Here is a 72,089-nt window from a genome sequence, read left to right on the forward strand (position 1 = left end):
ACTATACGAAAACAGACAATCTAACTCTAACAGAAATATATATTATCCTTTAAAGACTTGATTCTCCCCACACTTAGTTAGCTGTGGTGTCGAAATTGTGATTAACTTCGTTGTCGACTTCCATCGGACCATGTATGTAATGTTTAACTCTGTGACCATTAACTTTAAATTCAATCCCATTTGAATTTATTAATTCTATCGTTCCGTATGGGAAAACTCTTTTGACTATGAATGGTCCAGACCATCTTGATTTCAATTTTCCAGGAAATAGCTTGAATCGTGAATTGAAAAGAAGAACTCTGTCTCCTTCTTTGAATTCTTTTGAACTTCTGATTCTTTTATCATGCCATTTCTTCGTTCTTTCTTTATAGATTAACGAATTTTCGTATGCTTCATGTCTTAATTCTTCTAATTCGTTTAGTTGACTTAATCGTAGACGTCCGGCTTCATGTAAATCAAGATTACATGTCTTCAAAGCCCAAAATGCTTTGTGTTCAATTTCTACTGGAAGATGACACGCTTTTCCATACACAAGTCTAAAAGGTGTGGTTCCAATTGGAGTTTTGTAGGCTGTTCTAAAAGCCCAGAGTGCATCCTCCAATTTAATGGACCATTCCTTCGGATTTGATCCTACGGTTTTCTCTAGAATACGTTTTAAAGCTCGGTTTGTATTTTCAACTTGTCCACTTGTTTGTGGATGATATGCGGTGGAGATTTTATGAGTTACTCCATATCTTTTAAGAACTTTCTCAAGTTGATTATTACAGAAATGAGTACCCCGATCACTTATTAAAGCTTTCGGTGTTCCAAACCTTGCAAAAAGACGTTTTAAAAAGTTTACTACAACTCGTGCATCGTTAGTTGGGAGAGCTTGTGCTTCCGCCCATTTAGATACATAATCAATGGCTACGAGTATATATATATTATTATGAGATTTTGGAAATGGACCCATAAAGTCAATACCCCAAATGTCAAATACTTCACATACTTGGATGACATTTTGTGGCATTTCATCACGTTGACTTATTTTTCCGGCCCTTTGACATGCATCACAGGATTTGCAAAGAAGGTGTGCGTCTTTGTAAATTGTAGGCCAATAGAATCCAGCTTCATAAATTTTTCTTGCTGTTAGTTGAGGCCCATAATGCCCTCCTGTTGGTCCTGTGTGACAATGGTTTAAAATTTTACTAGCTTCATCTCCAAATACACATCGGCGTATTATTCCATCGGGACAACTTTTAAACAGATGTGGATCTTCCCAGAAATAGTGTTTTATATCACTGAAGAATTTCTTTCGTCTTTGGTACGATAATCCTTTTTCAAGGAATCCACAAACTAAGTAATTTGCATAGTCTGCAAACCATGGGATTTCTTTATAATCTATCTTCAATAGATATTCATCAGGAAAGTTGTCTTGTATGGCTGATTCATTCAAAACTTCTAATTCGGGATTTTCAAGACGAGAAAGATGATCAGCGGCGAGATTTTCTGCTCCTTTTTTATCTCGGATTTCAATATCAAACTCTTGTAAGAGTAAGATCCAACGGATTAATCTTGGTTTAGCATCTTGTTTTGAAAATAGGTATCTAAGAGCAGAATGGTCGGTATAGACCACCGTTTTTGCTAGAACGAGATATGATCGAAATTTGTCAAAAGCAAAGACAATAGCAAGGAGTTCTTTTTCAGTAGTTGTATAGTTCGTTTGTGCTCCTTGTAATGTCTTACTAGCATAATATATAGGTTGAAATCGTTTTTCAATCCTTTGTCCTAAAACGGCTCCCATTGCAAAATCACTTGCATCGCACATTAGTTCGAATGGTAGATTCCAATTTGGTGTTATCATGATCGGTGCATTAGTGAGTTTTTCTTTAAGAATATTAAAAGATTTGATACACTCATCTGTAAAGATGAATGGCGCATCCTTTTCTAGGAGTTTATTCATAGGAGTGGCAATTTTAGAAAAATCTTTTATGAAACGTCGGTAAAAACCGGCATGCCCTAGAAAACTCCTAACTCCTCTAACATTGGTGGGATGTGGAAGTTTAGCAATTACATCTACTTTAGCTCTATCCACTTCAATTCCTTCTTTTGAAATTTTATGTCCAAGAACGATGCCTTCTTTAACCATGAAATGGCATTTCTCCCAATTGAGTACTAGATTTGATTTTTCGCATCTAATTAGCATTCGTTCCAGATTAACTAGACATGATTTAAATGTATCACCGAAGACTGAAAAGTCATCCATGAATACTTCCATGCATTCTTCTATCATGTCGTGAAAAATCGCCATCATACACCTTTGAAAGGTTGCAGGGGCGTTACAAAGTCCAAATGGCATGCGTTTGTAAGCAAAAGTACCATAAGGGCACGTGAATGTGGTTTTCTCTTGGTCCTCGGGTGCTATTGGAATTTGAAAATATCCGGAAAATCCATCTAGAAAACAATAGTAACTATTTCCGGCTAATCTTTCCAACATTTGATCTATGAAAGGTAAGGGAAAGTGATCTTTTCTGGTGGCGTCATTTAATTTTCTATAATCAATACATACACGCCATCCTGTTACAGTCCTAGTAGGAATAAGCTCATTTTTCTCATTTGTGATGACAGTCATGCCACCCTTCTTAGGCACGCATTGAACTGGGCTTACCCATGGACTATCAGAGATTGGATATATTAAACCTGCATCTAGCAGTTTAATAATCTCTTTCTTAACTACATCTTGCATATTAGGATTTAGTCTTCGTTGGCGTTGCACATACGTTTTATGACCTTCTTCCATAAGGATTTTATGTGTGCAATACGAAGGACTTATTCCTTTAATATCATGAATCTTCCATGCAATGGCTGGTTTATGAGCTTTCAACACAGAAATGAGTTGTGATTTCTCATTTTCAGTAAGAGAAGACGATATTATTACAGGTAATTCAGATTCACCATGTAAATAAGCGTATTCCAAATGGTTTGGAAGTGGCTTTAACTCTAATTTCGGAGGTTCTTCTATCGATGATTTGTATCGATATCTGTCTTCTTCTTTTAGCATTTGAATTTCTTCTGTTGTTGGTTCATATCCATTAGCTATAAGTGTAGCTAACATTTCAGCTTCATCAATTGGTTCATTTCCTTCTCCTAAAGAACATTCTCCTGTTCCTTGTAATTCTGGAAATTCTTCTAATAATTCTGCATGTGCATCTATAGTTTGAATATAATAACATGTATCATCTGCAGATTGTGGTTGTTGCATTGCTCTATCAACTGAAAAGGTAACACTCTCATCCTCTATACTTAGGGTCAGTTTCTTACCGAACACGTCTATCATTGCTTTAGCCATGTTTAAGAATGGTCTTCCTAATATGAGAGGAACTTGAGAATCTTCTTCCATGTCCAAAACAACAAAATCTACTGGAAATACTAAAGTACCAACTTTAACTAGCATGTTCTCCATTATCCCTCTAGGATATTTTATTGATCTATCGGCTAGTTGTATGCTTATTCTGGTTGGTTTCAATTCTCCAAGGTCTAGTTTAGCGTATAGTGAATACGGCATTAGATTTATACTAGCACCTAAGTCTGCCAATGCTTCTATTGAACTAAGACTACCCAGAAAACATGGAATTGTGAAACTTCCTGGATCAGATAGTTTTTCTGGTATCTTATTCAACAGCACTGCTGAACAATTAGCATTCATAGTAACAGCCGAGAGTTCTTCCATTTTCCTTCTATTCGTGATTAGATCTTTCAAGAATTTAGCATACCTTGGCATTCCTGAAATCACATCAATGAAAGGAAGATTTACATTTATCTGTTTAAACATATCCAAGAATTTGGATTGCTCGGCTTCAAGTTTTTCTTTCTTCATTTTACTCGGATAAGGAAGTGGTGGTTGATATGGTTTAACATAAGGTTTATCCTTAACTGTGTTATCTTTATTAACCTTTTCAACTACCGGTTCTTTTTCCTTATCCTGATCAGGTTGTGGTTCTTGTGTAGTAGGAATAGTTTCATCAGAAGTTACAGGTATTTCAGGTGGTTTAAGTGTTGTACCACTTCTTGTGGTAATAGCTTTAGCTGTTTCATTCCGGGGGTTAGCATTTGTATCACTAGGTAAACTTCCCGGTTTTCTTTCACCTATTAACCTTGCTAGGTTACTTACTTCTTGTTCCAGATTTTGAATAGAAGCTTGTTGATTTCTAAATGCTTGAGCATTTTGTTCATTGGTTTGTTTTTGAGATGTGAAAAACTGCGTTTGAGTTTCAACTAGCTTCGTCATCATATCTTCTAAATTCGGCTTTTTATCATCGGTTTGTTGTGGTGGTTTGTTTTGAAAATTCGGTCTTTGCTGATTGTAAGTATTATTGGATAATTGTGGATTGCTAGGACCTTGTTGGTTGTTGTATGGAATATTTCGGTTATAATTCTGGTTTTGATTGTAAATCGGTCTTGGCGGTTGATAATTATTCTGATAATTATTTCCAGGCCTTTGGTTTATGTATGAAATATTCTCTCTTTGTTCCATTGTTAATTCAATACTGAGACAATCTTTTGTCAAATGTGGTCCTCCACACTGCTCACAACTAATTCGTATAGCATGAATATCTTTAGTCATCTTTTCCATTCGTCTCTCGAAAGCATCTATCTTTGCGGAAATGGAATCTAAGTCATGGCTAGAATCGGCTCTAGCTGCTTTAGATGATCTAATGATGTCTTTTTCTTGGTGCCACTCATGTGAGTGGGAAGCAGTGTTATCAATAATTTTGTAAGCATCAGTTTCGGTTTTCTTCATAATAGAACCACCAGCTGCTATATCTATGTCTTTTCTTGTAGTGATGTCGCATCCTCGGTAGAATATTTGTACTATTTGACAGGTGTCTAAACCATGTTGCGGACATCCTCTTAACAACTTTCCATATCTTGTCCACGCCTCATATAGAGTTTCATTTGGCTTCTGTGTGAACGTAACAATTTCTGCTTGAAGTCTTACGGCTTTAGATGCAGGAAAGAATTGTTTAAGAAATTTGTCAATTAAAACGTCCCATGTATCAATCGCCCCTTCGGGTAACGATTCCAACCAATCTTTGGCTTCTCCCTTTAAAGTCCAGGGAAATAACATGAGATATATCTGTTCATCCTCCACTTCTCGTATTTTAAATAGTGTGCAGATCCTATTAAAGGTACGTAGATGTTCATTTGGATCTTCCTTCGGTGCACCACTAAATTGGCATTGATTAGTCACCATGTGTAGAATTTGTCCTTTGATTTCATAATCTGGCGCATTAATGTCTGGATGAGTAATTGCGTGACCTTGGCCAGTACGTTTAGCTCTCATTCGGTCTTCCATACTTAAAGGTTCCAGATTCTCCATAATTGAATTTGTTGAATCGGTATCACTAGATGATTCTGATTTAATAGTTCGTTCCTCAACAATCTCTGTTTGAATGATTGGTGGTTCCGGAGGAAAGTTTAATGGTTCAGGATCTATGAACCGTTCCTGAATATTTTCTGGATTCTCAATTGTGAGGTTAGGTTCAAAAAATGGATTATCGGAAATTTGAACTGAAGTACTTGGTCGACTGGATGACGATTCTAAAGAAAAATCAACGGCGGTTATATTTGTTAAACGATGTCTTGATCGAGTTACAGGTGGTGAACGTACAAAAGGTGATGAACGTCTTGCTCGGTGCATTCACAGAATATCCTATTAGTTTTTAAAAGGAAAGAAAAATTATAATAAGTTATCCAATCAATAGACTTTTCTGATTTTGCCCACGTTTCGAATAGCCAAAAGATGCAGCAGAGGGGCAGGATTCGTTTGGTCTCAATATAATTGAGGACTGTTTGGCTCCAATAACCCGGTCCACGTACAAATCCAACTATTACTACGAACCAGAAAATTTTGATGTCTATCAATTTAACCACTTAAAATAAATTTTCGTAATTTTAAGAAATTTAGATAAGAAGTAGAAAAAATTCTAAGTCCTAAAAACTAGAATAGCGAGAAATAAGAGAGAAAAAGAGTTCGTCGCAAAAGGTCGAAAAAGAAAAATGGTTAAAAAATAAAAGGTGATGGAAAAATAAAAGAAACTTATAAAAACTTAAAAATACTTAACTAATTTAACCTTATTACTACAACTAACTTAAAATTATAATCGCAAATTGATATTACTAATTGGAATGATAATTGATACATAGTAAAAGGTCTAAAAATATTAAAGCTTACAGGAAAAACTAAATCCCAAATGGAAATAACTTAAAAAGAAACTAAAACTTAAAAAGGCGTCGCAAAATTCTAAAGCACCTAAATCTTATTATAAAGAAAAAGCACTTAAGGAATTCTACGGCAAAGCCTAAAAATCTAGGAGTAAAAATGACTATAGCAAAAACTAAGTTTAAAATTAAATATGAGCGAAAAATATAAATATTACGCTACAACGATTAAGAAGGGACAAAATATTAAAAGAAATAAAAAGTGATAAAAAAAAAATACAATTTTTATTAAAATATTATTTTTATATTAATTATATTAAAGTATTAAGTTTTAAATATAATAAAACTAATTAAAAGTAATTAATTAAATAAATTAAACTTAATTATAATAATAATAATAGTATTAGGGTTTAATATAATAATAATATATTATACTTCGTAATTAATGCGTTTTTAGGGTTCAGATGTGGTCCTGTCAGACCCCTCATGCGAGTCGCATGATTTAAGGGGTTGGGTCATGCGAGTCGCATGACTAACTGGACCGGTTCAACTGGACAGGTTCAATTTGACAGGTCACGTATATTTAATATTTATTTTCTTTTTTTCTGTTTTATATTTTAAATATAAATATATATATATAATTAAAATAAAACTTAATTTTTAAAACTAAAAATAAACTTAAAATACTTTATAATTTTGTAAAAATAAAAGAAAAACTTAAAAAAATATATTTAAAATACTTTTTTTTTTTTTTTTTTTCGATTTTAAAAGCTCTCTTTTTTTTTTATATATATATTTTTTTTTTTAAAATATAAATTTTACAAAAACTAATTATAACTTAAAAATTAAAAATATGGCGTTTCGCTTCGGCGAATTGTCCCCGGCAGCGGCGCCAAAAATACTTGATGTCAAAGCAGAGGGGTATAAAATACTATTAATTTTTAGCAGGAAATACTATTAAATACGATACAATTTTACACAAGATATTTATTTATTTATAGAATGGATATACTTAAACCTTGCTACAACACTTATAGGCAGTGTACCTAATCGTACAGTAGTGTAGTTTTTAGTAAGTCCGGTTCGTTCCACAGGGAAATCTTTAAACAAAGCTCAACGCTATATTAGTTAACTTTTATAAAAATACAAATATATATATAGGTAATATTATTATTATAAAGGGGGGTTTTTACCGTTTAATGACCGGTTTGTCGATTTTAAAACTTTAGTCGCAGTTAAAACCTAATGTAAAATATAAAATAAATACAAGACTTTAAATTAAAGCGTAAAGTAAATAACGATAATGAAATTGCGAATAATAAAAATGCGATAAAATTAAATTGCGATAATTAAAAAGTACGATAATTAAAAGTGCGATAAAATAAAATAAATAAAAGTGCGATAATTAGAAGTGCATTTAAATATGAAATAAAAGAATTATGCTTATTTAAACTTCCGTAATCATGATGTTTGACGTGTTGATTTTAGTTTTATGCCCATGGGTTAATTGTCCTTTGTCCTGGATTATTCAATATGTCCGTCTGGTTTTTGTCCATAACAGTCCATCAGTCATAAATATAAATTGCAAGTGTCCTTGTCAAATTATTATTATACCCGAAGATAAATATTCCAACTAATTGGGGATTCGAATTGTAACAAGGTTTTAATACTTTGTTTAATGAATACACCAGGTTATCGACTGCGTGTAAACCAAGGTTTTACTACTTTGTTAACAATTACACCAATTACCCTTGAATGTAATTTCACCCCTGTTTTAATTATTCTAGTGGCTATTAATCCATTCCCGTGTCTGGTTAAATGAACGATTATTCGTACATATAAATACCCCGCCCATCGTGTCCGATCGAGTGTATATGGTAATTTATAGGGACGCCCAATTGTAAATCTTTATATTAACATTAACAAACTTTCATTTAGTTAAACAAATATAAAGCCCATTAATAGCCCATAGCCTAGTTTCCACAAGTGTCGTTCTTTTATCCAAACCCCAATTATGGTACAAAGCCCAATTACCCAATTTTAGTAATTAGCCCAACATCATGATTACTTCGTTTTAAATAAGCATAATAATAACTTAGCTACGAGACATTAATATAAAAAGGTTGAACATAACTTACAATGATTAAAAATAGCGTAGCGTTACACGGACAGAATTTCGACTTACACCCTTACAACATTCGCTAACATACCCTTATTATTAGAATTATAATTAAAATTAAAATATAAATTATAAATATAAATATATTTACGTTGAAGAGGAAGAGAAAAAGATTGTTTAAAACTCGGCACAAAACTGGCTTTTTATAGGACCTGACCAGCAATCTCACACCATGCGACTCGCATGGTTTTGTGCCTCTGGCCATGCGAGTCGCATGGCCACCCTGGATTCAGCCAACTACTTTTGTTTTCTTCTTGCCGACGTAATATAATAATAATAATATATATAATATATAATTATATATAATTATATATATATTATATTATATTCTTGTGCATAGTAGACTAGATATTTTTGGTCCGTTGCGTCGGGCGTTTCTTCTTGGCTCAGGTCCCGGTTCCGGATTTTCGGACGTCCTCGCGTATTATTTTAAATCGCGTACTTTGCGTTCCGCAACTTGTACTCTTGTCATTTTGAGACGTTCCTCATCAATATTTTGAACCTTTTTAGTTGTATCTTGTACTTTATAGCTCTTTGGACCTTTTTGTCTACAATTTGTCGAATCTGCCTTTTGTCTTCACTTTTAATATTTAAACGAATATCTCTTGTAAATAGAACAATTGCAACTAAAAGCTTGTCTTTCTTGAGGAATAATGCTATGAAATATATGTTCGTTTTTAGCATTATCAGTGTCGGCCTGGCGTAATCACGGCTAAGCGGCCGTCGGCAGTGCGTCGGCAAGGTGTGCGCCAGTGATTACGGAAGGGTCCTTCCCCGAACTCCGCGGGGATCTCCATGCCACCAATGCGAGCCAGTTGCCTCAGGGGTCTGGAAGAAGACGCCGGGATAGGCACACTAGAGCTAGCTCCAGAACTAGAGGCGCCGGGGTCGCCAGTGGGTGTCGGGGCCGGAATGTCGGCAGCAGCAGCAGCAGCAGCAACAGGTGCAGCAGTGGGAGGAACAACGGGGCCTGAGCCGCTAAATGTCAGTAGGTGGAACGTCCGACATCTGAACAAGGAAAAATAAATTTTCCATGTCAGTATGTCATAAAGCAAGCAAATAATAGGCCAACAGTTTAAATCATGTATAACAATAAGTAGCATGGCAATATCAGTAATCGTACGAAACTAGCATGCAATCGAAAGCAAGTAATAGCATGCAGTAGTGAAATCACGTAGTAGCATACGGCATATAGCAGTAACAGCGAGCAGCAGCATGCAGTAAGTTCAGCGGAAACAAGTAAACTAACAAGTTGTAGATTAGCCCTATTAGTGAATCCTACTCGGGTCGGTCTTAGACTCACTAATGCATCCTAATTCCCTACAACCAACGCTCTGATACCAAATGTGACGCCCCGTACTAAATCATCATGTACGGACCATCAACAACAGGATCATTACAAGGTTAAGTACTATATGCGTTATCAAAACAGAGTTTACATTTATAAATAAAAGTGACGTCATAACATACGTCAATTGTTTTACAAGTCAAAAGTATGCTTCACTAAGTAGAAGCATTAAATAAGTGTACGTGACCATAATGGTCGTTACATAACATAAGTTCCTAAGTAAAAAGTTTGAATGCAACATAAGTAGTCATGCGATAACAACTCTAGGCAGCGGGTTCTACAGCACGACTAGTAAGATAGCGGAAGCGACTTCAAGCACCTGAGAAAAATACATGCTTAAAAAGGTCAACACAAAGGTTGGTGAGCTATAGTTTAAGTATAACAGTAATGTAAGTAGGCCACGAGATTTCAGTGCTCAACGAGCGTTTCAAACGTATGTAAAAGTATATGCTTAACCGTGGGCACCCGGTAACTAACTTAACGTTTAATGTACCCCCTTAAAGTGCACTTGGCAAGTGCGTATAACCTCGAAGTATTAAACACTCGTTAAATGCTAGCGCTACTAGCCCGAGTGGGGATGTCAAACCCTATGGATCCATATCTAAGATTCGCGTTCACGGTTCAAAAACCAATGATTAAACGTTACCGAGCTAAAGGGAATGTTTCTGCCGTTATATAACCCACACATATATAAAGTTTAAGTACTCGTGCCTAGTATGTAAAACATAAAATCCGCATGTATTCTCAGTTCCCAAAATAAGTTAAAGTAAAAAGGGAATGCTATAACTCACAATGATTAGTAGTAATGGTAAGGTAGTAGTCGGAAAGTGGTGTGCAAGTAACGGTCCAAACGTCCTCAACCTAAGTCAAAATAGCACTAAGTCAATACGTCGTCTCAAAAGGTTTACAAGTACGTAATTAAGGTCATAAGGGTCATCATCAATCATCATTAAACAAAAGGTAACAAGTAAGACTCGTTTATGAAAGTCGTTTAAAACAAAGGCTGACTTCGGTCAGTCACCACGGCCTCTACCCTTACTGAATTAAGGTGAGACCAGTGGTCATGGCTCCGTCTATGAGTCCCTTAAGTGTGGTAAAATTTACAGAAGCAAACTCGTCTTGGTTTGACCGTGGCGACGGTCTAAGTGCGAGTAGGTCAGAAATTTCTGCACAACGTTAAAGGACATGGTAACGATCGGAGGGCCATAAATCCTAAACCGTAACTCGGATTAAGACGAGTCCTATATGAAAAGTTATCTACTCGAAAAGTTCTATCTAAAAATCAAGGTTAGAACAGCCCAGGTCTACTGGTCTGTTCCAGAAGCAGTAGGTCAGAAACATTTGGACAGAAACAGTAAGTTTTGAAGAGTTCCGGTTGTCTCGGTGCTTGATGTTCATCACGGTTCTCATCCTTGATGCGTATAGCTTCAAGTGTACAACTCGTTGATGTGTTAACATCATTTTGACCAAGGTTTGTCCATCATAACTCAAGTGCAAGTGTTGTAGGTGTTTGATGAACCAAGGTTACATGTAAGTTTATGAACAAGTTCATGAACACTAAGAAAGATCACAACCAAGTGTTGGATCCATGATACTTGCACCAAAGTGTAAGCTCTTGTTAGGTTCATGTCCTTGTTCAAATGTTTAGTAAGCAACTTAACAATAAGAAATAAAGAAAATGAAAGATAAGCCTAAACCAACCATGAAGGTGGTATTCTAGTAACATACATCAAACAAGAACACAAGTAACAATTATAAAGATTATAACTTTAAATCTTTGAAACAAAATAAAGTAGAAAACTAACTAAATAATAAAAATGGTTCATAGTTGCTCATACTTTTAAAGATTCAACCCAAGTTGATCTTTAAGTGAAGTAACTTTAAAGTTACTTCAAGAACTTACAAGTAATGAGTTTCTACAACTATGAACTTTAAATCTTTGAAACAAAATATGTAGAACATAACTAGATAGCTTATGTTCTTGATGTTCTTGTAAAATACAAGATATAAATGGAGAATCAAACTAAGAAGTTGATTCTTGAAACATGTAAAGAAAGACAAGTAAGTAAGTAAGTAATAACATGTAAATAACTAAACAACAACAAGACAAGTAATCAAAGACAAGTAGCAAGTAACAAAAGAATGATGATGATGGATATAGAATTCGGTTTTTGCAAGAAAAAGGAGAAGAGAAATGTTTGTTCAAGTTACTTACAAGATGAGAGAAGAAGAGAGAAAAGTTTGAGGGAAAAATGAAAGCAAGTAAGTGTGTGAAATGAATGAAGGATACTAGTAATAAGTTAACAAAATTTGAAAGCCAAAATCACTTCCCAAGGCCATATGGCCGACGGTTTGCTCAAGGGGGGAGGGGGAAGGAGTTTGTCCACAAGATCATGCAAGTAATTGTCTTAAAAAGTTGGTTATTAAGGGTGCTTTCATGGGGATAAGGTGCAAGTATCATGTAACTTGATTCTTTACTTAGTTAACTAATCTAGTTGTTACATAATGTAATACTTACATGAAAGATGGGCCAACTAATCCAATTAAGTGTGTAGGGTGGGCTTCTAAGCCCATGTACAAAAATAAAGCCCAAGTATGTATGTAATTAACAAGTAATCCAATAAAAGTCCAATTAAAGCCCAAGTAACCAACTAATCACCATAGTTAATTAAAATGATTAATAAAATTAATCATGAATGTAAATAATATCTTAAAATATTATTCGTGAAAGTTCCGGGTGTCACAAAGACGTTTCGGGCATTTAAAGTTCAAGTACGGGCAATCAAAGCAAATGTAAATGTAATAACATACATTCGTTTAATCAAGCGTATTAATAATAATAATTATTAATAAATAACGTTGGAAAAACCAGGGTCGTTACACCAACACTAACCCCAGATGTTGAATTCCATGATCAAAATGATTGTCAACGACGACTTTAGCGGAAACCTCAAAATCTTGAGGACCACCATCATCAACCCCACTCTCAATACCCGCCAAGCCTTGTTTACCATTTTTAAATTAGTATTGTTTCTAACTGAATCTTTAGGGTGTCTAACTATAAGGAGTTCAAGAAGAATGGAGTGTTTGGATTATTCTAATGATGGTTCGTCGGTTATAGAGCTAGTAGTTGTGCTAAGCCTAAACCCTATATAACCCCTTGAGAAGGACGTGGTTTGTAGCAGTGAATAGAGAAAAAGAGAGACGAGTAGAGGTGGTTGAGATTAGGGTTTTTTAGAAGAACAAAATCATATGAGATTACAACGAATGTGAATTTACTGTAAAACAATTTCGTTTTAGGTAGAAAACGGACGCAATTTGCCGCCAATTTGTACTCCCTCCGTCCCAATTCATTTTTTTTTTTTTGGAACGGCCGAAGAATTTTATAAATAAGCATTAGCAATAAGTAGGGATGTCAATGATCATCCGATCCGATGGATATCCACCCGATCCGATCCGCTTAAAACGGATATGAATGATCTTAAATGGATATGGATACGGATATGGATGAACCAAAGTGAATATGGATATGGATATGGATGAAATGTTGCATCCATGGATATATCCATTTACACCCGAAATGCATATACAAATATAAAAATATAGATATATGCATATACAATAACTATTACAAATGTACTTACCATTACACATGCATTTTGTTTGCAACCATATAATAGATTCATTATGAGGAATCACAATAAAATATATAAATCTAACTTAATGAACATAAATATTAGACATATAATTTGGCATAATCCACGTTTGATGGTAAATTTAACAAATTGTATTGAATCTTCGACAAAAATTACACATTCTGATGGAAGGATTTTAATTTATGTTATGATAAATTTATTTTTGTTCTATTACGTTTTTGTTTTCATTAGATATTAGAAAACATTATAACATTTCTTAAATATCCAATGGATATCCATTAACCCGCTTAATCCACTGGATATGGATATGGATGGATGAACTGAATCTAAATGGATATGGATATGGATATGGATGAACAAAAACTAAATGGATATGGATGTGGATATGACGTCACCCGATCCATATCCGATCCATTGTCATGCCTAGCAATAAGCTAGACCGTCCCAATTTAATTTAATAGTCCAAGTCCATTAATCTTCTAACATGTCCCAATAAATAGTTTACGGTTTCATGTTTTAATATCTATTATATAATTTAGTAATTAAATATTTTTTCCATTATAAAACTTTTGGCTACATGTTTTATAGTAACTAGGGACTAGGGATGACAACGGATTGGATATGGATCGGGTGACCCTATATCCATATCCATATGCATTTACTTTTTAAAATTCATATCCATATCCATATCTATATCCATACCCTTAAATACACTTCATCCATCCATATCCATATCCGTTGGATGAAGCGAGTAAACAGATATTCGTTGGATTTTAAGTTTTATAAAAGTATTTCTATTATGAAATGAAATTTTCAAAAAATATACGTAATATATGTAAGATACATGAATTTAATACTATGTACGTAGTTGTATCTCACGATCTATATATTCGATAACATTTTAATAGTCTATAGTGTACGTATATAAGGGTTTGTAAATGTAAACACATATATTTAAGTAAATATGTATATATTTATATGTGTATATGTATTTCGGGTGGTAATGGATATATCCATAGATGAAAATTATCATCTATACCCCATCAACTATTTTTTTACATCATCAATATTTATATCCATATCCATTTATCATCTATTTACATCATTTATATCAATTTAAATGGATCAGATCGAAATGGATATCCGATGGATCAGCCATCCATTACCATCCCTAGTACTAACTCGTTTTTATTAGTTATTATATTGTGTTATATCTCTTTTATCTCTTATAACAAAACTAATAATACATCACTCACTTTTAAATATTCCTAGATGTCAAAATATCCACCCTTTGATGGAAAAACATTATTGAATCTGAGCCGTTGAAAAAAATTGAACGTACATACCACAGAAAATACGTCACGTTTCAAATACAATTACAATTACAATGTTATCCCTAACTTATCTAAACTCATGCCTAAATCAATACCGGATCAAAAAATATTTCCCACGATGCTACGAATCACACACAAACCCTAAACCTTTCACAAACCTAATCTGAAGATATTCTTGAATCTGTTAATGTCACGATTGATAAATGATTATGAAAAACAGTTTCTATACTTTTACCAATCGGAATTCAATGTGTAAATCAAAAAAACCTAACTTGATTGGTTTGATAATCCTCATCAATTGAAGAACGGTAAGTCTTCTTATTTTTCATATTCAATCAATTTCTCCAATTGTTTCCATTAGTTTACTCATAAGTTCATAACATGATTATCTTCAATCGATTTATTTTTTTTATCTTCAATCGATTCTCTTCAGATTACGTTTAAATTTGGTTCTTTATACATTTTATAAAAAGTGGTCGACTGTCTTCAATCGATTAGATTTCTAATATTAAAAAACACAGCGGCTATTGACCATACCCTCTTGTAAGAATGCATCGGAAATTAAAAGGTTAGGTTTCCAGTATTTGATTTTTGTAGTATTTAAAAATTTTGTTTGTTTTTATATATTTGAATTGTAGAATAAAATTTTATCTCAATCAATCAATGATGCATTATTGTAGGCAGATAAAACTGGGAGTTTCTGAGTGGAAAGAGAGAAACTATGGAGACAAGTTTTGTACAAAATCTCTTGAAGTGCTTGAAGAAATACGGAGAGACGTAAGTTTTACATGGTATTGGCATGTTTTTTCATGTGAATTTCTACCCAGCTATCAAAACATATGTTGATGACTTTTTTGTATGTTCTTAAATATAGTAAAGCCTCATGTTGGGTGATTTTAGCACAACGTTATACTCACCATATTCGGTGAAAAAATTTATGTTTGGTTTGAAAGATATGATAGACCAAAGTGGTAATGGAGTGACTGCACGTTTTAAAATTGTTATGTTTTTTGTTTTTAAGTTGCTTATATTTGATCTGATTTCGCAATGAATGTGATGCAGAGTTCAAAAGACATTGAATTCTCCCCAATACAGTGAGTTAAGACGATACAAGATTTTGGAGCTAATAGGAAAGTGAAATATATGGAGTGATTTATGCAGATTTATTTGTTTCTAATGTAACTTTTTTGACTGGCTAACTCTACTTTGGGTTACATATTATCTGAATAAATAATAGAATAGTTAACACTTTAACTTTTACTATTGTTGTTGGTAATATTTAGCCCTTAGTTATTATGTTAGACGATAATTCTGTATGTTTGATTTATGTATAAAAGTGCTATAGCTTATGAATTCTGAATATTTGGAATAATTTTGTTGCACTAGGAGATGTGTAAACTAAATACAGTACTATGTTTCTTCTAGGGTGATTAATGCTTCATGATAATTTTGTGCACATAATGACTGTAGATAGTGCTCACATATATATGTTTAAAACTTGGACTCATAGGCTAGAGGGAGTATTTTTGTACCTTCTTTTTGTTACCTTATTTGTTCATTATAACATATAATAAGCTTGAGCTGTACTGTCTCGATTAGCATATCTGACTTAGCTTTTTTGTTAGGTGGAAAATAAGCTTGAGATTTACAGTTTGGATCAGCATATCTAGCTTAGCTTCTTTGTTAAAAAGAGCGTTGATTGTTTGTTTATTGTATACAGCTGATAATAATAATTACTATTTGTTGACTTTTTTGAGTCAAAGTAATGGTGGTCAAAATTTGAACTACAAACTGTTAGTAAGAGATTACATTAAATGGAATGTTGTTTGAAAAATGGAGTTGAGAATCGAATTTACAATTTTGTCATTGATAATGTTGTTTGAAAAATGACTTAAAAAAATGGAGTCTGAACTGATTAACACCTACCTGGCTTTTTCGTTCTTTAACGTAATATGGTAATGTTTGTAGTTGCAGGTGCGGCTTGAGGTACTTCAGTAAGTGCTTAACTATTTCAATAAACCCCAACACTCAAGAAGCAGCTATTTTAATAAGTGTTTAGCTTACAGATGCGGATACAATACCACCTTATACTATATGGATATTTTTGGACAGGTTTTTGTCATCTATATTTTCGTAATTTGAATATTATAGTTCCCTTTTTTATATATCTATCAGTTTGCATATACACCCTAACCAATATCCTACCAGAAACCATCATCACCCCAACCAACCACCCCCAAACCAACAATCTACCGTTCCCAATCACAACGCACCATTCCAAAATTCATCTCCTATGACCCGAAAACAACGGAACCCTCCATCTTACCATGATCCCAAGTCCACATCTCACCATCAACACCATAGACAACCACCCTTCCAACGTTACCAGACAAAAGATATACCTGACCCCTGTAATCGAAACCAACCCAACTGCTTTCCCCATTCAAACCTAGATAACAAGACCCCACTTGAGAAAGAGAGATTGGTCAATATTGAGGAAGATAATGACCTTGTGGACTCGATGAAATGTGCTATTATTGGTGAAGTAACAAGTATGGAGGTACTGGAACACTTTCACTCTATCTGTGAAGAAGAAGGGTTAAACAACTATGTGATAAAATACACTGGAGGGCTTGAAATCATGCTTATCTTCGAGTCAGAATTAACTGTCGAGAACATAATGTCGAACGAAAATCATAATCTCAAGAGATGGATTCCTAATCTTCGAAAATGGGAGAAAAGAATTTTGCATCCGGGTAGGCTGGCCTGGATCAGTATGTATGGCATGCCAATTTCTTGTTGGAAAGAATCTAACTTCAGGAAATTGGCAGGATGGTGGGGACCGATAATCGATACCTGTAATTGCGATATCAACAAAAACAACCAAAATCTAATCGCAGGAAAAGTCCTAGTCAAAATAAGATCTTGTAATCCTATCCAAGAAGCCATCCGAGCAAAAATTGACAAATCAATAGTATATATTAGAGCATCTGAAGAAATTCGGGATATCATCGAAATGGATATGGGAGATGATGAAAGTTGCACTGACTGGGATCCTGATGAAGACTATGATAACAGTGAAAATTCCGACGATGAAACGGTACCGGGATCGGTACCGGAATCGGTGCCGGAACCATTCAGTCCGACAAAAGAGAATGACGACATGTTGGGAGATCATGCGTCTAGGTGCATGGAGACAAGTGCAAATTTTAATAATGACAATTATGAAGGCGGTGGCCCACTTCCAAATGACATTGGTGGTTGCACTACGAATAAAGATAATACAGAGAATGTTAACGGTTCTGTCGGCTGTGATTCATCCACTCCCAAGGTAAATCATAACTTCTCTGACCCCACCCATCATGATCACCCCACCCCTATGCCTAGTCCATTAAACCTTTCCAGCGCATCACCATCCTATCACCATTCTTTTCCCGTCAACTCTTCCTTTAACCCAAATCGGAATAGTAAGCCCAACAAACATACTACACCCACGCCCAACTTTCCAAACACTCACCCACCAAATTACCAATCTCACGAGCCCAACAAATCTAGTAGCCCTAGTAGCACATCTAGAATTAGTATGTCTACCAACCATAATTCACCCAAGCCCAACCTTCCAAACACCTGTCCAGCAAATCACCTTTCTCATGAGCCCAACAAACCTAGTCCTGGTAACCAATCTTCCAATAGCCCTATTAGTCCAATTCGTGTAGCCAATCTGTTTCAACCCTTGGCCCAAACCACTCCTAACCCCCCACCTACATGCTCCTAAATTGATAAGACGACTAATCATACCAAATCGATTCATCACAAACAAAAAACCTGTAAACCAAAAATCAAACCCCATTCACAACCACCTATAGATCCAATTCACCGAGACAAAATCCTTCCCAACAAAACTGTTTTAAGTCACCATAATCCTGGAGATGAGAACAATCGTCTTAAACCTACCACTCTCAATAATACCAACGTTAACCTTCCCCCTCGCAAAGAACGAACATGCATAAATCCTAAGGTAAACTCATGGAACAGCGTGAGGCGATGGAATGCCTCTTCCCGTATTCTTCATTTCAAACATCTTGCAAGAAATACTCCAAAATGTCTGAAGAAAAAATCCAATTCTGTCTCGCAAAAAGACTGTAAGAAACCGACAAACACCTCTCAGCTATCCTCCGAAAGTGTTGGTTTAAAAGATTTTGGGAGCAAATTAGGGGTTCATTGGGGTGAAAAACCCCAATAGACATCTCCTTTGATACACGATTCGTTCCAATTTGTTAATTATGAAGATCATGTCTCTGAATATTCGTGGGTTCGGGAGTGAAGATAGAAAGGAGAGTAAAATAGGATGGTTCAGGTCAATGAGGTTAAAAGAACGTCCAGATATAGTTTTGGTCCAGGAATCCAAATGTAATGTTGTAGATGACAACTGGATCGAGATGATCTGGGGTGCAGCCAATTTCAACTTTATTCAGAAACCTAAAGTAGGGCAATCGGGTGGTATGCTTGTTATTTGGGATTCGAACGTTTTTAATGTCAACCATACAGTCGAGGGTCAACATTTCCTGGCTATCAAAGGTAAGTGGTTAGGAAAAGAAAAAGAAACGATTGTGGTTAATGTCTATGGACCACACAACGACGTGGATAAAATGAAATTTTGGGGTGATTTGGAACATCTGATGTCGTATCCGGATGTGGACTGGATACTCGGGGGTGATTTTAACGAAGTAAGGTGTCGAGAGGAAAGGCAAAACAGTCGCTTCATTGAAAGACGAGCTAAGATTTTCAACAATTTCATAGAAAACAATCACCTAATCGAGATTCCACTGTTGGGGAAAAGGTTTACCCGTATTTGTGATAACGGCAAAAAATTCAGTAAATTGGATCGTTTCTTGGCAAATGAAGAATTCCTATTTTCGTGGGGAGATGTCACTGCTATAGCTCTCGATCGCAATACATCAGATCATTGCCCGATTATCATCAGGGACAATAACAACGACTTCGGACCTAAACCTTTTAAGATTTTCGACACTTGGTTGGAATCGAAAGAGGTTGAAAAGATAATTGTTGATGCTTGGAACTCACAGGTACATGACCATAGGGCAGACTGCATATTCCGAGACAAGCTCAAGAACGTGAAAGCAGCTCTCAAATCATGGAGTAAATCAGAATACGGAAACCTTGATAAAGATATTGAGCGACTGAAAAAAGAAACTGAAGAGTTCGAATCGAAGGCTGATAATGGTCCCATATCGGATGAAGATAGAGAAAGTTGGTTGAAAGCTCGGATCCTTTGGCTCAAAAAGAAAAAAGAAAAATCCGACATGCTTAAACAAAAATCTAGAGTGAAATGGGATACAGATGGAGATGATAATACAGCTTATTTTCATGCTTCAATCAAGAGAAGAAATAATTGCTCAAACATCCGGGGTCTGTATATAAACGGGGTATGGGATGAGCAGCCTTCGGCCATTAAAAAAGAAATCATCGAGTTCTACAGTAAACTATTTAAGGAAAACCAAACTGATAACCCAGACTTTAACTCGCTGAATTCGCTACCTTTCAACCGTATCAGTTCTGAGGATGCTGAAATGTTAGAAGCCCCATTCTCAGAGGCTGATATCTGGAACACCATTAAAGAATGCGAGCCATCAAAAGGCCCGGGCCCGGACGGTGTGAATTTGAACTTTTACAAGAAATTTTATGGGCTCTTAAAAGATGATCTAAAGATGGTTGTGGACTGGTTCTGGTCCAAGGAATCGATCTCGAAAGGCTGCAATGCAAGTTTTCTAACTTTAATTCCAAAGAAGAAAACTCCCATGAATCTAGGTGACTTTCACCCCATCAGTCTCATAGGAAGTTTTTATAAAATCATTGTAAAGATAATTTCAAAAAGGCTTCAAAGAGTTATCCACAAAATCATCGGGGTGGAGCAAAGTGCTTTCATGAAAGGTAGATTCATATTGGATGGAATCCTTGTTGCAAACGAGATGCTCGACGAGGTAAAAAGACTTAAGAAGAAGTGCTTAATTTTTAAAGCTGATTTTGAAAAAGCATTCGATAGCATTAACTAGGATTTCTTAAATAAAATCCTTGAAAGAATGGGTTTCGGACTAAAATGGAGGAGTGGATCAGCTCATGTATTTCATCAGCCTCGGTCTCGGTACTAGTTAACGGTTCACCCACTGAGGAGTTCACACTCCAAAGAGGGATTCGCCAGGGAGATCCACTATCCCCTTATCTGTTTATTATTGTTGCTGAGGGTCTAAATGCTTTAATCAAACATGCAGTCCATGTCGGTCTTTACAAAGGGATTGATGTCGGGAAAGACAAAATCATGGTCTCGCACCTACAATATGCTGATGACACAATTATCTTTGGTGACTGGCGCAAGAGAAATATCTCGAACATATTCAAAGTCCTCAAGTGCTTCGAAATTTTCTCGGGTCTAAAAGTAAACGTCTCAAAAAGCTCGTTTTGTGGTCTCGGGGTCCAAAAGAATAATGTGGATGATATGGCAAGAAAGTTTGGATGTCAAATCGGTACATACCCTTTATCATACCTCGGGTTACCTATCGGGAAAAAAATGAGAAATCTTCGAGATTGGGAACCCTTCCTAGATAAATGCCATGCTAGGCTAGCGGATTGGAAAGCAAGGGCGATGTCATTTGGTGGCCGCCTTACCCTTATAAAATCAGTCCTTAGTAGTCTTCCATTTTATGCCTTCTCCCTATTCCGTGCCCCATCATGTGTCATCAACAAGCTCGAAGGTTTGCGTCGTAATTTCTTTTGGGGCGGGTCGGGTAAAAATACAAAAATCTCTTGGGTAAAATGGGAAAATATTCTTCTTCCATATGAGGGCGGGGGGTTAAACATCGGGTCCTTAAAGGCCAAAAACTTGGCTTTATTGGGGAAATGGTGGTGGCGGTTTCACAATGAAAAGGGTGCTCTTTGGGTAAAAATTATTTCAAGCTTATACGGGCAAGACGGGGGACTGGGGGTTAGTTATCAAGGCTCGGGAATGGGGACGGTATGGAACAATATTTGTAAAGTGGGCAGGGTCATCGATAACCTTGATATATCTTTCTCTAACTCTTTCGTGAAGCTTGTATGTAAAGGTGATAACACTCTCTTTTGAAGAGATAAATGGCTAGGAAATCAGGTACTTGCTGAAAAATTTGGAAGGCTGTTTCGGCTTGAGCTCGAGCAAGATGTGTTGATTAGTAACAGATTTCGAAAAATTGGTGATGAATTGGTATTCTCATGGAATTGGCTGCGAGATCCATCGGGTAGAACACTCACCGAGCTACAAGAACTCTTGGCTTTGCTGGACAGTTTCTCTTTTTCGAACGGTAGCATGGATAAGTGGGAATGGATACTGCAGTCTAATGGCCAGTTTTCGACACACACACTGTCTAAAATGATTGATTCCAAGCAACTGCAACATCTCGCATCACAACATGAAACAGACAGGCTCCAAATCCTTCCACAAAAAATCGGAATTCTTATATGGCGTGTAAAAAAGAGAAGGATCCCGGTCCGGGTCGAACTAGACAATCGTGGTGTCGATTTGGACTCGGTTTGATGCCCAGTTTGCAATAATGACTTAGAAACGGTTGACCACACTTTTCTCCACTGTAATTTTGCGAAGGATCTTTGGGCTCGTGTACTCAAATGGTGGAAAGCGTCTCGTCCATCATATTCAAATTTGGAAGAGCTCTTCCGTGGTGTTCATGACCCATCTCAAATCAACCAACATTCATCCATATGGAAGGCTATCGAATGGGTGTGGATACGTAATTTGGCGCAACCGAAACAATACTCTATTTCGTCAAAAGAAAAACAATGGTCCCATGGCTCTATGTGAAGTCCAAATAAGAGCCTTTGAGTGGATCTCTAGAAGATCGAAAAAAGCTAAGCTCGATTGGGGGCAATGGCTCCTAAACCCAAGCGTTTTCGACGATCATGGCTAATTTTTCTTCTTAACTCTCGACTTGTACAGGATTGTAAACTGTTTTAGTTTCGTTATATTCGATTTCCTGATTCCATTATTTCTTTTTTAAGCATGCCTCACATGCTGCTTGTATTCTTGTACCTATTGTTAATAGTAATGAAAAGTTTGTTGCCTTTCAAAAAAAAAATTGACCCTAACTTTTACCTTTAGTGATGCAATGGAAGGTAAGCAAACAATTGAAGTGGGATTTTAATGAAAGTTGAACTATAAAATGAAGTTTTATTGTGATGTTATTGTTAAGTTGAAAATATGACTGATGTAAATAAAGAAAATTCGTGGATAATTGGTCTACTCTTTTCTGGCTTTTATTTGTTCAAGTACCTACTGAACAAATCCGCCAAGTGTATTCTAAGACAAATCTTTATGCTTCATTTTATAATTATACAGGTGTTTCTTATTTTTAGTGACAATGTTGTTGATCTTAGTCTATGGAATGATCGAGCTATCGTTAGAGAAACTAGTTATCGTAGCAACCAGTTAATCCATTTCCGCTTTTAAGCGCAGCAAAGCGGGCCCGGACCACTTTCTAGTTTAGATTGAACTAGAAAAAATTCGACCGCGCGTTGCTGCGGTTGTATTCGGTGCGCGGTCGAATTTGGATATACCTTGTTTGGTACCTAATATATATAATAGGTTGGGTTGTTTGTTGGACGTGTATGTATATGTATGTAATTTAGCCCGAAATATTTAATTTTTTAACGATATCCGTTTCGCGTATAGTTAGTCGCGTCGTGTTTGTAAAATTAATTCGAGTTGAAAGGTGGTCTCGGAAAAATTTAATTCACACCGAGCTTGAATATAGGGCCCGTTATTTAGTGTTTTTTTAACGATGTCCGTTTCGCATATAGTTAGTCTCGTTGGGTTCGTGAGATTTTTTCGAGTTGAACGGTGGCCTCGGAAAAATTTAACTCGCACCGAGCGAGAAGATGGGGCCCGTTATAAATTCGAGTGGAGTAAGTTTTTTTTATTTTAATAAAATTATATATTTATACTTTTTACCCCTGAAAAAGTGTAAATTTGAGGGGGCGATGTGTAATTTGTGCGAAAGTTGGGGGGCCTTTATAGTGTGAACGCAAACTCAAAACGACATCGCGATATAACTAAAACGACCAAGAATCCCATGTCATTTAGGAGTTGAAAGGTGGTCTCGGAAAAATTTAATTCACACCGAGCGTGAATATAGGGCCCGTTATTTAGTGTTTTTTTAACGATGTCCGTTTCGCATATAGTTAGTCCCGTTGGTTTCGTGAGATTTTTTCGAGTTGAACGGTGGCCTCGGAAAAATTTAACTCGCACCGAGCGAGAAGATGGAGCCCGTTATAAATTCGGGTGGAGTAAGTTTTTTTTATTTTAAAAAAATTATATGTTTACACTTTTTACCACTGAAAAAGTGTAAATTTGAGGGGGCGATGTGTAATTTGTGCGAAAGTTGAGGGGCTTTTGTAGTGCGAACGCAAACTTAAAATGAAACCGCGATATAACTAAAACGACCAAGAATCCAATGCCATTTAGTATGCCATTTAGTATATAGGGTTAATAATATAGGGGTAATGAGATGGTATATTTTCGTACTTCATCATAATGCATTGAAACGGCAAGCAATGGAAAGATGTGGAACTACTTGGTTCACCGGCGCCGGTCCGTCAAGGAAAGAGAAGCTTTACCCCGAGACATAAGTTGGTATTTCCACTTTATACCTTTTAGAAAGAGTGCATGTATTATTTGTTTTGGCAAATTGCATATATAATTGGAAAATGCAGTTTCAGTAAATTAATGTTTAAAAAATTAACATCTAAGGGAAATATATTTAATGTTATAAACTTATAATGTATTCCTTTTCGTTAATTTGTGGCAGGCGTAAAGTGATTGGTTTGTAAAGATGAGCTTGGAAGACTACCGTTGCAAAACACAAATATGACCCTGAAAATCCGTTGAATCGGCTTATAAACGAACTACTACACGAGCTATTCTTTTGGATTATGATGCGCTTTGTGTAGAGATAAAAACAACATGGTCGTGGGCCTTCTAAGAATAGCTCGTGTAGTATGGAAATATTTGGTTAGGCCATATGATTTTTTTTACAGTTGAAGATGTTATAGGCATGTCTATCTCGTGGCCTTCTACGTTCACATCGGTATGTCTACCATAAATTTATGTTAATATTAAATTTTATACCATGCACTTTTATGGTTATAAATATACGGATGGTTTATTTGTAGGTGGTACCTTTGGATTAACAAAGATGCATGCTAATCCACGACGTTCTGGCATTGCTTTTTATTATCTTTACTTTATTTGTCAAATGTTATTTAAACTCTTTATTTGTTGGATTATTTATGAATTTTTTATGTTTAGTGTTTTTTGTGTTAAGAGAATAATTTATTGAAATATAATTATGTTTTATTTCATATATGTTTTTTAGTATCAATTATCAATTGTGGGTCCATAATTATATTAAAGAAAAATTGGATCCGTTAAAACCACCTAAAATCTGAAAACCAAACTGATTCGAATATTGGAGCTGGACCAGCTTAACCGAACTAGAGCCATATATTGAATATGGGTCCGATTATTCGAATCGGACCTAAATATTCAAACTGGATCCGAATATCCGAATCGAATCTATAACTTAATAGGACAACCTATTATTATGGCTTAATAAGCTTGATATAATATCATTATTATATTAGGGCTTTTTTTATGGTACTAAAGTAACATCTTATTTTGATATATTATGACCTATTTCTTGATTTTAAAGTTTAATAATATTTGTTATTTTAGGACTTTTTTTTAGTAGTACTAACTTTGAAAATCATTGTATTAGGATACTTTTATGTGGTATTAAATTAACATCTATTCTATCTATCTATCTATTGCATACTATAAATAATAAAAATTAGTCTGACATGTGTAATTAATGTTATAATAATAATAATAATATAGATATGGATAGTCAATTTTGGTGTATACATATAGTCAATTTTGGTACACAAAGTATGTATTTTTATATTGAGATTTTAGGCTATAAATACTCATGAATGCAAGCATTAAACTTGCACCATTTCTCACACTTACAAAGTGTTTCTTTCTTTCTCTCCATTATCATCTTTGTTCTTACACTTCATTATTAGTATTCTAAATCAAGAATCAAATCACTAAAGGTAGTTATAAGCCTACTGAATTATAACATCAAGAATCAAACCACTAAAGGTAGTTATAAGCCTACTGAATTATAACATCAAGAATCAAACCACTAAAGGTAGTTATAAGCCTACTGAATTATAACACGTTATCAGCACGATAATCTTAATACTAAATATGGTTGGCTCTGCCACCAAAATGATATATGGTCGGTTATACCACCAAAATGATATATGGTCGGTTATACCACCAGAATGATATAGGTCGGTTATACCACCTGAAAAAATATATGGTCGACACTGTCGCCAAATTTTCATTTATGTTTACTAATATTTATATTTTTGTTATATAACATTTATTTATGATTGCTTACACATGGTCGACACTGTCACCTACTTATCATTTATGTTATATTAAATTTATGTTTAATGTTTATATACTTATGAATATAAATTGACTCTAATTTATCATGATGTTTGTTTTAATTTTTGATAATAGAAAATGTCGAATCTGGAAAAGCTTAAATTTACTCCTTTAGAATCAACTGGAAACAACTACATGCCATGGGTTATAAAAGTAAAAATGCATCTTAAATCAATGGGCATTCTTGAAACCATAAATGAAAACAACACTTGTTCTGAAAAAGAACAAGCTACGGCATGTTGCTTTATTCATCAACATATTGATGAATGCTTACAAAATAATTATGTGACTGTAGAAGATCCCCATGTTTTATGGGAAGGTCTCAAAAGCAGATTCAATAATCAAAGAGAAATTTTACTTCCAGCTGCAATGGAACAATGGAGAACATTAAGGTTCCAAGACTTTAAGAAAGTAAATGAATACAGCTCAGCTCTGTATAATACATGTTCACAACTTAAATTCTGTGGACATGAAATTAGTGATGCAGACATGATGGAGAAAACTTTCTCCACAATGAATGCTGCAAACATCACAGTGCAAAGAAATTTGAGAATGCTAAAGTTCAAAACATATCCTGAACTTAATTCATATCTCTTAGTTGCAGAGCAAAATGATGAGCTATTAATGAAAAATCAGCAATCCCGTCCTACTGGTACACTTGCAATCCCTGAAGCAAATACTGCAAATAATTATAAACAGGGACAAGGACGCGGGCAAGGTCGTGGTTATAATAACCATCACCATCATCATGCCAAAAGCCATAACTATGGTAGAAACCATCCTTATGGTAATGGTAATGGGCGTGGACGTGGTCGTGGTCGTGGCCGTGGTGGTCAAAGAAATAGTAATCCACGAAAATATAAATATCAACCACAAAACAAGCCCATTAAACAAGATGTTGAAGAAAATTCTTCTAAAAATTCTGAAGAATCTTGCTACAGATGTGGTAGAATGGGCCACTGGGCTAATACTTGCCGAACATCTAAACATCTTGTTAAGATGTATCAGGATTCGCTGAAAGGTAAAGAAAAGGAAGTAAATTTTGTGGATAATATTGATCCAACAGTCACTGAGAAACCATCTGATTTATATGAAGATTTCTTGAATGTTTAAGTTGTGTGTCTTTTGAAAAATAAACGATTTAATATCGCCTGTCTTTGTCATTATGTTTGCTAAATGTTTCAGTACTATCTATTTGCGTTTAAAATATTGTGTAATATTAATGTACTCACTATTTATTTCTTATATATGAAGTTCAATATGAATTTTGATGGAATACAACATCAATCAAGTGGTGGAGATCTCTGTATAGCAGACAGTGGAACTACACACACTATACTTAAATCCGAGAAATATTTTATTGATCTAAAACCAACGGAAGGAACTATACATACAATATCAGGACCTGCTAACTTGATAAAAGGGATAGGAAAGGCAAATTTCATACTACCAAATGGTACAAAATTTTTAATAAATGATGCCTTATTTTCTCCCAAGTCAAGCAGAAATTTATTGAGTTTCTCCGACATATACCTTAACGGGTATGATTATCAGTCAGTGACAACAGAAAATGAGAAATATTTAAGTATCACTGACAAGAGTCATGTGGTTGAAAAACTGCCAAGACTTAGTTCTGGATTACATTATACACATATAAATGTACCAGAAATACATATGGTAGTTAACGAAAAATATATTGATCCTGGTGTATTCAGTTTATGGCATAACAGATTAGGCCATCCAGGATCAACAATGATGAAAAGGATTATTGAATGTACTCATGGACATCCACTAAAGGATAGAAAAATCCATCATGATACAATGGTTCCATGTACATCTTGCTCTCTTGGAAAATTGATAACTAGACCCTCACCACTTAAGGTTGAGAAAGAATCACCAATGTTTCTTGAAAGAATTCAAGGTGATATATGTGGACCAATTCATCCACCATGTGGACCATTTAGATATTTCATGGTTCTAATAGACGCATCTAGCAGATGGTCTCATGTTTGTCTGTTATCAAGCCGTAATGTGGCATTTGCAAAATTTCTTGCCCAAATTATTAAATTGAGAGCTCATTTTCCTGATTACACCATTAAAAGGGTGAGACTTGATAATGCTGGTGAATTTACATCTCAAGCATTTAATGACTATTGCATGTCTATAGGAATTGTTGTTGAACATTCTGTTGCTCATGTGCATACACAAAATGGTTTAGCCGAGTCATTGATTAAACGTTTACAGTTAATCGCTAGACCATTGATAATGAGAACAAAACTCCCTGTATCTATATGGGGTCATGCAATTTTACATGCTGCTGCATTGATTCGCATCAGACCAAGTGCAAGTCATAAATATTCCCCCCTACAACTTGCTTTTGGTCAAGAGCCAAATATTTCCCATCTTAGAACATTTGGTTGTGCAGTGTATGTTCCAATTGCGACACCACAACGTACAAAAATGGGTCCTCAAAGGAGGTTGGGAATATATGTTGGATATGAAACATCTTCAATATTAAGGTATATTGAACCTATGACAGGTGACGTTTTTACAGCACGTTTTGCTGATTGTCATTTTAATGAAACATTGTTCCCTAGATTAGGGGGAGAAATGAAAAATAAAGAAAATGATGTTTCATGGTGTGAACCTCAATTAAAGTATCTTGATCCTCGCACAAAAGAATGCGAGACAGAAGTTCAAAAGATAATGCATATACAAGAACTTGCAAATCAATTGCCTGATGCATTTACAGATACAAAAACGGTGACAAAATCATATATACCAGCAGTAAATACTCCAGCTCGAATTGAAATTCCAAAAGCTGGCAATAACGTCACTCATGAATCTTTGCCACGTCAGAAACGTGGAAGACCAATCGGTTCAAAGGATAAAAATCCTCGAAAAAGAAAATCAGCTGATAATGAAGTAAAAGAAAGTGTTCAAGAAGAACCACAAATCAGTACTCCTACTGCAGAGGAGATTGATGATGTCAATACAGAAATTGCAATCAATTATGCATATTCAAAAATATTATGGAACCGAAATGAAATGAAAAATCTTGATGAGAAATTTTCATTTAATGTTGCATATGACATCATGAATAATGATGATGATCCAGAACCAACATCTATGGTTGAATGTCAAAATAGACATGATTGGGCTCAATGGAAAGAAGCAATACGAGCTGAATTAGAATCACTCAATAAAAGAAAAGTTTTCGGATCCATCATTCTCACTCCTAAAGATGTGAAACCTGTAGGATACAGATGGATTTTTGTCCGAAAAAGAAATGAGAAAAATGAAGTTACAAGGTATAAAGCTAGACTTGTAGCTCAAGGTTTTTCTCAAAGACCGGGAATTGATTATGAAGAAACTTATTCTCCTGTTATGGATGCAATTACTTTTAGGTACTTAATCAGTCTGGCAGTTTCTAAAAATTTAGAAATGCATCTCATGGATGTTGTGACTGCTTATCTATATGGATCACTTGATAGTGATATATATATGAAGATACCTGAAGGATTTAAGGTACCAGAAGCATCAAATGCAAAACCCAAAGAAATGTATTCGATTAAATTACAAAGATCTTTATATGGGTTAAAACAATCGGGACGTATGTGGTATAACCGATTAAGTGATTACTTGATAAGCAAAGGGTATACAAATAATCTTACTTGCCCTTGTGTTTTCATTAAGAAAACAACATCCGGATATGTGATCATAGCTGTTTATGTTGATGATCTTAACATCATAGGTACAAATAAAGAGATCCATGAAGCCATTCAACTTCTAAAGAAAGAATTTGAAATGAAAGATCTCGGAAAAACCAAGTATTGCCTTGGTTTACAAATTGAGCATATGCCTAATGGTTTACTTGTACATCAAACAACATATACTGAAAAGATTTTGAAACGTTTCAATATGGACAAGGCAAAACCATTAAGTACTCCTATGGTTGTTAGATCACTCAATGTTGAAGCTGATCCATTTCGTCCATGTGAAGATCAAGAAGACATTCTTGGACCAGAAGTACCATATCTTAGTGCAATTGGAGCTCTTATGTATCTTACAAATTGTACAAGACCTGACATTTCTTTTGCAGTTAATTTGTTGGCAAGGTTCAGCTCTGCTCCTACCAAAAGACACTGGAATGGGATCAAACACATATTTCGATACCTTCGAGGAACTACTGATTTAGGATTATTTTATTCTAACGAATCAAAACAAGATTTGGTTGGTTATGCAGATGCAGGTTATTTATCTGATCCACATAAAGCTAAATCTCAAACTGGATATGTATTCCTAAATGGAGGTACTGCAATATCATGGCGTTCTCAAAAACAAACACTTGTTGCTACATCGTCAAATCATGCCGAAGTGATTGCATTACATGAAGCTACTCGAGAATGTTTTTGGTTGAGATCAATGACACAACTCATTACTGATTCTTGTGGACTAGAACGCGATAAAAGTCCAACAACTATCTATGAAGATAATGCAGCTTGCATAGCACAGATGAAAGAAGGGTATATCAAAAGTGACCGAACAAAACACATACCACCTAGATTCTTCTCATACACTCAAAATCTCATTAAGGACAACCAGATTGAAATGAGATATGTGCAATCTAGCAAAAACTCTGCTGATCTTTTCACGAAAGCACTTCCAACTGCTATTTTCAGAACACACGTTCATAACATTGGCATGAGACATGTTCAAAAGATGTAACAGCTGAAGCGATGTCTACTTGAGGGGGAGTCAACTCCATGCTGCACTCTTTTTCCCTTAGCTAAAGTTTTTTCCCACTGGGTTTTCTTTAGCAAGGTTTTTAACGAGGCAGTAATTTATAGTTGATCTTCAACAAAATAAAATTGCTATCCAAGGGGGAGTGTTATAATAATAATAATAATATAGATATGGATAGTCAATTTTGGTGTATACATATAGTCAATTTTGGTACACAAAGTATGTATTTTTATATTGAGATTTTAGGCTATAAATACTCATGAATGCAAGCATTAAACTTGCACCATTTCTCACACTTACAAAGTGTTTCTTTCTTTCTCTCCATTATCATCTTTGTTCTTACACTTCATTATTAGTATTCTAAATCAAGAATCAAATCACTAAAGGTAGTTATAAGCCTACTGAATTATAACATCAAGAATCAAACCACTAAAGGTAGTTATAAGCCTACTGAATTATAACAATTAACTAATTAATCACAATTATCTCTAATTAATCACCTCCAAATCCACGTTGGCCATCTCATTTGCTGAAGAAAAATTCACGCAGATAAAAATTTCACGACTCGCCCCCATCTCCACTCCATCTGCTACATTCAAAATTGTGGATGAACTCTGCATCATTCAAAATTCAAATTCATCAACAGGTATGTTCGTCTTCAATTTTTTATCAGTTTACAATCTTGGTTTTGAATTTTTTTTATCATCGATTAGGTCACCGATTATCTAATAATGGTACGTTAGGGTTTCGTTTTTTGTTCGTTTGAATAAGATGATTTTCAACCTGTTTGAACACAATTAAAGTGAGCGGAAATTCCATGTAAGCATCATAATTGAAATTTTCAATCTTGGACGTTAAACCCTTGATTCATTGTTTGGGTTTCCCTACTGTCAATTTTCTTAGAACAACTTCAACTTATTACCTCTGTATTTGTCGTTGAATTGATTGTTATACGTTTTACATATTATATACTGTTTCAACTCTTTATTTGTATTTTCATTTATGTAATTGTTAGTTTATTGGCTCTAGACAATGGTTAATGAAAAACAATTTGGATTGAGAAATTTTAAAAGAGTCCTATGACCATATTTTGTATTTAATTCATTGTACATTACTTTTCGATATACGATTAGTTCTCTTCTTTTTCAAAGCACAAGACGATATTCGAACTCAGATTTTGTGCTAAAACTGAAACTGAATATCTGTTATGATAATTCAGCTAAACATGATGGATTATAATTAAGTTGCGGGTCTTCTACGTGTCGCCGATATAACAATATAGGCTAGACATTTTTTTATTCAGTTGTATATTTATATTTTAGATTGAGGATATGTTACTACATTATTGATTAGTTAGAATAACCTTTCGTTTTGATATCTGTAAAATTCATTTACAGTCTCAGAAAGAGGACATGACTAGAAGAGGAATTAGAGAAAGCAGTATACAACTCCAAATATTTGATAAAAAGAGGATTTACACAAACTTAATAGATGGGTATGATACAATTACGTTGCTTTGTCTGAACATATTGGGCAGATTTTGATATCTAACTGTATTTAAACCTTATGCAGCAATTTAGCACAAAATTGGGACGATAACTATGGGTACCAAGTGTATCATACCCTTTTATTAAGTTCATGAACAATTATTTTTAAACCTTATGCGTAACAAGTGTATCATACCCTTTTATTAAGTTTGTCTGATCCAATTTAAAACTTAACAAAACTGTATTTAAGATGAAAAGCTTTTTCATCAATTGTACATTAATCTATAAGTTTAAGGTCAAAGGTATGCTATTTTTTTTTAGTTATAATTATTTTGGTAATATGAGTAAGTTAATTCATCCTCTAATTTGTATATTGTGCTACTCGGTTTTTTTACATTTATATAAATATATCAAACAAGTACTATATGGTTACGCGTATGACACCGAAGTGATACGATTAACTCACACTTGGCAGTACCGTATCTACTTTATAGTTTACTTGTATTGTATTTCAAACTATAGTATGAGGGTTTTGGATCTTGTGGTAATTATCTGAAAATCATTTGGTATGCTTCACAGGGAAGATTGAAGAAGTAAGCTTACCTAAATGATCATTATCGCTGAGATAATTTATGGAATTGTTAGAGGCAAACTTAGGGAGATTCAGGTACATTTTATGTTTGTATTATCAGCAACTCACATGTTTTTGCTTACATTTAGAGGTGTCAACTTGAGCGGGTTTAGGTGTGGGCCGAAATTTGCAATTTGTTGGTACTTGTCAGACTAGATATGATTGAGCTAAAATACTTTTTTCAAAGCTTGAATACAATTAATCTTATTTTATTTTGGTAATAATATTAGGTTTGTTTAAATGTATATTATGTGTTGTTTTTTGGTATGTACCTGTGTACATGTATGTACCTATATACATGTATGTTTTATTCTTCTTGTCTTCGTATTATCGTAGTGACGATAACAATCCTTATTTTGTATAGATTGGATTTGGTTTACTTGCAAACATGTCTTTCTACACGTACTCAAATAGGAAGAAAATAATATTCTTTGTTGTATGTATTAGGTATGTTCTATGATGCGAGTGGTCTCCACAATGTTAACTTTGGTCTTATGGACCAGTTGAAGGCAGATTGGATTATGAAAGTGACGACGCTCCACTTTTTGCTATTGAGTTATGACCCTCGAGTGTATTACTATGGTCGAGGTGCTTTTTGAGTCGAAGAGTGCCCGATTGACATGACACTAGGGGATATTGGTTTCAGAGTGTGTACATTCAAATTCTTCCTCTTTTGAAAACACTTCAATATTCAACTTGATTATATTATAAACGGTACTCTATTATTACCTATTAACTAGGCTTCAATATGCATAGTTTGAATATTGATGATCATAAATGTTATCACTATGGGAAGTGTTAAAAATATGTTTTTATACCTTAAACCAGACTGAAAACTTAACCGATTTAGTAAGTTGGAATTACTCAGCTTTGTGGAGTTATTATCACATTGTTGGTTACTAATCCAAGGGGCTAATGAACCATAAATCTTGAGGCTACTGCAGCTATTTGTTGATGCATAGTTAGAACTTGTCTCTTAAATTAAAGTACTTTTAGCATTTGAGTTCTTAATTTTAGATAGTATAGATTTCTTAAATAAAAGTGTAGTGGCCTTTTGATTCCTACACAACTCTTTTATGCATTTCGTGCAATAGGGGGTGTGTTTGTGTTCTACCTTTAGGATTCCCTTGGCACATTCTTCTTCGACACAACCAAATTACAAATGGCATACTGGGTGGGTCATGTGAGGTAGGTAATGGTCAACATGTATTATTTTTGGTAATAGACATGCCCGTTCCGAAGGGTTTTTTGACAAAAGATTTGGTGTACTAACTTTCATTGGTTGATCTGCTCACCCCTTATAGCTAAGACAATTCAAGTTTTGGGTTGCGTTTATTCCTGCACTCATACTAGATACTTATACATTGAGATATTTCTTGGCCAACTCTCTGTTACATGATGTTAAAATCATATTAATTACTGATATCGATTTGTATGTCTGCAGGTCAAAACGGGCAAGTTTTACACCTTATGTTCGTCTTTAGGGTGTTTATTCTTATATAGGTACATTACTGATATTCCTAAGAGCCTCCAAAAATGTGAATCCTTTTGTTTCTTTAGTGTGCTTTTTGTTGTTAACTAAAATGAATCATTTACTGGATAACACATTTATACTTGATATAATCATATATAAATGTCCGGCCAATAAGTAGCAAATGTGTTAAGTTGTAACAAGTGTCCCAAAACCGAAAGTATATAAACTTATTCACCCATGTATCAACTATAAACATTGCATGAAAATGCAATTGGTAAATATAATGTTAGTGGGGTATTTGTACCACTACTTTGATATGGGGGTTTTGTATAAAGAGTTTTATATGATGTAACATACATATCATTATCATACTACATTGACTATTCTATGTACAGCTCACAACAATAATTAATAAACTCAAATAATTTTACACGTTATTCATGAATTCAATTTCTTAGAAGTTGTGTTGTTAAATTGGATCATTCTGACTTCTGGTAAACTTGGTGCGGTAATGTTGAAGATGATATAATTGACTATGAACAATGGAAAGCTACATTGTAATTGTATTCATTTTTAACTTTACAATAATACTAATCGTTTCAATACATTTACTTTCATTACAAATGTTATCAATACCTAAGAGTTTCTTACTTATAGTTGTATACTACAGCTACTCAATCTCATCACTAACATCTTCAAATTCTATTTTTGAGAGCTGTCGTGCAACGCACGGGCTCTTAAATCTAGTATCTTTATATATTAGGACCAATTTTGTGGTTTTAAGGTTTTTGAGATATTTATATTAGCTATTTTTTAGTGGTACTATTTTTAAAACTCCTTATATTAGGACACATTGTGTGGTACTAAAGTATCATATTATTATTATTTATTAAGACCCATTTTTTAGTTTTAAGGTGTGAAATATTTTTATTAGGACATTTTTTAGTGGTACTAACCTTAATAATAATTATATTAGGACTCTTTATGTGGTACTAAAGTATCATATTTTTATATATTATGACCTATTTTGTGGTTTTAACGTTTCAAATATTTATATTAGGACTTCTTTTATTGGTTCTATCCTTAAAAATCATTGTATTAGGACCCTTTATGTAGTACTAAAGTAAAATATGTGCATATTAGGACTTTTTCCTTTAGTACCAAACTTGTAACGACCCGGCTTTTTCGATTTACTTTTTGTGCTCTGTGCTTTCACGAAACTGCGTATTTGTGCGTACTGAGCTAGCTTATGCTCTGGGATCTTTAATCATGATTAATTACCTTCGTTAATGTCTTACTACGTGCTATTAAGTGTGTGATCACTTAACTTGATCCCTGAATGCTTTTACGATTGTTGTTGCCGCTTATCGTTTTAAACGAGATACGTACTTGGTACACGTCAAACTTTTGTCGTAATTGGAATATTATGACTGCGTAAACTTGATTGTTATTTATTATAACAATTACTTGGCATAAGGGCTTATTTAATTAAGCTTAGTGTTTACTAATGCTTACTTGTTACCGTAATGGACTTTACATGTCCCGACTTGTCTTTGTGACACACGTACGCTTCACGAATAATATTTTCGAATATTATTTACATTCATGATTAATTATTATTAATCATTTTTAATTAACTATGGTTAGTAGTTAATTTCTTGGGCTTTTTAATTATTTGTTGGTTACTTGGACTTGGACTCATGTTAATGGACTTGGAAGTCCACCCTACTTTCTTAATGGACTCGTTAGCCCATCATTAAGCTAATGAATTATTAAGATTAAGAACAAGGATTAATTAGTCATGAGGAATCTAGTTACATGCATACTTACACCTCTTTCCCATACCATTTAACTTTAATACCATTCTAAGCTTACACCTTTCTCCCATGCTTGAAAGTAAGTTTTTGACCTTCCTTTTTTGGTCCCCAAAAACCGTCCACCATGGGGGTATGCGGGAGTTCTTTTTTTTTTGTTACATAATTACTAGTGTATTACTTCACTTTTACACACACTTCATTTCACACTTCTCTTTTCTCTCATTTTTCTCTCAACTTTGTAAGTTACAAACTCTATTTCTCTTTTCTTTTTCTCTTCAAAACCGAATTCATTCATCATCATTACTTGTTCTTTGTTTGTTGTTTACTTACTTGTAATTGTTGTTGTTTACTTACTAGTTGTAAGAATCAAATTTTCTAGTTTATTCTTCATATTATCTTGTTTACACAAGAACATACAAGAACCAAAGAGGATCAAGTTTATAGTTTGATTTCTCCATAAAACTTGTTAAAAGAAAAGTTCATGAGTTATAATCATACTTGTGTTCATGTTTGTAAACTTAAGGTTTACTTTCTTAAGGATCAAAGCCTTGGCTTGAATCTTTCCAAGTATGAACAACCATGAACTTATTACTTGAAGATTTAAGTTATTTCTTCCTTTATACATGTTTTAATTTCGTGATTTGTGGTTTGTTGGTCAAGTGTTACTAGTTAACCTTGATCTCATACTTCTTGAAACTAAAGTTAACTTTGTAAGTTCAAGAACATGGAAGTTTAACTTTTTAGTTATAACTTCATATACTTATGTTGGATCTAAGTTTCTATAGCTTATGGTCTTCTAATTTTGTTATAAACAAAAGCTTGTAAGCTTATATACATTTTACAAGATGAAAATCTAAGTTTCATAACTTATGGTTTCATTAAAGTAAAGATCCAAGTCTTATAACTTAAGATCTAACTTAAGAACTTTAGATCTAGACTTTTGGGTCTAGGATCTTCAAGATCTAACTAAGAACTATGTTCTACAACTTAAGATCTTGTTTATTTAGTTTACTTTCCAGTTTATAGCTTTATATTGTTATTAGAACTCTTGTATGTGTCGGATCTAAGATCTTGATGTAACTTTGGTTCATCAAACTACATACAACTCTTAAGTGAGTTGTGCTACATATCTTAGACACACACTAGTGTTATGATGGTCAAAACTTGGTAAAGATGATGCAAACCCATCAACGAGTTGTACACTTGAAGCTACAAGCATCAAGGATGAGAACCGTGATGAGCATCAAGCACCAAGAACCCACCGGAACACATTGTTTACTGTTTTCTGGAACTGATCAGACCACCTGGGCTACTGTAAAGTTGATTTTCAGTTTGCTCAGTTCGTGTAGATGACTTTTCATTTAAGACTCGTCTTAATCCGAGTTACGGTTTAGGATTTATGGCCCTCCGAATGTCACTATGTCCTTTTAACGTTGTGCTAAAAATTCTGACCTACTCGCACTTAAACCCTCGCCACGGTCAAACGAAGGCGAGTTTCGTTCTGGAATTTTTACAAAAACTAAGGGACTCATATACGGAGCCATGGCCACTGGTCTCACCTCAATTCAGTTTGCATAGAGGCCGTGGCGACTGAACGAAACCAGCCTTTGTTTCAAACCTTATGCTTGAATGAAACTTACTTTGTACTTTTTGTTTGATGATGAATGATGATGATACTTAAGACCTAATTTACATAATTTTAAACCTTTGGGGACGATTTACTGACTTAGTAACTTTTGACTTAGGTTGAGGACCTTTTGGACAACATACTTGCTTACTTTCCCGAATTAACTTTACTACTACTTTTCACTGTGAGTTATAGCATCCCTTTTTACTTTAACTATTTTGGGACTGAGAATACTTGCGCATTTTACGTTTTACATACTAGGCACGAGTACTTAAACTTTATATATGTGTGGGTTATACAATGGCATAAACTTTCCCCTTAGCTCGGTAACGTTTAGTCATCGGTCTTTGAACCGGTGAACGCGAATCTTAGATATGGATCCATAGGGTTTGACATCCCCACTCGGGCTAGTCGCGCTAGCATTTAATGGGTGTTTAATACTTCGTAAACATATGCACTCACCAAGTGCACTTTTAGGGGGTATTATTACGTTAAGTTAGTTACCGGGTGCCCACGGATAAACATATACTTTTCATACTGTTTTGAAACGCTGTTGAAGCACTGAAATCTCGTGGCCTACATTACATTACTGTTATACTTAAACTATAGCTCACCAACATTCGTGTTGACGTTTTTAAGCATGTGTTTCTCAGGTGCTTAAGGTTTGCTTGCTCCCGCTGTACTAGTCATGCTTTGTAGACACCCGCTGCGCTTATTAGAGATGTCACCGCATGAAACGTTTATTTTGCATTCAAACTAGGTTATCTTTGAAACGATGTATTCCTAACGACCTATGGGTCACGTACTATTATCATTGCTTGCTATTCGTAGAAGCATACTTTTGGTTGTAAAACATTTGACGTTGGTTATAACGTCACCTCTTTTCATGAATGCAAACTTATTTTGAAACAGCATATAGTGTTTGACCTTGTAATGATCCTGTTGTTGATGGCCCGTACACATTGATTTAGTACGGGGCATCACATTTGGTATCAGAGCATTGGCTGTAGGGAATTAGGATGCATTAGTGAGTCTGGACCGACCCGAGTAGGATTCACTAATAGGACTAATCTACAACTTGCTAGTTAACTTGTTTATGCGGAACTTGCTGCATGCTGCTGCTTACTTTTACTGATATATGTTGTACACTGCTACCTGTTTTCACTACTGCATGCTACTGTATTATATTACTGCATGTTACTGCTTACTTCTACTACTGTATGAACTTACTGCATGCTACCGTTTCCTTTTACTGCTATGTAAACTCGCTGTATGCTTTTGCTTACTCTCGCTACTGCATGCTACTATCTACTTTTAACATGTTACTTCGGTATGATACTGTTACTATTGCCATGCTACGTGCTGCTGTAAACGATCTAGGCTGCTGTAGTTGTTATGCCTGATTACGCTCTTGCTACATGTCTACTATTCGCTGTACCGACGTGGAGGACTTATCCTTCCCAGTTCAGATATTTTTCTGAACTACTTTCCCACTCGTCTCACCCTAAGGATTAGTATTGTAATCCAGTTGTTGCTGCTGTTTCACCGGTCCAAAGATCGAAACATTACTTCACGCAACCAGAGAGGAGTACCCCTCGGATTACACACTCACTAATGTTGATCCTCGGAGGAGGAGATATGCGAGGACTTGTCGGAATAACCACACCCCGAGCTCACCCTAATTAGCCACGTACATCATATGAACATTAGAAGGATGTTCAGTTTCCGCTAGTTGACTTGTATCCCGTACGTTCTCATGACCGTCACTTAGCTCTTTCATTCTTTACCACTACTCGACGACCTAACAACACTTCTATACTTAGGCATTGAGCATGACCTACGGAACCTACGCACCCGCATCGAGAAACTGTGAGATTAATTATGTAGATTCTGTTTTGAGATGGCATAGATAAAGCACCGTTAGATGAAATTGAGTATAATTGGAAGTGACCACGTTACATTGACCATATGTAATGATATTGGAATGAACGCACGATTTAGTACAATATAATGACGCCAGGCCAGCGTGATTATATTGAAGTAAATCATGCAGAAGTTCCAATGTTACTACATGAGGAATATGGGGTGATCTAGGGAAAATTTTTGGCAGGAATCACTTGAGCATACACATTGTAGCCTGTTAAAGGTAGGGAAAGAATAACCACGTAGCCCAACTACTGTACAAGAAGGGCCTTGATTGCAGGATTGATAACCCAAAAATTTGTTATAGATATCGACACCCTGGGCATTTAAGGAAAAAGTTCCCATATAGGAAAAACTTTAAACTTACCTGCGGTAAAGCAATCGTTATGGAGACTCGCATGGAATCCTGATTTTAGCTAGGGTAAATTTCGTCACAACGTTTTATTGTTTCGGAGTTGTTTAATACCAGAACGATAGAAACCTTATATCTAAGAATCTTAGCGTTATGAATAATAAGCCATAACAACCATGAGGACTAAGTATTCTATAGGACAAGCAAATGGTTAGAGGAATAATTTAAGGTAGTACTTTAAGATTAACAGGTGGGTCTTTTGGAGATGACATCATATTAACCAAACTTGGAAGTTTTAATGTAGTAGTTGAAAATGATTAGTTACCTACGCACATGCATATGTTATTTGAGAAGATTGATAAAAAAAAAAAAAATTCACGGCAGTATAATAAGATTGGTTGGAATGAACCTTAAGATTAACCTAACACCCATCAATTTGGGAAATTGGATGCAATAGTTGCGATGAACTTTAAGATTAACCTAATACTCTTCAAGTTAGGAAGCTTTGATGAAATAGTTGGAATGAACTGACTTTCAAGGATGAAAGCGAAGGATATTTATAGTGAGAAAATTTTTCGTATACCTCGCGAGAATGGCAAGTTAAAATCCATCTGGGTTATTGTTAACCGCTTCACCAAATCTGCTCACTTTCTACCCACAAGAGAAACCGATACAATGGACAAACTTGCACAACGATACATAAAGGAAATTTTATCTCGTCACTTCAGCGATGGCTACCCAAGAATCTTATTTGATACAAATTCTTACGCGACTTTAAAACCCTCACTTATTCCGAGAGATTCCTTATTCGATGATAACCACACCATCATCCTTCTTACTTCGGTATTAGTCATAACAGTTCGAAATTTTTCCAAAATCAATGGGTGATTAATTCGCATCCTCATACTCTCCCATTCGTATCTCACTTATAAGCAACAACTTCACACTTAAGCATTTTTGGTCAAAGGACTTGTGCCCTACTAATAGTCATCAACCACATTTAAATAATTTTCATTACCTCGTAACATTGTTGTTCAAATATCACCTGAAGTTTTCAAAAAATCTTTTAATCGATCCTCATCAATCATTCTCCAACTTGAAACCACTGAAATATGAAAATTTTGTTTGCCAAAAAAAAAAAAAAAATTTCACCCACTATTTTACGGAAAGATCATCTCAAAGTTTTATAAAAGTAAATTTATTTTATCTGTCATTCATGCAAATTTTTGAAATCGTACCCGTTATATAAAATAAAGTAAATGATTACTTATTTTTGACAAATACATATGAAACTTTACTTTCACTTTTACAAATCAAATCTTTTATTCAAAAGATATTATACTTTGAACGGTACGTGTTGTACATAACCCTAATTTACTAAGAACTTCGTTTCTTCTCTTACATTGTCACCATAAACAATTTCTATAAAAATTTCGTTGCTTATTATATAAAATTTTTCGTTGCTTATCTGTATCCAAGTCATCATGAAGACTTTATAACCGTCAAAATCGAGAGATTCATGTGTATGTGATAAGGGCACTGACTACCACGTCATGCAAGGCCTTCGGGCATCCACTAACACTTACACCATTCAAAACTATTGCGTTACCCCATGGATTTATTTCACCACACCCGTGGGAACAATGCTATTTCTTACATAACTCTAAGTCCTGACTCATTCCAAGAAACTCTCATTTAGTGATATTAACACCATCAGTATTCCGACTTTATTATTAGTCATGACCTGTTTGGCATTTTGCAAATTCAAGAAGCGATTAACTTCTCATCCTCGTGCTCTATCCTTCGTACCTCACTTTTTAGCAACGGCTTCGCACGTGAATATTTTTGGCCCAAAGACTTGTGTCCTGATAATTACCAAAACTACATTTATGTCATTAGTTTTCATTACTTAGTAACTTGTCACCCAAAAATTTAAAGATTTTCCACTCAATCTTTCTTCAAATCGCAACCTCTGAAATACGAAAAGCTATGTTTATCAAAAATTTTACACGTTGATTATTCGTGTGGTCCTCACGAGATTTATGGACAAATGAAAGTAATAAAATTTTCTGTCACCTATGCGATTTATAAAATCATATATGTATGTATATAATTAAGTCCATAAATTTACCTTGACTTATTTTGGTTAGTACATACTAAGTTATATCTTCAAATTATTTAAAAATTACTCCTTTATCGAGTTATTCAACTTAAGTCAAAGAGTTTTGTGCAAAATGGTACACGTTGTACCTACTTCTAAATTTACTAGGAACTTCGTTCCGTTTATGTTGTCACATCAAACGTTTAAAGGTCTTTCAAAACTTTCTTGGTTGATTCTATTAAAGGTTTTCGTATTAGACTACCCCATGTATGGACCACACTTTCTCTCGCCCCCCATTAGGGATGAAACTTACCATTAAGATCTTTGTTAAAAACTCTTGAACCGCTTTGGATGGAAACTTTATGAAGTTGGTTGGGAAGTCTTTGCGCTCATAGAATATTCCTTTTAAGGTTAGACTTGGCGAAAACGCGGGCCGATAAATCAGTTTTTCAGAGTACACTAAATGGTCACCCCTTGTAGGAAAGGCACTAGATGAGTTTCTACTCTCAATATTTCACGACTAAACGCAACACCCTCGTAAACATCATCTCTATGAATCAGTATGTTGAGATACAGGAATCATTTTTGTGATTCTTTTCACTTAGAGTAAACCATTCTTTAGGACCAAGAGTTCACGTATCTTCTCATTCGCACACCCCCTAAGTACACGGATAAATTCAGAACGAACCACTCGAAGAGTTCACTCTCACGCCTTTCGTGCGACTTTCTTTTAGAAATGTAATATAAGATACTTTGAGAACCTATGAATCTTGTTATCCCTTTTGGGAAGGGACGGCTTAAAACATTTACGGAGCTGATGTGGATACTCTATATATTTCTTCCTTCGTTGGTTGCAACTATCTGTTGTCCTAGTGAATGTTAACCCTAACTTCGACATGTAACTGAAGGGATGAAGTTACATTACTTAACTGTGCTTTCATTTCATCTAAGGATAAGTTCACTGCAGTATGGTAAAATAGGTGATGTCCTTCATTGTTCGTTCAGACCGTCCTGAAGACACTATAAATGGTTACGGCTTGCATTGCATATAAGTCCGATTAGTCACTCCCAGCTAAAAATTTCAATTCAATTATTCAAAGGAAACGTTCTTAAATACCGGATTCTTTATGCCTATGGCCCCATTCCGAAATAAAGGGGTTGGTAACATTCATGATGCATTTCCTGCATCCAGCTTACTGAAGATGCATGTAAGGCTAAAAACACCATCTTTCCTTTTGTGGACATATATTCAGATGACATACTCTTGTTAAACAGAAACGAAATCAATTTGTTGATCTCTTAGGATAAGAGACTTAATTAATGGCATATACCTATTCTTACTTTCATACGCCGAAGTACCTTTCAAGGTAAATAACTCATTTCTGAGCCTACGAGTCTCACGGAACTTTGATACGCTCCTTCTTATTCGAATACGGTACCATTGTTGGTCACTTCTCAAAATTTCGGGACGAAATTTTCTTTAACAGGTGGGTAATGTAACGACCCGGCTTTTTCGATTTACTTTTTGTGCTTTGTGCTTTCACGAAACTGCGTATTTGTGCGTACTGAGCTAGCTTATGCTCTGGGATCTTTAATCATGATTAATTACCTTCGTTAATGTCTTACTACATGCTATTAAGTGTGTGATCACTTAACTTGATCCCTGAATGCTTTTACCACCGTTGTTGCCGCTTATCGTTTTAAACGAGATACGTACTTGGTACACGTCAAACTTTTGTCGTAATTGGAATATTATGACTGCGTAAACTTGATTGTTATTTATTATATCAATTACTTGGCTTAAGGGCTTATTTAATTAAGCTTAGTGTTTACTAATGCTTACTTGTTACCGTAATGGACTTTACATGTCCCGACTTGTCTTTGTGACACACGTACGCTTCACGAATAATATTTTCGAATATTATTTACATTCATGATTAATTATTATTAATCATTTTTAATTAACTAAGGTTAGTAGTTAATTTCTTGGGCTTTTTAATTATTTGTTGGTTACTTGGACTTGGACTCATTTTAATGGACTTGGAAGCCCACCCTACTTTCTTAATGGACTCGTTAGCCCATCATTAAGCTAATGAATTATTAAGATTAAGAACAAGGATTAATTAGTCATGAGGAATCTAGTTACATGCATACTTACACCTCTTTCCCATACCATTTAACTTTAATACCATTCTAAGCTTACACCTTTCTCCCATGCTTGAAAGTAAGTTTTTGACCTTCCTTTTTTGGTCCCCAAAAACCGTCCACCATGGGGGTATGAGGGAGTTCTTTTTTTTGTTACATAATTACTAGTGTATTACTTCACTTTTACACACACTTCATTCCACACTTCTCTTTTCTCTCATTTTTCTCTCAACTTTGTAAGTTACAAACTCTATTTCTCTTTTCTTTTTCTCTTCAAAACCGAATTCATTCATCATCATTACTTGTTCTTTGTTTGTTGTTTACTTACTTGTAATTGTTGTTGTTTACTTACTAGTTGTAAGAATCAAACTTTCTAGTTTATTCTTCATATTATCTTGTTTACACAAGAACATACAAGAACCAAAGAGGATCAAGTTTATAGTTTGATTTCTCCATAAAACTTGTTAAAAGAAAAGTTCATGAGTTATAACCATACTTGTGTTCATGTTTGTAAACTTAAGGTTTACTTTCTTAAGGATCAAAGCCTTGGCTTGAATCTTTCCAAGTATGAACAACAATGAACTTATTACTTGAAGATTTAAGTTATTTCTTCCTTTATACATGTTTTAATTTCGTGATTTGTGGTTTGTTGGTCAAGTGTTACTAGTTCACCTTCATCTCATACTTCTTGAAACTAAAGTTAACTTTGTAAGTTCAAGAACATGGAAGTTTAACTTTTTAGTTATAACTTCATATACTTATGTTGGATCTAAGTTTCTATAGCTTATGGTCTTCTAATTTTGTTATAAACAAAAGCTTGTAAGCTTATATACATTTTACAAGAAGAAAATCTAAGTTTCATAACTTATGGTTTCATTAAAGTAAAGATCCAAGTCTTATAACTTAGGATCTAACTTAAGAACTTTAGATCTAGACTTTTGGGTCTAGGATCTTCAAGATCTAACTAAGAACTATGTTTTACAACTTAAGATCTTGTTTATTTAGTTTACTTTCCAGTTTATAGCTTTATATTGTTATTAGAACTCTTGTATGTGTCGGATCTAAGATCTTGATGTAACTTTGGTTCATCTAACTACATACAACTCTTAAATGAGTTGTGCTACATATCTTAGACACACACTAGTGTTATGATGGTCAAAACTTGGTAAAGATGATGCAAATCCATCAACGAGTTGTACACTTGAAGCTACAAGCATCAAGGATGAGAACCGTGATGAGCATCAAGCACCAAGAACCCACCGGAACACATTGTTTACTGTTTTTTGGAACTGATCAGACCACCTGGGCTACTGTAAAGTTGATTTTCAGTTTGATCAGTTCATGTAGATGACTTTTCATTTAAGACTCGTCTTAATCCGAGTTACGGTTTAGGATTTATGGCCCTCCGAATGTCACTATGTCCTTTTAACGTTGTGTGCTGAAAATTCTGACCTACTCGCAATTAAACCGTCGCCACGGTCAAACGAAGACGAGTTTGGTTCTGGAATTTTTACAACAACTAAGGGACTCATATACGGAGCCATGGCCACAGGTCTCACCTCAATTCAGTTTGCATAGAGGCCGTGGCGACTGAACGAAGCCAGCCTTTGTTTCAAACCTTATTCTTTAATGAAACTTACTTTGTACTTTTTGTTTGATGATGAATGATGATGATACTTAAGACCTAATTTACATACTTTTAAACCTTTGGGGACGATTTACTGACTTAGTAACTTTTGACTTCGGTTGAGGACCTTTTGGACAACATACTTGCTTACTTTCCCGAATCAACTTTACTACTACTTTTCACTGTGAGTTATAGCATCCCTTTTTACTTTAACTATTTTGGGACTGAGAATACTTGCGCATTTTACGTTTTAGATACTAGGCACGAGTACTTAAACTTTATATATGTGTGGGTTATACAACGGCATAAACTTTCCCCTTAGCTCGGTAACGTTTAGTCATCGGTCTTTGAACCGGTGAACGCGAATCTTAGATATGGATCCATAGGGGTTGACATCCCCACTCGGGCTAGTCGCGCTAGCATTTAACGGGTGTTTAATACTTCGTAAACATACGCACTCGCCAAGTGCACTTTTAGGGGGTATTATTACGTTAAGTTAGTTACCGGGTGCCCACGGATAAACATATACTTTTCATACTGTTTTGAAACGCTGTTGAAGCACTGAAATCTCGTGGCCTACATTACATTACTGTTATACTTAAACTATAGCTCACCAACATTCGTGTTGACGTTTTTAAGAATGTTTTTCTCAGGTGCTTAAGGGTTGCTTGCTCCCACTGTACTAGTCATGCTTTGTAGACACCCGCTGCGCTTATTAGAGATGTCACCGCATGAAACGTTTATTTTGCATTCAAACTAGTTTATCTTTGAAACGATGTATTCGTAACGATCTATGGGTCACATACTATTATCATTGCTTGCTATTCGTAGAAGCATACTTTTGGTTGTAAAAAATTTGACGTTACCTCTTTTCATGAATGCAAACTTATTTTGAAACAACATATAGTGTTTGACCTTGTAATGATCCTGTTGTTGATGGTCCGTACATATTGATTTAGTACGAGGCATCACAAAACTAGTGTATCGTTAGATTATGACTTTGTTTATTGGTACTAATGTATTATTTTTTTACAATAGGACCATTATTTTGGTCCTTACGAATTATAACTTTTTATTAGGACACTTTTGTTGGTACTTATATCATATATTTTTACTTTTTGAGACACCTTGTGTATGTCTCATTTTTCAAAAAGTGACTCCTAATATGTATTTTAAGGACCTTTCTTTGTGGTTGTTAATTATATTATAGGACCTGATCATTGGTTTCATAATCTTATGACCTTTTAGGACACCTTTTAATTTCAATACTTAATACGACCGCGTTAGATACAACTCCCATTGGTAGGTCCTATAAAGTGGCTTTATATGACCAAATTGGGGGTCCTATAGGAGCATTTTTCTTGTAGTGCTAGTCTCTTTATTAATATTATTATTATTATTAATAAGATTATTATTAGTATTATTAATAATATTAATATAATAATACTAGTTAATTATAAGAATTAGAAATTTAACATTTAAATACAAATATATAAACAAGATATATAAATTCAGATATATAAAAATATGCATATATATAATATACGATTATATTTATATATATAAATACATATACAGATAAATATATATATTTACTAGTATATATACATATATTAATACGTATCATTGATCATAGGATCCTAATTCAGTTTCAAATTCTTGTCAACTGTATATGATTTTGTTTATATTACTAAAAGTCATTACATAGCTGTATCAAAGGTACAAATCAGTTGAAATTAGTAATCAATTTAATTTTTTTTATTGCCTGATTGATTTGTTTGATTCAAAAATCATTACCAGTCATAATCGATGTACCTTGCAGACAAATTGATCAAAATTTTTTTTTTTAAACTTCAATTATAATCTATCTATCATTACATAAAGCTATAACCTTCTGCAAATCGAAATTGAAAACCAAAATTTAGAAAAATAACCCATTTATCTCTGTTCTTGATAAATTTTGCCAAATTCCGAAAACGAATCAAATTACAAAATGTAATAATGCTATTTTGTTAGGATTACTTTATGTAAACTATCTGCAAAGTTCGAAACCCCAATTTTTACTATCGAGTTCTAATTATCGAGTCAAAGTTTCGATTTGAAAAATTCAAACAATTGTTCATGATCAAATTCGAGTTCGTATCAATGTTTGAAGTTCAATTGACGAATCCAAAAGTTTCTAAGATTGATTTACAAAGTATTTCGTGTTATAAACTTTGTCTAATACGATCTCAAAAATGAATTCATTTTTTTTTTCTCTTCTTCAAACATCGACGGCAGCAGAGGCAAATTTTTTTATTTTTTCGTTTTTCTTTGATAATCATTAACACCCAATCCAATCCATGTTTGTTTACAGGTCGTAATTGAATTCATAAAGTCGTTATATTAGTTTTGATGGTTGTTGGATCCATGGAACTCTTGAGGAAGAAGGCTGATAAACAGACAGATAGATATTGGATATATAGTTAGGGGTTGTAGTTTTAATCAGAAAAGTAAAGACAGAAGGATGGTTAGAGGGTGGTGTCGGGTAACGAGAGGTCGGAGGTTCGAGCCTCGTCTGGGGCATTCTTTTTAGAAAAGCTCCGAGGGTATACATTCTTATTTTTCTTCTATTATTATTATTATTATTATTATTATTATTATTATTATTATTATTATTATTATTATTATTATTATTATTATTATTATTATTATTATTATTATTATAAACTATGAATTATGAATTTTATCATTATTATTATTACTAATACATGTATTAATATTATTATTATTATAATTATGACTATTATTATTATTAACATAAGTATAATCATTAATAATATCATTACTATTATCAATATCCTTATAGGTATTGTTATTATTAAAATTTTTATCATTTAGATCATTTACTATTATTATTATGACTATAGCTACAAATAAGATTATCGTTAATATTAAGTATTAAAAGTTTATGAACTAAAGTCTTATGACATTGAATAAGTAGGTATGTATATAACTATAAAATTTATATTGACTAAGATATGAAAAACATAGTTATGGTCATGAAAATTTATAAACAGAATATTTATATATATGTACGTACAGACATAAAACCATTAAAATCTTAAGATATTAGGATATTACGAAGAATGTTATGAAATAAAAGTATTATAATTAAGTTATGATTTAAGTAATATAATTAAGCTTAAGTAAAAATTCTGATTTAAAGGAGCTATTAATTATTAATATCATTATTATCAATATTATTTCTAATACTACCATTTATAATAATTAGTATTATCATTATTATTATTATTATTATCATTTTTATTATTATTACAAGTAGCATTATTATTATTAAAATAACAATTGGATATATATAAAATCATATTTAAAACAGATAAACTAACTCTATTATTATATTTTTAATAAGTATTATATAAAATAAATATATCTAAATTATTTATTAAACATGACATATGAATCATTAAATATAACAAGTATATTAATATTATTAATATACTAACTTGTTATATGTTTTAATACATATATGAATGATATAGGTTCGTGAATCCGAGGCCAACCATGCATTGTTCAGTTTCGTCATATGTATTTTTACTACAAAATACAATATTGTGAGTTTCATTACTCCCTTTTTATATATATTTTTGGGACTGAGAATACATGCGCTGCTTTTATAAATGTTTGACGAAATAGACACAAGTACTCAAAACTACATTCTATGGTTGGATTATTAAACCGAATATCACCCCTTTTAGCTTGGTAACCTAAGAATTAGGCAGACGAGAGGTTCTGTTCCTAATTGACGCGAATCCTAAAGATAGATCTATTGGACCTATATATATATATATATATATATATATATATATATATATATATATATATATATATAACCCCCATTCAGGTTATGGATGGCTTTAGTACTTCGAGATTAATATTATACAGACGAGATGTTTTGTTTGGGGATATTCTATGCATTAAAGTTAATGTCGGTTACCTGGTGTTCAATTCATATGAATGATTTTATCTTTATGCAGACGAGAGGTTCTATTTATAAATATGAAAATCTTGTGGTCTATTAAAATTATGAAAATGATCGATTATGATAAACTAATGAACTCACCAACCTTTTGGTTGACACTTTAAAGCATGTTTATTCTCAGGATTGAAAGAAATCTTCCGCTGTGCATTTGCTCAATTTAAAGATATTACTTGGAGTCATTCATGGCATATTTCAAAAGACGTTGCATTCAAGTCGTTGAGTTCAGTAAAGATTATGATTAAGTAAATGACAGATTAGATCATTTATAGTTGGATATTATGAAATGGTATGCATGCCTGTCAACTTTCGATGTAATGAAAGTTTGTCTTTTAAAACGAATGCAATGTTTGTAAAATGTATCATATAGAGGTCAAATACCTCGCAATGTAATCATATGTTATTGTATTCATTCTTATAGATTAGGACGGGTCTTTATATGTTTGACGATATATACACAAGTAATTGAAACTACATTCTATGGTTGAATGATCGAAATCGAATATGCCCCTTTTAGTCTGGTAATCTAAGAATTAGGGAACTGGCCCCTAATTGACGCGAATCCTAAAGATAGATCTATTAGGCCCAACGAGCCCCATCCAAAGTACCGAATGCTTTAGTACTTCGAATTTATCATGTCCGAAGGGAGTCCCGGAATGATGGAGGATATTCTATATGCATCTTGTTAAGGTCGATTACCAGGTGTTCAATCCATATGAATGATTTTTATCTCTATGTATGGGATGTATATTTATGAGAAATGGAAATAAAAATCTTGTGGTCTATAAAAATGATGAAAATGAATATTGATGATAAACTAATGAACTCACCAACCTTTTGGTTGACACTTTTAAGCATGTTTATTCTCAGGTTTGAAAGAAGTCTTCCGCTGTGCATTTGATCATTTTAGAGATATTACTGGGAGTCATTCATGACATATTTCAAAAGACGTTGCATTCGAGTCGTTGAGTTCATTAAGAATATTATTAAGTCATTTATAATTGGATATATTATAAAATGTATGCATGCCATCAACTTTCAATGTGATGAAAGTTTGTCTTTTAAAAACGAATGCAATGTTTGTAAAATGTATCATTTAGAGGTCAAAAACCTCGCAATGAAATCAACTATCATGAATCGTTTATAATCGGTATGAACGGGTCATTTCAAGTTAGGCCCTTAAAAGAGTTCAACCATAAAGGACACCATGGCCAAGTCAAGTTGACTTCCATGAACACGTTCAGTTATCCTAACGGTCCAATCCTTTATGTGTTTAAACAAATAGTTCCTTAATTAAATAATAATCCATCAAGCGGGGTGCAATGCTTGAGACCGCGTTATGGTGAAGTGTACTAATCAGCACTGAATGGGTTCCATGGCCTTACTTCGCAGAGGTACAGCTTACAACAACCGTTGTGCTTCAGCATGCACGTACGAAGTTTATATTCTTGGTGACTACACTAGCATGGTGTGGGACCGACAATGTACTAAGGGTCTAGTTAGATGTTTCACTACGAAAGTGTCCTCAGTCGGAATCCAAAGCTTTATAGACTTACTACAACCGATGTGCCTCAGTCGATCTTGCGTTGTATCTGATAGACTTCTGTTACCAAAGGGTGAAACAGATAGTGTACTCCGAATTGGGGTTCGCGACTTCCCAATAACAGAGCTAATAACTACGTTCTATTAGTTGGAAAAGTGATTGGGTTTAATGCATAATCGGAAAGCATTTCAACAACATATACATACCATAATATTATTTCGGCATTATAACTGACTATATCATAGCATACACTAAAGATTACTACCCGCTAATCATGGCAACAACATCACAAATCATAATGATAGAAGACATTATATAAAGATAAGGGATAGAAGTACCAGTAGATTAAACGAGTTCTGAATACAAAAGTGACAACTTCAAACTCCAGACCGCTCCTAATACAATCTTCGGCGTTCTTCTCCGGGTACTAGATTTCCCGCATGGGTTCGAAGACCTTGAAAGTATAACTAATATTGTACAAGAGAGAGAAAGAAGTGAATTGAAGTGTGTGTTGGAATGAATGACAAAGACCCTTTAAATAATCTTGATTTTTGCCTGCAAACAGCTGGCAGGCCGTTTGGCAAGCCGTTTGCAGGGGCCATTTGCCAGGCCAGCCCGTTTACCATGCCCGTTTGATTTGGGCATATGGAAAGCCATTTGCCATACTGGCAAGCCATTTGGCAGCCCGTTTGTCAAGCCGTTTCACTTGCTGATTCGCTGGATCTTAACTTGATTTCTTGTCTTTCACAGTTTTCTCTCCAGAATCTTCGTTTTAGCTCCGATTCTCTTGATTCTTTTTGCACCGTCTTCGTAATCAATTGATCTTCAATTCTAACCAAAAAAGGGGGTATTTTGCCAATAAAGTTCGAAACTTTCTTGTTTTTGGGCCTTAATACCGGGGTGAAAACGTGACTTTTTAGCCGATATCACCAACCTAAACAAGAAAATTGTTCAATTGGAAGAAACCATAATTAAGAAGAAAGCTAAAATTTCACTATTCACTAAAGATTCTTTAAAAATGAAAGCTCAACTTGCACAATATGAAGAACAACTTTATCGTCAAGAGCAATCAAGAGCTATCATTAGTATGGAACTTTCAAAACAAACAATCATTATGAATAGACCAAAAATGATTTATGGTGATAAGTGGGGGTTGGGTTTTGAAGATCCCAAGATGTTAGACGATATTTCTAAAAATATTCCCGAATTATATCATTCTGATTATGTAACGATCACTCCAAATCCATATGGACGAACACGTCATTCATTGATTTCATTGCGAGGTATTTGACCTCTATATGATACGTTTTGTAAGCATTGCATTCTTTTCAAAAGGTACAAAATAAATGAATATCAATTTCTAAGGTTTTCAACGTTTGATGATTTCTACATATAGACAATCACCATAAATAATAGTTTACCATAATATATCCGTTGACAATGAAGTCAAAATAAGATACACGGTGATGATTTTGTAAATGCAAAGTTTTCTTGAATAAAGCATGTATGACTCCATGAACATAGCTTGTATCACATATAAGCAAACAGCGGAAGACTTCTAGAAACCTGAGAATAAACATGCTTAAAAGTGTCAACACAAAGGTTGGTGAGTTCATAGTTTTAATGTTGCGCATAATCTGTATATAAAGGTGGATCACAAGATTTCAGTTGTTCAATCCAGAAACGTTTATCAAAATATTCTACGAAATTGAGCACCCTGGTAACTAAACTTAACGTATATATAATTTGTACCCTTTGTATAATCATCTTAATAATACACGCAAACCAACGTGTACGCTTCTCAAATAGCATACGTTCGTTAAAAGGCTAGCACTCTAGCTCGGATGGGGATATCAAGCCCTATGGATCCATATACTACTACTCGCGCCCACCAGTTCTTATAATCGGCAGTTACTAGTTACCAAAGCTAAGGGATTTTCATTCAAACTCGGTGTACAATTTAGTATGTACTTGTATCCATTGCGTTTAAAAATAAAGTGCATTTATTCTCAGCCCAAAAATATAGATTGCAAAAGCAATTAAAAAGGGAGCAAATGAAACTCATGCATATAAATATTGTAAATCAGTTAATAAAGCATTTGCATGTATTCTCAGCCCAAAAATGTATTGAGTAAAAGGGATCATATGAAACTCACCTTAGCAGCACATAAGGTCATTCATCAAAAAGTGACCGTAACTCGGAATGCAAGATTAACTGTAGATCTCAACCTAAAGAACATATGTTGGTCAATACATGTCTAATAAACTAGGTTGGGTTATAGTGTATCACAATCCTAATGCTCGAGATCGACATACAAAAGTTATCAAAAGTCATTTCAAAAAGTCAATTTTGACAATTGTTCAATAAAACGAGACGTGCCTTATATAAGGATTCATTTACTTGGCTAGTAGTATTTTATCAATCTCATAAACAGGCTGTTTAAATATTAATTGCAGATTCAAAAGCAATTCCAATTAACATCAATTATAATTCAGTTGACCATATCTTTTGATTCGTTCATCGAAATTACGCGATTTCTAAATGAAAAGTTATTGATTTTTTGCCAGCTTTCCGAAAACATGTATATCATATACCTTTTACCAGTAATATATGTATTTAACTCGTGATTCATTATAAACTATTTAACGACGAAATTTAGCATACAAGCATGTATAAATATATACTCGAGCACTAGACATGTATACACTATTAATATATAAAAGATAAGATATGAATGCTCACGTATCAATATTGAGATTCAATATTGCAGGAAAGTACGTAGACGCAACAGAGATGATAAATACTAGGTTTGACTTGCGAACAATACACATGAACATTACCCATAACCTCCATAGCTATAACCCATAATTTCCTTAGTTCTATCCCGTTTGAAGCTTGTTTTGAAAGTGACACGCTCATGACCTCGTCGTAATATTTTATGTATAATATTACTAAAAATATTAAGATTAATAATAATAATAATCTTAATAATATAATAAATAAATACTTAGGGAGTAATATAAGTGTAAAAAAACTTGAGCAGAAACCTGGTATTTATAGCCATAATTCCTGATTCTGATGCCCATGCGAGTGCATGGGATTTTAGTGCAAATCTCATGCACTTGAATGAGCTCATGCACTCGCATGTGTTTTATGCCTATTTCCCATGCGATCGCATGGCCGTCAGATCCAGCTCACATATTTTTTGTTTTCTTATTTGTCGACATAATTAAATATAATATATATAATATATATAATTTAAATAATTAATTATATATTATATTAAATTCATGTGCATAGTTGACTTGTAATTTTTGTTCCGATGACTCGTACGTTGTCACTCGACTTATGTCCCGGTTCCGATTTCTCGAACGCATTTTTGTACGCTTAAAAACCTCGCAATTTACGTTTTGTGACTCGTACCTTTGTCAAAATATAGTCTTAAATTATCAGTAAACTATATCATTCTAAGTGTATCTTAAACTTTCGAGTGTTTTGGTCATTTACTTTTATAAATCATTGTCTCGCTATTTGTTGAATAACAAATCATTTTATGACCAAGTTAATATATATTTTCAACATTCATAAACACGTTTTTAATATACGTCGCAAGTTATTCATACAATTAATATTCCAACTTATCATATATATTCAAATAAATATTTAAACCAATAAGTTTAATGTACGGTATTAAACAATTAATACATTGTTACATTTTCAAGTTATAGTATATATATATATATATATATATATATATATATATATATATATATATATATATATATATATATATATGTATCTATATACATATAATTGTTCGCGAATCGTCGAGAACAACCGAAAGGTATTTGAATAGTTTAAAAATTTTGAGATTCAGTTTTACAGACTTTGCTTATCGTGTCAGAAATGTTAATCATACAAAGATTAAGTTTAAATTTGGTCAGAAATTTTCGGGTCATCGCAGTACCTACCCGTTAAAGAAATTTCGTCTCGAAATTTGAGTGAGGTCGTCATGACTAACAATAAAAATGTTTTCATGCAGTATATGTGTTGATAAATAGAGTTTGATCACCGTTAAATAATATGGATAAAACAATCCGATTATTCGAAGCGTATGAGAGAAGTTATCGTAAAAGAGTGAAATGAAGAATAGAGATTCGTCTTAACTCTTGACGTATTAATGATTGATTTCCGTAATTTAAGGAATAGAAAATCTTCATAATCTAAATAAGATTTGATTCTTTGAAATTTAAGGAAATTAAGATCTCTTTTGATTAAATGCGTAATTTGCCTCGATTGCTGTGTTTGATATTTCGCTATAAATTGACCTCTTCCGTTTCATTATTTTCATCACTCTTACATCTTCTTCCTCATTTCCTATTTTCAAAAGATTGTAAAAAATGCTTCATCCAGTTCTGATTCTTGATATACTCCTAACTTTCATATCTGTCATTCTTCTTTTTCATCTACCACCGGAGGAAGTTATTTTCTTCTACCATTACCTTGGGGTTATAGTGTTTTTCATTCTCCTGTGTCTTTATATTGCTATACGCATTGATATATACGGTTTGTAATTTCTTGGTGGTTGTTGAGTTTTATATCTTCCCTTATATTTCGATGTCTCTGCTTCTGTCTTTCCATAATCATTGACATCCGCAGTTAATACTCTCTCAAATTTACTGTGATTTATATATACTCCCATTGATATTTTGAAGCTTCATGCTTTTGTTTTATCTTCTCGACTTTAAATCAAGCGAATAATGATCCAGAATTCGTAGGTATGAATTTCGAAATGAACATAATTAATGTTCTAAAAAAGAAACGGTAATAGCACAATCTGACTTGTCAAATTACCAGAATGCCTCGAAAAAGACCGAATCATTAAGAAAATATTTTCTTGATAGTTTAGAGGTTAAATAGAATGAAAGAGTTATATAACATGGTTTATAATGAGGGTATGATCTGTGAACCTTTATCACGTTCCATTAGAAACTCAGCATGACTTACTGTAATATAATCACGTTGATCAAGTGTCATTATATTATACTAACTCATGCTTCAGTTCCCAACACCTCTTCAAAAATATTCATATTTTAAACTCGAAGGTTTCAGAATTTAGAAACTAAAATAGTTTCTTTTATGATGTTACACAGATATCGCAAGGAGAAAATTGATTTCCGATAAGAATGATTATGGAATTATCTCCAGAAATATGGAGGATATTTATAATGAAAGATACGATGATATCTTAGAATTTCTAATATCAGAGGATGATGAAGAATATTGTCCGCAAGGGTTTAGATTCGGAAGCAAGGTATTCGTTAATGGCTTTAGCAGATATTGAATAATTTGGATTCTTTGAAGGCAGGTTTAGTCTTTGTGATTTATCCACAGCCTCCTTCATACTTTGCTCAATCCGTTTTCCAGTTCCAAACCTTCTCTTTTTCTGAGCTTTGCCAACACACTATTCTTTGTCATCAAACTTTTGGCTGTTAAGGTCGTTTACATTTTTTGCTGCTTCATCAGCATTCAAAGTTATCATAACCGAATCGTTGGTTATCAATCCGAGGTGTTTTCAAAAGTTTGAAGGGTTTGCATGAAGATTGTAATTGTCAAGATACATATGATGTTCTAGAATTTTGAACGATACACATTTTTTTTCTGGGTTTATGAATAGAAGTGATGTTCTAGCACAGTTTTGAAGTCAAAGTATAGCATTTGAAAGATGTAAGAATCTAAGAGTGATGTTTTCTGTTAAATCTTGGCTTGAATTCTGATTTTTCAAAATCAGAATATGTAATTGAATTTGTATGGAAACGATTGTATATCGCTGTGAGCATAGTTAATAATTTTTGAATCAAAGTTGAAGAATGTACAGTATAACATATTAATTGTGAACTTATATATTTCCCGAGTATTACCTACCCGTTAAAGATTTCACAATTAATACTTTGTACAAAAGAATTTTTTTATTATTACCGTCTTTATGAAAATATATGTATGCATATCTTCTTCAGATGTAATACATATTTGATGAGTTAATATCATATTAAGCTCATTTGATTTTTGAATTGAATGAATAATCTCTAAAACATTAAGGATTATATAATCTTCGCGGAGTATTTCACTAATGAAATCAATACTTCATTATTTATTCTTATTCCTCGGTGAAGGATGTTGATGCTCGTGGAATTCTTATGAACTCCATAAGATATAAATGATGTTTTCTAGAAAGTTTCGAGTACATCGAAGATAAAAGGGTAAAATCAAACATGTAATTGATTAATACACTAAGTTCATTATGAAATGGAATTCATTGAGTTGAAATAGATATTTGTAGTTAACGATGGTTAAGTTGTTAACGAAGGATGTACATCATAACATATTAGTAATATGAATTAACCGAGGAGTATCTACCCCTTAAAATTCACACGTAATAGCTTAGTACGAAAAGATTCATGATGGTTTTAAAATTTATATATATAAGATATACATATAAATTCTTTAGATGAATAGAGTTATTACTTCATAACTCATTGATACAATATTCTCGTTGTTGACTCGTAATGATGTCCACGGTGCTTTCTTGAACTGATGGAGCTTGTGATGTTAGAGGTGCTGCTGATTCTGATGTTGTCGACAGCACTGACTATGCTGGTGAGGCTAAGGGTACTGTTGATGTTGTTGGTAAAACAAGTCTAGCTTGTATCTTACACCATTCGGATAAGGGTTTCTACTCTATCTGATTTAAGGTTAAGGCTAGAATAGATAATCTCTAAACTTTAGAAATTACATAATCGCCGTAGAATGTTTCTCCGATGAAGTTATGAATCCATACTTCATCGTTTGTCGTTGCTGGTACTTCTTGGTACCTATGGTGCGTATGATGTTGATATCCGAGGTACAGATTGTGATGTTGAGGCGTGTGATGCGGATGTGGTTGTTGGTGGTGGTAATGATCCTATTGGTGTGGATGATGGTGGTACCGGTTATGCTGCGGGTGCTGCTGCTGGTGTTCGTAACCCTTGCACCATATTTTCCAAAGCCACTACCCGAGCACGAAGCTCGTTGACTTCTTCTATTATACCGGGATGATCGGTGGTTCGGACAATCGGATAAATAAGATTTATAATATGGGATAGTATATAATCATGATGAGATACTCTGGAAATGAGAGAGAAAATAGTATTACGAATAGGTTCGCCGGTAAGTGCTTCGGGTTCTTCGCCAAGAGGTGAATGTGGTGGATGGAAGGGATCGCCTTATTCTTGTCTCCAATGATTAAGTAGGCTACGAACCCATCCCCAATTCATCCAGAGTAGGTGATGGCTGATTGGTTGATCCATTCTAGTTACACTTTCTTCAGAGTTCACGTGAATATCCATATCAGAATAGCTGTCGGAATTTAAAGAATTTGAACTAGATACGTGATCCATCTTGTATAATTAGAGAGATGATTTTTGATATGAAATAGATTATAGAATTTAGATTGGTACTCTTCAATACATAATTTACATATGTATATATAATATCAAAATCCCGTAAATTACGGAGAAATTTTCAGAATATGGCAGTCAAAGTTTACTGTAATAGATATGCCAAGATATGAATTTTGTCTATACACTATCTATGCAATCAATGCAATAAGATGCGTTTAGACTTAAGATGATAGACAGGTAATTTCTGATAAGAAATGATAAGCAAAACTTTTGACATGCAGACACAGTCGAAGTCCAGACTTACTAATGCATCCTAACAACTATCAGTTAGACACACTTATGCAAGACCTGGTTCACTAGGACCAACGCTCTGATACCAACTGTGATGATTACTCCAAATCCATATAGACGAACACGTCATTCATTGATTTCATTGCGAGGTATTTGACCTCTATATGATACGTTTTGTAAACATTGCATTCTTTTCAAAAGGTACACAATAAATGAATATCAATTTCTAAGGTTTTTAACGTTTGATGATTTCTACATATAGACAATCACCATAAATAATAGTTTACCATAATACATCCGTTGACAATGAAGTCAAAATAAAATACACGGTGATGATTTTGTGAATGCAAAGTTTTCTTGAATAAAGCATGTATGACTCCATGCACATAGCTTGTATCACATATAAGCAAACAGCGGAAGACTTCTAGAAACCTGAGAATAAACATGCTTAAAAGTGTCAACGCAAAGGTTGGTGAGTTCATAGTTTTAATGTTGCGCATAATCTGTATATAAAGGTGGATCACAAGATTTCAGTTGTTCAATCCAGAAACGTTTATCAAAATATTCTACGAAATTGAGCACCCTGGTAACTAAACTTAACGTATATATAATTTGTACCCTTTGTATAATCATCTTAATAATACACGCAAACCAACGTGTACGCTTCTCAAATAGCATACGTCCGTTAAAAAGCTAGCGCTCTAGCTCGGACGGGGATATCAAGCCCTATGGATCCATATACTACTACTCGCGCCCACCAGTTCTTATAACCGGCAGTTACTGAAATGTCCCGTTCTTATTGATTAAAAACGTTCCATATTAATTGATTTCGTTGCGAGGTTTTGACCTCTATATGAGACTTTTTCAAAGTCTGCATTCATTTTAAAACAAACCATAACCTTTATTTCATCAATAAAGGTTTAAAAAGCTTTATGTAGATTATCAAATAATGATAATCTAAAATATCCTGTTTACACACGACCATTACATAATGGTTTACAATACAAATATGTTACAACAAAATAAGTTTCTTGAATGCAGTTTTTACACAATATCATACAAGCATGGACTCCAAATCTAGTCCTTATTTAAGTATGCGACAACGGAAGCTCTTAATAATCACCTGAGAATAAACATGCTTAAAACGTCAACAAAAATGTTGGTGAGTTATAGGTTTAACCTATATATATATCAAATCATAATAATAGACCACAAGATTTCATATTTCAATACACATCCCATACATAGAGATAAAAATCATTCATATAGTGAACACCTGGTAACCGACATTAACAAGATGCATATATAAGAATATCCCCATCATTCCGGGACACCCTTCGGATATGATATAAATTTCGAAGTACTAAAGCATCCGGTACTTTGGATGGGGTTTGTTAGGCTCAATAGATCTATCTTTAGGATTCGCATCAATTAGGGTGTCTGTTCCCTAATTCTTAGATTACCAGACTTAATAAAAAGGGGCATATTCGATTTTGATAATTCAACCATAGAATGTAGTTTCACGTACTTGTGTCTATTTTGTAAATCATTTATAAAACCTGCATGTATTCTCATCCCAAAAATATTAGATTTTAAAAGTGGGACTATGACTCACTTTCACAGATTTTTACTTCGTCGAGAAGTAAGAATTGGCCACTGTTGATTCACGAACCTATAACAATATATACATATATATTAAAGTATGTTCAAAATATATTTACAACACTTTTAATATATTTTGATGTTTTAAGTTTATTAAGTCAGCTGTCCTCGTTAGTAACCTACAACTAGTTGTCCAAAATTAGATGTACAGAAATAAATCGATAAATATTATCTTGATTCAATCCACGACCCAGTGTATACGTATCTCAGTATTGATCACAACTCAAACTATATATATTTTGGAATCAACCTCAACCCTGTATAGCTAACTCCAACATTCACATATAGAGTGTCTATGGTTGTTCCGAAATATATATAGATGTGTCGACATGATAGGTCGAAACATTGTATACGTGTCTATGGTATCTCAAGATTACATAATATACAATACAAGTTGATTAAGTTATGGTTGGAATAGATTTGTTACCAATTTTCACGTAGCTAAAATGAGAAAAATTATCCAATCTTGTTTTACCCATAACTTCTTCATTTTAAATCCGTTTTGAGTGAATCAAATTGCTATGGTTTCATATTGAACTCTATTTTATGAATCTAAACAGAAAAATTATAGGTTTATAGTCGGAAAAATAAGTTACAAGTCGTTTTTGTAAAGGTAGTCATTTCAGTCGAAAGAACGACGTCTAGATGACCATTTTAGAAAACATACTTCCACTTTGAGTTTAACCATAATTTTTGGATATAGTTTCACGTTCATAATAAAAATCATTTTCTCAGAATAACAACTTTTAAATCAAAGTTTATCATAGTTTTTAATTAACTAACCCAAAACAGCCCGCGGTGTTACTACGACGGCGTAAATCCGGTTTTACGGTGTTTTTCGTGTTTCCAGGTTTTAAATCATTAAGTTAGCATATCATATAGATATAGAACATGTGTTTAGTTGATTTTAAAAGTCAAGTTAGAAGGATTAACTTTTGTTTGCGAACAAGTTTAGAATTAACTAAACTATGTTCTAGTGATTACAAGTTTAAACCTTCGAATAAGATAGCTTTATATGTATGAATCGAATGATGTTATGAACATCATTACTACCTCAATTTTAGTAGGTAAACCTACTGGAAGTTACAAGAAATGATCTAGCTTCAAAGGATCTTGGATGGCTTGAAAGTTCTTGAAGTAGGATCATGACACAAAAACAAGTTCAAGTAAGATTTTTACTCGAATTAAGATAGTTTATAGTTATAGAAATTGAATCAAAGTTTGAATATGAATATTACCTTGAATAAGAAAGATAACCTACTGTATATAACAAAGGTTTCTTGATCTTAGATGATTACTTGGAATGGATTAGAAAGCTTGGAAGTAAATTAGTAAACTTGAAGGGATTTTTGAAGTGTTCTTGAAGTGTTCTTCCTATGATGATTATAGCTTGATGCTTGAAGTGATTTTTGATGAAGATGATGATTAACTACTGGAAAAATACGTTCATAATAGTGTGTGTGTGTTGAGAGAGAATTAGAAAGAGAATTGGAAGTGAAATGGAGTGAATGATGAGTGGTAATTGGTGAGTGGTGAGTGGGGTTAAAAGGAGTTCTAGTTAGTTGACTAGCTCATGGTAGAAGTTAAAATTGATTAGTCATACATGACATAATCAAGAGTGGAATCCCATGCTAGTTCCTATTGGTATATACTCATAGTAAGTACGTTTTGAAGCTGTGTATATTACGGGTAAAAATACGACTAGAATTCTTGATGCAAGGAAAGGAATGGGAAAGTAACTGTAACCATTTTCGTTAAGTATGAGTGTTTTGATATATGTCTTGAAGTCTTCCAAAAGTATTTTAATACATCTAAATACACTACATGTATATACATTTTAACTGAGTCGTTAAGTCATCGTTAGTCGTTACATGTAAGTGTTGTTTTGAAACCTTTAAGTTAACGATCTCAATTAATGTTGTTAACCCATTGTTTATTATATCTAATGAGATGTTAAATTATTATATTATCATGATATTATGATATATTAATATATCTTAATATGATATATATACATTTAAATGTCGTTACAACGATAATCGTTACATATATGTCTCGTTTCGAAATCCTTAAGTTAGTAGTCTTGTTTATATGTATATAACTCATTGTTAATATACTTATGGAGATACTTACTTATCATAATCTCATGTTAACCATATGTATATCCATATATATATCGTCATGTCGTTTTTACAAGTTTTAACGTTCGTGAATCGCCGGTCAACTTGGGTGGTCAATTGTCTATATGAAACATATTTCAATTAATCAAGTCTTAACAAGTTTGATTGCTTAACATGTTGGAAACATTTAATCATGTAAATATCAATCTCAATTAATATATATAAACATGGAAAAGTTCGGGTCACTACAGTACCTACCCGTTAAATAAATTTCGTCCCGAAATTTTAAGCTGTTGAAGGTGTTGACGAATCTTCTGGAAATAGATGCGGGTATTTCTTCTTCATCTGATCTTCACGCTCCCAGGTGAACTTGGGTCCTCTACGAGCATTCCATCGAACCTTAACAATTGGTATCTTGTTTTGCTTAAGTCTTTTAACCTCACGATCCATTATTTCGACGGGTTCTTCGATGAATTGGAGTTTTTCGTTGATTTGGATTTCATCTAACGGAATAGTGAGATCTTCTTTAGCAAAACATTTCTTCAAATTCGAGACGTGGAAAGTGTTATGTACAGCCGCGAGTTGTTGAGGTAACTCAAGTCGGTAAGCTACTGGTCCGACACGATCAATAATCTTGAATGGTCCAATATACCTTAGATTTAATTTCCCTCGTTTACCAAATCGAACAACGCCTTTCCAAGGTGCAACTTTAAGCATGACCATCTCTCTAATTTCAAATTCTATATCTTTTCTTTTAATGTCAGCGTAGCTCTTTTGTCGACTTTGGGCGGTTTTCAACCGTTGTTGAATTTGGATGATCTTCTCGGTAGTTTCTTGTATAATCTCCGGACCCGTAATCTGTCTATCCCTCACTTCACTCCAACAAATCGGAGACCTGCACTTTCTACCATAAAGTGCTTCAAACGGCGCCATCTCAATGCTTGAATGGTAGCTGTTGTTGTAGGAAAATTCTGCTAACGGTAGATGTCGATCCCAACTGTTTCCGAAATCAATAACACATGCTCATAGCATGTCTTCAAGTGTTTGTATCGTCCTTTCGCTCTGCCCATCAGTTTGTGGATGATAGGCAGTACTCATGTCTAGACGAGTTCCTAATGCTTGCTGTAATGTCTGCCAGAATCTTGAAATAAATCTGCCATCCCTATCGGAGATAATAGAGATTGGTATTCAATGTCTGGAGACGACTTCCTTCAAATACAATCGTGCTAACTTCTCCATCTTGTCATCTTCTCTTATTGGCAGGAAGTGTGCTGATTTGGTGAGACGATCAACTATTACCCAAATAGTATCAAAACCACTTGCAGTCCTTAGCAATTTAGTGATGAAATCCATGGTAATGTTTTCCCATTTCCATTCCGGGATTTCGGGTTGTTGAAGTAGACCTGATGGTTTCTGATGCTCAGCTTTGACCTTAGAACACGTCAAACATTCTCCTACATATTTAGCAACATCGGCTTTCATACCCGGCCACCAAAAATGTTTCTTGAGATCCTTGTACATCTTCCCCGTTCCAGGATGTATTGAGTATCTGGTTTTATGAGCTTCTCTAAGTACCATTTCTCTCATATCTCCAAATTTTGGTACCCAAATCTTTTCAGCCCTATACTGGGTTCCGTCTTCCCGAATATTAAGATGCTTCTCCGATCCTTTGGGTATTTCATCCTTTAAATTTCCCTCTTTTAAAACTCCTTGTTGCGCCTCCTTTATTTGAGTAGTAAGGTTATTATGAATCATTATATTCATAGATTTTACTCGAATGGGTTCTCTGTCCTTCCTGCTCAAGGCATCGGCTACCACATTTGCCTTCCCCGGGTGGTAACGAATCTCAAAGTCGTAATCATTCAATAATTCAATCCACCTACGCTGCCTCATATTCAGTTGTTTCTTATTAAATATGTGTTGAAGACTTTTGTGGTCGGTATATATAATACTTTTGACCCCATATAAGTAGTGCCTCCAAGTCTTTAATGCAAAAACAACCGCGCCTAATTCCAAATCATGCGTCGTATAATTTTGTTCCTGAATCTTCAATTGTCTAGACGCATAAGCAATTACCTTCATTCGTTGCATTAATACACAATCGAGACCTTGCTTTGATGCGTCACAATAAATCACAAAATCATCATTCCCTTCAGGCAATGACAATATAGGTGCCGTAGTTAGCTTTTTCTTCAATAACTGAAACGCTTTCTCTTGTTCATCATTCCATTCAAATTTCTTCCCTTTATGCGTTAATGCAGTCAAGGGTTTTGCTATTCTGGAAAAGTCTTGGATGAACCTTCTGTAGTAACCAGCTAGTCCTAAAAATTGGCGTATGTGTTTCGGAGTTTTCGGGGTTTCCCACTTTTCAACAGTTTCTATCTTTGTCGGATCCACCTTAATACCTTCTTTGTTCACTATGTGACCGAGGAATTGAACTTCTTCCGACCAAAATGCACACTTTGAAAACTTAGCGTACAATTCTTTCTTCCTCAATACTTCTAACACTTTTCTCAAATGTTCACCATGTTCTTGGTCATTCTTTGAGTAAATAAGTATGTCATCAATGAAAACAATGACAAACTTGTCAAGGTATGGTCCACACACTCGGTTCATAAGGTCCATGAACACAGCTGGTGCATTAGTTAAACCAAACGGCATGACCATAAACTCGTAATGACCGTAACGTTTTCTGAAAGCAGTCTTTGGAATATCATCTTCTTTCACCCGCATTTGATGATACCCGGAACGTAAGTCAATCTTTGAATAAACAGACGAGCCTTGTAGTTGATCAAATAAGTCGTTGATTCTCGGTAGTGGGTAGCGGTTCTTGATGGTAAGTTTGTTCAACTCTCGGTAGTCGATACACAACCTGAATGTACCATCTTTCTTCTTGACAAACAAAATAGGAGCTCCCCACGGTGATGTGCTTGGTCGAATGAAACCATGCTCTACAATTTCTTGTAATTGGCTTTGCAGTTCTTTCATCTCGCTGGGTGCGAGTCTGTAAGGAGCACGAGCTATTGGTGCAGCTCCTGGTACAAGATCTATTTGAAATTCAACGGATCGATGTGGGAGTAATCCCGGTAATTCTTTCGGAAATACATCGGGAAATTCTTTTGCAATGGGAACATCATTGATGCTCTTTTCTTCAGTTTTTACTTTCTCGACGTGTGCTAGAACTACATAGCAACCTTTTCTTATTAGTTTTTGTGCCTTCAAATTACTAATAAGATGTAGCTTCGTGTTGCCCTTTTCTCCGTACACCATTAAGGGTTTTCCTTTTTCTCGTATAATGCGAATTGCATTTTTGTAACAAACGATCTCTGCTTTCACTTCTTTCAACCAGTCCATACCGATTATCACATCAAAACTCCCTAACTCTACTGGTATCAAATCAATCTTAAATGCTTCGCTAACCAGTTTAATTTCTCGATTCCGACATATATTATCTGCTGAAATTAATTTACCATTTGCTAATTTGAGTAAAAATTTACTATCCAAAGGCGTCAATGAACAACTTAATTTAGCACAAAAATCTCTACTCATATAGCTTCTATCCGCACCCGAATCAAATAAAACGTAAGCAGATTTATTGTCAATAAGAAACGTACCCGTAACAAGCTCCGGGTCTTCCTGTGCCTCTGCTGCATTAATATTGAAAACTCTTCCGTGGCCTTGTCCATTCGTGTTCTCCTGGTTCGGACAATTTCTAATAATGTGGCCCGGTTTTCCACATTTATAACAAACTACATTGGCATAACTTGCTCCGACACTACTTGCTCCACCATTACTTGTTCCGACACCATTTGTTCCTTTCGTTCTATTAACCCCTGGTCCGTAGACCTCACACTTCGCCGCGCTATGACCATTTCTTTTACACTTGTTGCAAAATTTGGTGCAGAACCCCGAGTGATACTTTTCACACCTTTGGCATAGCTGCTTCTGATTGTTGTTGTTGTTGTTGCGGTTATTATTGTTGTTGGGATGATTGTTGTAGTTGCTGTTGTTGTTGTTGTTGTTGTTGTTGTTGTTGTTGTTGGGCCATTTGTTGTAGTTGCGATTGATGTTGCGATTGCTGGGATAATTGTTGCGATTATTGTTGTAATTGCTGTTGTTGTTGTATTGGTGATTCTTATCACCTTTTTCCTCCCACTTTCTTTTGACTTGCTTCACATTGGCCTCTTCAGCAGTCTGTTCTTTAATTCTTTCTTCAATCTGGTTCACTAGTTTGTGAGCCATTCTACATGCCTGTTGTATGGAGGCGGGCTCGTGTGAACTTATATCTTCTTGGATTCTTTCCTGTAATCCTTTCACAAACGCGTCGATCTTCTCTTCCTCATCTTCGAATGCTCCCGGACACAATAGGCACAATTCTGTGAATCGTCTTTCGTACGTGGTAATATCAAATCCTTGGGTTCGTAACCCTCTAAGTTCTGTCTTGAGCTTATTGACCTCGGTTCTGGGACGGTACTTCTCGTTCATCAAGTGCTTGAATGCTGACCACGGTAGTGCGTACGCATCGTCTTGTCCCACTTGCTCTAGATAGGTATTCCACCATGTTAACGCAGAACCTGTGAAGGTATGCGTAGCGTACTTCACTTTGTCCTCTTCAGTACACTTACTTATGGCAAACACCGATTCGACCTTCTCGGTCCACCGTTTCAATCCGATCGGTCCTTCGGTTCCATCAAATTCCAAAGGTTTGCAGGCAGTGAATTCTTTGTAGGTGCATCCTACACGATTTCCTGTACTGCTAGATCCAAGGTTATTATTGGTATGTAGCGCAGCCTGTACTGCGGCTATGTTTGAAGCTAGAAAAGTACGGAATTCCTCTTCATTCATATTCACGGTGTGTCGAGTAGTCGGTGCCATTTCCTTCAAAATAGTCAAATGGAACAAGTTAATCATACAGAATATTAAGAGTAGTTAATAGTATTTCGTAGCATAATATGAACTCATTTATAAAAGCTTTTTCTTCATATTAGCGTTTTATAAGTTTAAATTCGGGTAGTACCTACCCGTTAAGTTCATACTTAGTATCTAATATACAATTCAACTACTACAATTCTATATGAAAAACTGATTATAATAATATTTCGCGTTCAAAATTTTACACAATATTTTACAAACTTACAATACCGCTTATTTTACATATAGTATGAAATATAGCACACAATAAATTTGATACAAGATGGTTGTGAAGATAATTCTAGCTAGTACACAAGTCGTTCAGCAAAGGCAATAAAGACACGTAATTCATACGTCCAGAAACAAGTCATGCATTCTAGTTTTACTAGGATTACTTCCCATCCTTGGTCTTGTGGAACATAACCGTTATGGCCGTTGATAAGACAGCGTGTTGTAACGTCGTCAAAGGGACGAGGGTTACGTAATGTCCAACAGTCCCGTAACAATCTAAAAACCTCATTTCTTACCCCAATTACCGACTCCGTCACTTGTGGGAACGTTTTGTTTAATAGTTGTAGCCCGATGTTCTTGTTCTCACTTTGATGAGAAGCGAACATTACTAATCCGTAAGCATAACATGCTTCTTTATGTTGCATGTTAGCCGCTTTTTCTAAATCACGAAGTCCAATATTCGGATATATTGAGTCAAAATAATTTCTTAACCCATTGCGTAAAATAGTATTTGGGTTCCCCGCAATATATGCGTCAAAGTAAACACATCGTAACTTATGGATTTTCCAATGTGATATCCCCCATCTTTCGAACGAAAGCCTTTTATAAACCAAGGCATTCTTGGAACGTTCTTCGAATGTCTTACAAACTGATCTCGCCTTAAATAGTTGTGCCGAAGAATTCTGACCGACTCTAGACAAGATTTCATCAATCATGTCTCCGGGTAGGTCTCTTAAAATATTGGGTTGTCTATCCATTTTGTGTTTTTATACTGTAAAATAGACAAGAGTTAGATTCATAAAAAAATACTTATTAATACAAGCAATTTTTACATATATCATAAAGCATAAGCACACTATATTACATATATTACACCACACGAATACAACTATCTTATTCCGACTCGCTTGTTTCTTCTTCTTCAGTTTTGGTTCATTTTGCCAAGTTTCTAGGGATATATGATGTTCCCCTAATACGAGCCGTCGTTATCCACATTGGTTTAGAAAAACCTGGTGGTTTAAAGGTTCCCGAGTCATTATTACAACTTAAGGACTTCGGGGGTTGACGATACATATAAAGTTCATCGGGGTTGGAATTAGATTTCTCTATTTTTATGCCCTTTCCCTTATTATTTTCTTTTGCCTTTTTAAATTCAGTTGGGGTAATTTCTATAACATCATCGGAATTCTCGTCGGAATCCGATTCATCGGAGAATTGGTAATCCTCCCAATATTTTGTTTCCTTGGCGGAAACACCATTGACCATAATTAATCTTGGTCGGTTGGTTGAGGATTTTCTTTTACTTAACCGTTTTATTATTTCCCCCACCGGTTCTATTTCTTCACCCGGTTCCGATTCTTCTTTCGGTTCCGATTCTTCTTCCGGTTCCGACTCTTCTTCCGGTTCCTCTTCGGGAACTTGTGAATCAGTCCACGAATCATTCCAATTTACATTTGACTCTTCATTATTATTAGGTGAGTCAATGGGACTTGTTCTAGAGGTAGACATCTATCACATAATATCAAACGCGTTAAGAGATTAATATATCACATAATATTCACATGTTAAAAATATATAGTTTCCAACAAAATTTGTTAAGCAATCATTTTTCAAGTAAACACGGTCGAAGTCCAGACTCACTAATGCATCCTAACAAACTCGATAAGACACACTAATGCAAAATTCTGGTTCTCTAAGACCAATGCTCGGATACCAACTGAAATGTCCCGTTCTTATTGATTAATAACGTTCCATATTAATTGATTTCGTTGCGAGGTTTTGACCTCTATATGAGACGTTTTTCAAAGACTGCATTCATTTTAAAACAAACCATAACCTTTATTTCATCAATAAAGGTTTAAAAAGCTTTACGTAGATTATCAAATAATGATAATCTAAAATATCCTTTTTACACACGACCATTACATAATGGTTTACAATACAAATATGTTACAACAAAATAAGTTTCTTGAATGCAGTTTCTACACAATATCATACAAGCATGGACTCCAAATCTCGTCCTTATTTAAGTATGCAACAGCGGAAGCTCTTAATAATCACCTGAGAATAAACATGCTTAAAACGTCAACAAAAATGTTGGTGAGTTATAGGTTTAACCTATATATATATCAAATCATAATAATAGACCACAAGATTTCATATTTCAATACACATCCCATGCATAGAGATAAAAATCATTCATATGGTGAACACCTGGTAACCGACATTAACAAGATGCATATATAAGAATATCCCCATCATTACCCTTCGGATATGATATAAATTTTGAAGTACTAAAGCATCCGGTACTTTGGATGGGGTTTGTTAGGCCCAATAGATCTATCTTTAGGATTCGCGTCAATTAGGGTGTCTGTTCCCTAATTCTTAGATTACCAGACTTAATAAAAAGGGGCATATTCGATTTCGATAATTCAACCATAGAATGTAGTTTCACGTACTTGTGTCTATTTTGTAAATCATTTATAAAACCTGCATGTATTCTCATCCCAAAAATATTAGATTTTAAAAGTGGGACTATGACTCACGTTCACAGATTTTTACTTCGTCGAGAAGTAAGACTTGGCCACTGTTGATTCACGAACCTATAACAATATATACATATATATTAAAGTATGTTCAAAATATATTTACAACACTTTTAATATATTTTGATGTTTTAAGTTTATTAAGTCAGCTGTCCTCGTTAGTAACCTACAACTAGTTGTCCACAGTTAGATGTACAGAAATAAATCGATAAATATTATCTTGATTCAATCCACGACCCAGTGTATAGATATCTCATTATTGATCACAACTCAAACTATATATATTTTGGAATCAACCTCAACCCTGTATAGCTAACTCCAACATTCACATATAGAGTGTCTATGGTTGTTCCGAAATATATATAGATGTGTCGACATGATAGGTCGAAACATTGTATACGTGTCTATGGTATCTCAAGATTACATAATATACAATACAAGTTGATTAAGTTATGGTTGGAATAGATTTGTTACCAATTTTCACGTAGCTAAAATGAGAAAAATTATCCAATCTTGTTTTACCCATAACTTCTTCATTTTAAATCCGTTTTGAGTGAATCAAATTGCTATGGTTTCATATTGAACTCTATTTTATGAATCTAAACATAAAAATTATAGGTTTATAGTCGGAAAAATAAGTTACAAGTCGTTTTTGTAAAGGTAGTCATTTCAATCGAAAGAACGACGTCTAGATGACCATTTTAGAAAACATACTTCCACTTTGAGTTTAACCATAATTTTTGGATATAGTTTCATGTTCATAATAAAAATCATTTTCTCAGAATAACAACTTTTAAATAAAAGTTTATCATAGTTTTTAATTAACTAACCCAAAACAGCCCGCGGTGTTACTACGACGGCGTAAATCCGGTTTTACGGTGTTTTTCGTGTTTCCACGTTTTAAATCATTAAGTTAGCATATCATATAGATATAGAACATGTGTTTAGTTTATTTTAAAAGTCAAGTTAGAAGGATTAACTTTTGTTTGCGAACAAGTTTAGAATTAACTAAACTATGTTCTAGTGATTACAAGATTAAACCTTCGAATAAGATAGCTTTATATGTATGAATCGAATGAT

General features: G+C 34.2%; 2 long non-coding RNA genes across 7 annotated transcripts; both read left to right on the plus strand.

The window, feature by feature from the left end:
• The first annotated feature begins 14,810 nt into the window (after positions 1–14,810).
• On the plus strand, positions 14,811–17,833 carry LOC139886539 (uncharacterized). Of its 6 annotated transcripts, none has more exons than XR_011772508.1 (5): positions 14,811–15,026; positions 15,152–15,286; positions 15,399–15,689; positions 15,781–15,896; positions 16,687–17,833. It is a non-coding gene; the product is annotated as an uncharacterized lncRNA (long non-coding RNA). The 6 variants fall into 6 exon arrangements; XR_011772511.1 differs by having other exon boundaries at positions 16,693–17,833; XR_011772507.1 differs by having other exon boundaries at positions 15,399–15,495.
• A 13,677-nt stretch (positions 17,834–31,510) lies between these two features.
• On the plus strand, positions 31,511–35,095 carry LOC139868698 (uncharacterized). The gene is made up of 5 exons (XR_011765987.1): positions 31,511–31,688; positions 32,440–32,537; positions 33,109–33,196; positions 33,608–33,807; positions 34,605–35,095. It is a non-coding gene; the product is annotated as an uncharacterized lncRNA (long non-coding RNA).
• The last annotated feature ends 36,994 nt before the right edge of the window (positions 35,096–72,089 follow it).

The sequence above is a fragment of the Rutidosis leptorrhynchoides genome, chromosome 1, assembly GCF_046630445.1.
Source record: "Rutidosis leptorrhynchoides isolate AG116_Rl617_1_P2 chromosome 1, CSIRO_AGI_Rlap_v1, whole genome shotgun sequence".
Taxonomy (NCBI): Eukaryota; Viridiplantae; Streptophyta; class Magnoliopsida; order Asterales; family Asteraceae; genus Rutidosis; species Rutidosis leptorrhynchoides.